Source organism: Piliocolobus tephrosceles, chromosome 13 (assembly GCF_002776525.5).
Source record: "Piliocolobus tephrosceles isolate RC106 chromosome 13, ASM277652v3, whole genome shotgun sequence".
NCBI classification, from domain to species: Eukaryota; Metazoa; Chordata; class Mammalia; order Primates; family Cercopithecidae; genus Piliocolobus; species Piliocolobus tephrosceles.
In genome coordinates this window covers 13,218,567-13,290,655 of record NC_045446.1, presented here as the reverse complement: position 1 = coordinate 13,290,655, position 72,089 = coordinate 13,218,567, and the positions used below count along the sequence as shown (strand labels likewise).

At 40.5% G+C, this 72,089-nt stretch overlaps 2 protein-coding genes across 5 annotated transcripts; both read left to right on the top strand.

The window, feature by feature from the left end:
* Positions 1-29,382: 29,382 nt before the first annotated feature.
* On the top strand, positions 29,383-45,243 carry MS4A7 (membrane spanning 4-domains A7). Of its 4 annotated transcripts, XM_023215505.2 has the most exons (7): positions 29,393-29,601; positions 34,050-34,209; positions 35,995-36,129; positions 37,649-37,705; positions 40,627-40,833; positions 43,914-44,015; positions 45,032-45,243. In XM_023215505.2, exons 2-7 carry the CDS (start codon positions 34,063-34,065, stop codon positions 45,104-45,106), a joined length of 723 nt encoding a protein of 240 aa, XP_023071273.1. In that variant the 5' UTR covers positions 29,393-29,601; positions 34,050-34,062; the 3' UTR covers positions 45,107-45,243. The 4 variants fall into 4 exon arrangements, with proteins under 4 accessions (XP_023071274.1, XP_023071272.1, XP_023071271.1 ...); XM_023215504.2 differs by lacking the exons at positions 43,914-44,015; positions 45,032-45,243 and adding an exon at positions 30,930-30,984 and having other exon boundaries at positions 29,384-29,601; positions 40,627-42,918; XM_023215503.2 differs by lacking the exons at positions 43,914-44,015; positions 45,032-45,243 and having other exon boundaries at positions 29,387-29,601; positions 40,627-42,918.
* Positions 45,244-47,862: 2,619 nt separating this feature from the next.
* Positions 47,863-68,358, top strand: MS4A14 (membrane spanning 4-domains A14). The gene is given in 7 exon segments (XM_023215502.1): positions 47,863-48,000; positions 49,132-49,260; positions 51,673-51,723; positions 54,163-54,312; positions 56,990-57,088; positions 66,669-68,174; positions 68,176-68,358. Coding segments are annotated over 7 exon segments (2,145 nt in total). The 3' UTR covers positions 68,248-68,358.
* The last annotated feature ends 3,731 nt before the right edge of the window (positions 68,359-72,089 follow it).

Sequence of the window (72,089 nt, the reverse complement as noted above, 5' to 3'; positions counted from 1 at the left end):
CATTCTTAGCAAACTATCACAAGAAGAGAAAACCAAACACCACATGTTCTCACTCATAGGTGGGAACTGAACAATGAGCTCACTTGGACTCGGGAAGGGGAACATCACACACTGGGGCCTATCATGGGGAGGGGGGAGGGGGGAGGGATTGCATTGGGGAGTTATACCTGATATAAATGATGAATTGATGGGTGCTGACGAGTTGATGGGTGCAGCACAGCAACATGGCACATGTATACATATGTAACAAACCTGCACGTTATGCACATGTACCCTAGAACTTAAAGTATAATAAAAAAAAAAAAAGTGTACATTTTATCATATAAATTCTTCATGTTTTCAGTTAGGTGAATTACCAAATATTTTATATTTTCATTTTAATATGAACAAAATATATTCACTGTAGATGTTTAACCTGGTTATTAACAATTAAAAATCTATAAGTATTCATTGGGCTTGAAATTAATCTTATTTTGGTTACAAATATTTGTATTATTTACTTCTAGTTTTATTGCAATTGACTAGTTAACATGGCCTGTATTTTTTGTTTTAATTATTTGGGATGGATACATGGCCAATTGTTGCCAATGTACCAAGAATTCTTAAAAAGTATGCTTTCTTTAGTGTTGATTCATTCAAGTATTTTATAATTCAAATCATCTTTTTTGGCTTACATTCCTCAAAACTTACATTTGTTAAAAATTTTCATGATTACTATGTTTTTGTTAGTTTCTCATACTCTTAGGCAAATTTTTTATTAGTAGTATATCATTTGATCATAAGATTTTAAACATGTTATTATAAATGAATTCCTTTGTCATATTTAAGAATTTTCCTTAGACATTTTATTTGCCTAATATTCCATCCTTTGTCCTATTATTTTGCATTTTCTGACCTTTATTTGCCTTTCCTTACCCTTACATTCACCACTATAATAGGAACCTTTGGAACAGAAATGGGATTTTGTCACTGTGCTGCTTAAATCCTTCTCTGGCTACACATTGTCTCTGTGACAAAGCCCAGTGTCTCCAGGAAGCATTCAAAGCCCCGTAGATCTCTCGTTTTGCACATCCAGGATCTTATCTCTCTCCCAACTGAATCTCTCCCTCTGTGATAGAATAACAACAAAGTGTTTCCAGGTCTGCTAGTAAGCCAAACCGTTTCAGAACTCTAGTCTCTGCACACTGATCTCCCTACCTAGAATGCATACGGCTACAAGCACCTGCTCTTCTTTGAAAGCATGATTTGAATGTTAATTTTCAATGGAGCCTCCTCTTCCGAGAGAAGTTTAACCACTGTATCTTACCTTTGTGCTCCCATGATGCTCCCTGTGTACTGTGTTCAAGGGCAGGGACATTATCTTCCGCAGGTATTGCTAGTCTCTAGCATAGTGCTGCATGTGCCAGATACTTAATAAATATTGACTGAATAAAATAATTCTGAATGGCAGCTCATTTGGAACAGAAACCCAGGATAACTCTAGAAAGGTGGGACAAAAACGGCAGCCTTGTTCACATATACAGTGGCTGTCACTTAGGAGTCCCTCCCGTGTGAAGCAGAGACTTGTTGCTGTAGCAAATCTGTTTTCAAACACATCTTCATGGAAAGACAGTCATAGCGACACGGAAAAATACATGAGTTTGGAACAAGAGCAAAATAAGATGACAGAGCAATAGTAGACAGCGTAATTACTTGATATCAATGCTACGCAGTATATGAACATATTTCTTTTGCACAATCAGTTGCACAATAGCAGCATTAAATGCCACAGCCTGTGATGTATTTATCAAGATTCCTCAACTCAGTAACAATTTCCTACAGCCTAGAAAAACTGTTTGTCTAAGTATTCATCAGGAAGAGCCAAAATTCTTAGCGGGAGGTGAGCTAAACTTTTTACTTGGTTGTGTCAGTGTTTTTCATATATTAGTCCAGATAAAGATTTTTATTGCCCCTCTCCAAATCATTTTTCCATTATTTTTCCAAAGAACAGCCTGCTTTCTTAATTTTTCCCTTCTCATTTTCCATCCTTCATTTCCAGGGCCAAGAGTAAAGGATTTTGATCATTTAGTGATATTGTCTGTGTCCCCACCCAAATCTCATCTCGAATTGTAACTGCCACAATTCCTGCGTTTCATGGGAGGAAGCCAGTGGGAGGTGATTGAATTATGGGGGTGGGTCTTTCCTGCACTGTTCTCCTGGTAGTGAATGAGTCTCATGAGATCTGATGGTTTTAAAAATGGGAGTTTCCCTGCACAAGCTCTCTTCTTTTGTCTGCCTCCTGGTGAGATGTGCCTTCCACCTTCTGCCATGTTTGTGAGGCCTCTCCAGACACGTGGAACTGTAAGTCCAATAAACTTTTTTCTTTTGTAAATTGCCAGTCTCAGGTATATTTTTAACAGCAGTGTGAAAACGGACTAATACATTTACCTATCTAAATTGCAATCTGAACTGGAGAAACAGTGGTCTTTGTGACATTAAGTAAATTATTTTTGTGTGTTTCTAAATGCAAATGGAGGAAGAAAAGGGAGAAGTACATTATCATACAAAGAAAATCTAAACAGAATATGTAAGTTAATGTATCTGAATACTACAGAGTTGAAGCAAACTTCAAAAAGATAGAAACTACTGGTTTCGATGTTTAGATATCATGGAGACTCCAGCCCATACTCTTGTGTACACTTGTGCAGTGTATTAGCTCTACCCTCTACTGTGTGTTGGCTTCATGCTTAGGCCCATTTCCCACCTCTTAGCAAAAATTTCCACATCAAGTATGGGCCTTACATCCATTTATCATCCTGTAGTTTGAAAGAATAGTGTTTTTGTCTGATGAGACCATGTAAGGTTATGTGTCCATGCTGGTTCAATCATTGCAGTGGAAAATGGTAGTGAAAAACAGTGATTGACTTAGCCTAGAGCCAGAGCACAGTAGATGGAGGAATGGAGTCAGTCCTCCGAATTACAAAGATTCCCAGTCAGAATTCACAGACCGTTGGAAAGAGGAAAGTGGAAGATGGATTCTGGGCAGGCAACAAGTGCATGCTACAGGTCATTCCTTTGTCTGCCCTATGCCCAAGGACACTTTCTTCTGATCCATACTTTCAACAATGATAACAGCTACATGATAGGCATTCAGCTTTTCCCAAGAGGACGTCAAGGCAAAAACCTCATGCACTTAATTCTGCACTGGAATATAAAGGGAGCTCTGTCTAAACAGGGAACTCTGTCTAAATAGTAACATGTTTCTTGGCCACACAGTTGAGCCACCTCCAGGTCTGTTCTCCAGGAAGATTGCCTTTGTGCATTGTTTTCTACAACCACATCCAGCATGAGAACTAAAAAATTGCAGCTTCTAGGAGCCCACTTAATATTTAGTACTAATTTGAGTGCCTAGATGCCAATCGTCTATAATTGTTTAATCCATAGGGCAATTCTTGGGTCTTCCACCAAGGAATAAGAAGGAAATTAAACAAAATTTTGTCAGTCTAATAGAATAAAAGATATTAGAAAAAATTTAAAAATTAAAGTATGGTGAGTAGAAAGAAAAATATACCACAAAACATTTAAATTTTGATATGTTAGTAATCAAAATAAAATTGAATACAGAATACTTACTATTTAAAATAAATATTAAATATATTACTAATTAGAAGAAATATTTAAAATATACATATAAAATTAAATAATGACTAAATAAATAAAAAACTATGCCCTGAGAAGTGAGTTATGCGATACTAAAAAATAGACAATTGAAATATTCGAAATATTCAGAAGATTGTTTAAAAAAGGGAATGCTCACAAATTTATTTTAAAAGATTTTCATCTAAACCAAACCAGAGCAATAAGAAATGGGAAAATGTTCAGATATTCTTCAATTTTTGAAAAATCATATTTAAAACACAAGGAAATATGATCTCACAGTGTAACATATATCATTACCAAAGTGTAATTATACTGAAATGTGTGGGTATTTTAATAATATTTCACTGCAGACTTCAGAGGTAAGCATGATAAAGAAGGCAATCCTGTAGAACTTAGTGAGGGAGAGGGGCACCACATGGCCACATTACTGCAGACCCCATCTCTCACAGTGACCTGAGAACAGCCACCACCAATACAGAGCACACACACAGGCAAGGCCACCTAAGCTCCCAGCTATCTGCCATGCAGAGATGGGCCTGGTTTACAGACAGTCCCACTACTGAAAAGAGCTCTGTCCTTCTGCTATATTGATGGTATCTTGGTGGGCTCAGACAGAGGCACTGCCCAACAAGGACTAGATACCCTGTTGATCCACATGCAGCAACACAGCTAGGCCTTTAACACAGGCAAGATACAAGGACCTAATGATACCCAAGTGAAACTAACAAAACTCCTGGGCATAATTCAGAAAGGAGCAAAGCCTCTCATTACAAAGATGATCGTCTAGATTTTGACCTTTTCTTTTCTCTCCCCACTCCCTCAAAAAAAAAACACACACACACAAAAGTAGCAATTTGTAGACCTATTTGGCTACTGGCAGCAGTCCCAAATACCCCATGTAGATATCCTGAAAGTATTCATCTACTGGCTTACCATAAAGACCACTACTGAGCAGTTGGACCTCGACCAACAGGACACTCTGGAGAACCTCACTGCAGCATCCACATTCTGGCTTAAAGCAATTCTCCTGCCTCAGCCTCCTGAGTAGCTGCAACTACAGGTGCATGCTATCACACCTGGCTAATTTTCACCAACAGGGTTTCACCGTGTTGGCCAGGCTATGGCTATTGTTTCTTTCAATGGACTCACTAGCTTGGTCCTGCTGCTGCTTCCTGTTGCATGGGGTGGCTGCCCTGCACTGGCAAAGGGGAGAAGGCCACAGTGTTACAGCCTTAGTACTCACATTAAATGGGTCCTGAGTTATTGTCCCATGATCAAGAAGAATGAGGTTATGTTGACAATTGAAGGGCGAGGAGGGTGGAGAAGAATTTTATTAAGTGACAAAACAGCTCTCAGCATAGAGGGGGTTACAAGGATGGTCCCCCACCCAAAGTCAGGTGGTCTCTCTCACCCAGAGGTGGGCAGTTCCTATGTGGCTGAATCCCTGGCTTTTATGGGCTCAGAATGGAGGAGTACAGGCTGATTAGTTTGTGAGTATGCAAAAAAGGCTACAACAAAGACACCACTCAAAAGTGGGCATGACAACGTAAAAGGCCAATTATGGAAGTGTAGGTACATGTAAAATAGGTGAAGGGTGGGGACCAATCAGAGGAAAGCATGCCAAATGGGAAGAGAGGTTCTCAATCCAGCCTCAGATTCATCTGAGACTTGTAGCTTGGCTTTCAGGCTTTAAACTCTCTTTGGATTAAAGGTGGTGTTCACCAGACACCTGCCCCTGTCTGCCTAGGATTGTCTACCTCCTGGCGCTGTCAGATGCATCAATCTCCCCAAGTGCCTGTTTTATTTTTCAAAGTTCCTAGTCTTTGAACATATGTTTTTAGGAGAACTAAGGGACTAGGACTATAAATAATACCCCTTTCTTCTAGTCCCATGTTTACAGTGACTTGCAAAATAAGATACAGCAAATGCTCAGGTGAAAAACTAAAATACTACTTCATTCCTGATATGCTGAAGGAAAAGCATTCCTTCAGTTCAAGGCCAAATGAAATTCAAATTATGTGTGCAACCAGTCACTGGCAGAGCTGGATCACCCCAGGCCTCTCCCATAAGAGAAGGCACCTCCAAACCCTAGCGAGGGAAGGGAAGAGCAGATGATAGTGGTTTCTAGTAGGCAGACTGTCTCCAAAACAAATGAAGAAACTCAAAGGGGCTGAGCCATACAAGCTCAAGCCCTCCTTCCAAACTCTGCAACTTTGTGCAGCATTCCTCCTTCCCTGAAGAGAACCAGGTTAAGGAGAGGAAAGAAACAGGTATGTTTCTCTATGGGAAGTTCTGCTGGAAGGAAATGTGAGGCTAGAGACAGAGGAGGTTCCTTCCTAACTATGGATACCTCTGGACAAGGAGGCAGAGGGAGGAGGAGACAGGGAGAGCTTTGAGGGCTACCTACAGCATTTTACTTCTGTAGGGAGGAAAAAAGTGAAACTAAATAATCACATAAAATGATAATGTCACTTGAATCACTGGGGGAAATATGTGGATATCTATTTTGTTATTATCTGTACTTTTATCTATGTTTATAAATTTTTGGAATTAGCATATAAACATTATAAATTATTTTGAATCATTTATCATCTCACCTTTCTATAAATCTGATCCTTTAAGAAGGAATACAGGAAAGAAAAAGAAGAAAACATAAGTCTCCTATGAAACTCAAAGTTATTTTGTTATTATTTAATGTACCATTTTTATACAGCTCTGCAATGTATAAAAGTCCCTGAATGGCAAATATATATAGTTGTTTTTCCTCGTTTGATCTTCTGCCTTCCTGCTTTTTTGTGTGTTTCACTGTAACCCCCTCAAACAACAGTGAGTACTCTTTTCAGTGCAAAATGTCATGTATGAGTCATAAAGTGCAAAGGAACTATAACCTCCAGAATGATGGGAAGGAAAACTTTCTGCCTAAGAGATACTTCATATTAACCACGCAGTAGATTTCCTCTCAAATGGAAAGCAATTGAAGAGAAACCTCAGGAAAACCTAGCACATTTTTTTTCCCAACAGTTATAAACAACCCAGTTTTCCTTTCCCTTCTCACCCCATGTTCAGACACTATGAGTGTTTCCCAAACTTTGGAAACAAAGACCTAAGTTTCAGGATCCTGCAATGACCTGTCGGTGACATTCTACTGCAATCTTCAGGGCAAGTATGATGGCAGAGTTGCAGCTGGCTTGGAAGATTTATTTTTATTTTTAAGGGCAGAAGCAAAGGAAGACCCCACGTTCACTCACTGAAAATAACAATTGCCCACATGCATTTGTTTCTGCCACAGCTTCAAAAGCCAAGGGAGAGAGGCTGCTGATGTGGGCAAGTCTGGTCTTGGAGCTTAGGGCCACTTACGGATCCTGAAACTCAGGGTCAGCCTAGGCTCAGAAAGGTCACTGATATCCAACCCAGCAGACCAGACGTATGAGTACTCTGCCCAGAAGCCTATTTACTTCTTCAAACACACAAAAAATTATCTAGAGCAACTTCCTTAACGTTTTGGGGTCTTCCTCTCTGTTTTCAGAATGGAGATAGTTAAACATAATAGTACCCCCTGGTGACAGGATGAGAAAATGTATGTATATCCAGCACTTAGAACAATGTCTGACAGTGTAATCTCGTCAAGACTTATGAGCTTCCTTTCCTTCCTCTTCCACCGTTCCCTGCCTTGCTTTCCTAGATGATAGAGCTAGACTACCCTTCCATAGCCGGACACTCTGCTCACTTCCTCCTTCCAACACTTTCCCACAGGCACACCTAGAATCCTCAAGACCACTCGAGTGACTTTCTGGTACCACTCTTGCTAGACCAAAGAAAAAGGTAAGATGTGGAGGGAATTATGCATCTCAATTCTTCATATCTTCAATAGTGCTAAATGGTCCATATGTTTTCTTATAGTTGGGGGTGCATGCATTTACACAAACACATCCACACACAAAACACCCTCACACAAGAGTGTGCTGGTGGAAAGTTATGCAAATCTGAGGCTCCAACTACTTTTTGTGTACTTTTCACAATTGCCCAGCAGATGGCAGCAAAGGGTCCTGAGGAACTACTTTTTCTATCTAATTCAGCCCTATGTGGCAGTGTAAAGTTAGAGGCTAAATTGTCCCTCCAGATACACAGGGCATAGGCAGGAGAGGCGTTCTGTTCAGTTTCATCTGCGGCCCAAAGACAAGAGATGACACAGAATTGTGCCAAGGGCAGGGCAAAAGGAGGAGTCTCCCCCTGGAGCAGGTAATTATTCAGGCAGAATTTAGATCTTTTTTTGTTGTTGTTGTTCCTGAGAGCAGTATTCTGTTACCAATACTGTTTAGAATTGTTTACAAATGGATGCTAAAAAGCATATGGCAGTTTGTTATTGTTGTAAAATTTTCTACGGACCATACTTCTTCTAATTGCCTGCACCTGAAGAGAACACGCCCACCACCCCGTTCTTGTTTTGCCAGGGAGATGACAGTCGCTGCCAGTTTACACCATAACCCCATTCACCCGAGTAGAAATTTTAAAAAAAGAGCCAAACATGGTTTTCTCAACCAGATTATAAAACTTTAAAGATTGAGTAAAAGAGTAAGAAATTGAGTAAGATTGAAGGAAGAGAATTTCATTAGAAACAGAATGTCATTTGGAAACTGTACTGGAGAATTTCATTAGAAGGACATTGTTGATGTTTTGTGTGGTTTCCTCCGTCCTGTCACTACAGGAGAAGGAAGGAGGAACCTCCCCCTCATCTCCAGCTCAGAGAGAGAGGCAGGAATGGGACCACATGGGGATCATGATGCAGATCCTCTGCAGTTTAGGGAAAATGAGAAATGTGAGTCCAACACACCAGGAGAAACCAAAAAATGCTAAGACTAGGCCTGTCTACTCCATGGCCAGTGTTTTTATCTATTGCTAAATAGCACATCACCCAAACGTAGAGATTTAATACAGCACACCTGTTATCTCACAGGTCAGGACTCTGGGCATGACTTAACTGTGTTCGTTGCTTCAGGATCTCACCAGGTTCCAATTAAGGTATTGGCAGGGGTGAGGTCTCAACTGAGGTTTGACTAGAGAAGGATCCACTTCCAAGCTTACAATGTTGTTGCCAGAATTCAGTTCCTTGCAGCTGCAGGATAAATGGTCTCATTTCTTGCCAGGTGTTGGCTGGAGGTCTTTGCAGGATATTGACTAAAGACCGCTCTCAATTCCTAAGGGCTGCCTACGCTCTCTTACAGTATCAAGACTGCAACATGACAGATTGGTTTCTCAAGGACAGCAATGGTGAGAATGAGACACCAGTAAGACAGAGTTTGTGGTCTTCTGTTACATGATCATGCAATCACACACCCAAAATCACATACATCCTGTCACCTTTGCAGGATTCTGGTTATTCAAAGCAAGTCACAGATCCTGCCTATATTTACAGGGAAATAACCACAAAAGGGCATGAAGACCAGGAGGCAGGAATCATCTAGCCACCCAAGAGTAGCTCTCATGGTTGCACAATTAAGCAAGAGGAGTATGTTGCGTGGGGGTGGTCTGCACTTCCACCCGTAGGTCGTGTGAAAGAGATTCTACCTGGTGGTCTTAGAGCTGGCTCTGAAAAGAAACCAGGAGGGAGCAAGGAGATCTTGAAGAGAATGAGGCTGGAGATTTTCTGATGGACATCCAGGGGCAGGACACAGGATGAATCGTCAGCCGCCAGCTAAATCCATGAGGATACTGAGGGTGGAGCAGGATGGGCCACAGACAAAACCTCTCAGACACCAAGTTGTAGAAGGAAGGGCTTTATTCAGCTGGGAGCGTTGGCAAGCTACCATCTTAAAATCCGAGCTCCCCAAGTGCACAATTTCTGTATCTTTTAAGGGCTCACAACACTAAAGATTTCCTATGAAAGGGTCGTGACTGATTGAGCAATCTAGGGGGTATGTGACAGGGGTTTCATGTACTGATAGTCAGAAACAGAACAGGGCAGGGAGTTTCACAGTGTTCTTCTATACAATGTCTGGAATCTATGAATAACATCAGTTTCTAAGTTATGAGTTGATTTTTAGCTACTGGGTTTAGGCCAGGCAGACCCAGACCAGGTGTCGGGCCTGGTGCCGGGCTGCCTGTCTTTGGTTTTACTTCCTTGTTTTTTTCTTAAAACAGGTACTGAGTATAAAACAATATAAAACAATGTGAGAGGGTCTTTTTCTATCCTCATTTCCCCCCTTTGAGACTTTCACTCATTTTATTAGTAGGAGCTCTCACTTTCATTTTCATTATTTATGTTTTTCTGTGCAATAGATTGATAGTGATTTACATAGTATGCTTGTGCTGAAGCATTTTGGTGAACTAAGGTAGCGACAAAGCTTTTTATCATTTGGAGAAGTACAGGTATCAGACAAGGAAGCAGTAAGCAGGTTCCTATTACTATTATTACTCCTATTATAAGAGTTTTAAATCCTCCTATTGCTGGGAACCAATTTCCAAACATGGCTCCCGGATTAAATCCGCGCCACACTTGCACGGGTACATGTGCCAGTTTTGTTATATCTTTAACTATATCCTCAACTACTTGCTCCGATCATCTATGTGTAGACAATAATTAGTAAGGTTGAATTTTCCACAAATTCCTCCTTCAGCCGCTAGCAAGTAGTCGAGAGCTAGTCTATTTTGATAGATAGCATTTCTCATCAGAGTCTCTGGCCGGGCAAGAACGGTCAAGGCTTGACCAGTTTTATTAGTAATAATTTCTAAAACAGCTTGTAACCGTATGATCCGGTTGAGCATGTAGATGGGGGTCCGATATCCCCATGAGCCATCTTCTGCCCAAGTGGCGGGTCCATAGTATTGTATAATTTTTTCAGGGGGCCATTCATTATCTTTCCAATTACCTATGGCTATGCTTCGTTTTTCGCAGGAAGCATAGTCAGGGAAGCCCAGAAGTTCACCTGTTTTTATGGACAGTAAGAAGAAAGATGGCTTAATGGTGCCAATTACACAGCTACCTGTCCACTGATCAGGCAGCTTAGCATAGGCTCTATGTCCACATATCCAGTATAACCCGGTGGGGGCCGTCCAGTCCCGGTGGAATTCTGGGTGGGCCCAAACAATCTGCAACTTTGGAAATTTACTGAGTGGATTTCTTTCTGTGTAACTGGAACTCCACCATGTAACTGTCTTTGTGGTACCATTATACAGCTTTTGCCAAGACAACTAAGCCGCCCTGCAGGATGAGTGGATCCCTTGCCTTCTCTAGCTATGCAATACTGTCCAATAATCGAGGTTTTTAGAACCCAAAGATTGTCAGGGTGGTTCTTTTGGGCCAGGCATTCATCAGGAACTGGGTCTGTAGGAACTAACTCTCGGGCTTCCCATGGCCAGAGATCTCCTGGTACAGTTCTTCCACAAACATAACATGAAGTGACTTTTAGAGACTGGGCTACATGTTCGGCTAATTGTAAAAACAAATTTTTAGTTTTTCCTGGAATCTCAGGTACTGGCACATTTAGTTCATCATAGAAAGTCTGAAATACTGGTTCTGGAGAGCGTCTTTGAACCTCTCCTTTTATTAGGAGGCTTACGCTAGGATCTAGTCCTTTTCTATCAATGCCTAATGTTACGTATTTACCTTTATTCCATTTTGGGTCTGAGGGGTTTGTGATGACCAATTCTAAAGGGTTGCAGTTCCCACTCGTGTAGGAGGGGCTGGATTTTCCTTTTTGGAGCCAAACAGGATCTTTTTTATCTTCTTTCCAAGTAGCCCAAATGACACAAGACCAGTATTGATACATCTCACATACATATGACTCTTGATAGATATACTTATTTTCGGCTGTGTAACTTTTTTCTCAGTCTAGAGAACCACATCCTATCCCATGCTGCTTACTATTAATAGTGGCACAGGCATCAAATGTTAAGGTTACATTTTGGGGGACCCCCCCTTTCTTCTGTTCCAGCTATTACTTTACTAGTGTCCCTTAGGAAAGGACCAGTCCTTAGTCTTATTTCAAAGACTGTGATCATGGAAGGTTCAGAGGGGTCATAGCACACATTGGGCTGGTCACTTCCTGGATTATATACTTTGTACTGAGTGTTATTATACAAGCAGTTCCCTTTGGAGTTCCTAGGCATTCATAATAACTATAAAATAAAAAGATTGTCTTAACTTGTCCTACCTCAGTGACCTGAGGTGTGCACTGAAAATAGTCCTCTGTGTGGGAAGAAGCAGTGGAAGCTTTTACCACACAGGTCCATGTTATAAGGAAAACAAGTCCCACGATGATTTTCCTCATGCTTTGGCCATGCGTAGACCAGTCAGCTTCCGGGTGTGACTGAAGCAGGGCTTGTCGTTTTCCTCAGGGTCACTTTGAAGGGACTGTCCAGGATTGGTTTGGCCTCCCAGGTCTCAGCAGCCGCAGGCTTCATGTGGCTGTGGTGTATCCAGGCTGGGATTCCTTCTACCTTTACAGCTGTGGGAGTGATCAGGATAACGGTCTGGGGCCCCCTCCACCACGGCCGCAATAGAGCCATGTTTCAGTCCTTGGTCCACACACGGTCACCTTCATGGAGTTCCAGAGCCCGAGTTAGAGCAATGAGTTCTGTTTTTGGGGCAGAAGTGCCCTGAGGCAAAGGCTCAGCTTCAACATCATCCAAGGTTACTACCGCATGTCCTGCATACCTTTCTCCTTGCGAGTTGATGAAGCTGCTCCTGTCCACGTGTAACTCCCAATCTACCGATGCCCATGGCTGGTCTCAAAGATCTGGTCAGCTAGAATAGACAGAGTCCAACACCTCTACACAGTTATGTTCAACAGGGCTGTCAGATACTGGGAGCAAGGTGGCAGGATTTAAAGTGTTACAGACTTCAATGGTTATGCGGGGGTTTTCACATAACAAGCCTTGGTACTTAGTTAATCTAGCATTTGTTAGCCAGTGGTGTCCTTTGGTATTCATCAGAGTTACCACCGCATGGGGGGCTTTTATATTTAGGTTTTGTCCAAGGATTAGCTTATCTGCTTCTTGTGCCAACAGGGCCATTGCTGCCGAGGCTTGTAGACACGGAGGCCAGCCTTTAGAAACCCCATCTAGTTGTTCTGAGAGGTAGGCCACTGGTCTTGGCCAGGGCCCCACAGTTTGAGTTAAAACTCCTACTGCCATTTTTTTCTCTTTCTGACACATAGAGCGTGAAGGGCTTTGTCAAATCTGGTAGTCCTAGAACTGGGGCTGACATAAGTTTTTCTTTTAACTTATAAAAGGCTTGCTGTTGTAGAGGCCCCCATTCAAATGGCTCTTTGTTGTGCCTCTTTGTAACCCCGTACAGTGGTTTGGCTAGCACCGCAAAGTTTGGAATCTATAATCTGCAAAACCCCACAGCTCCTAAAAATTCCCTTACTTGCCTTCTGGTTTTAGGTTCTGGTAGGCTCCAGATGACCTGCTTTCTTTTTGACCCTAGGCTGCACTCCCCTTTTGGAATAGTGAATCCCAGGTAGTGTACCTGCTGTCTACAGATCTGAGCTTTCTTCTTGGACACCTTATACCCACAGTCCTCCAGGTGCCGAAGCAGGGCATCCATCCCTTCTGCACTCCCAACTGCCGTGGAGTGTCCTCGCAGAAGGTCGTCCATGTACTGGAGCGGGATGCAGCCTAGGTCTTTAGCAGAAAACTTCTGGAGGTCTCGAGCCAACACCTCCTCCAAGATGGTGGGGGAATTTTTGAACCCTTGGGTAAGCCGAGTAAGTCCAAGTGTACTGAGTGGTGACACCTGACCCCGGATCTTCCCACTGAAAGGCAAATAGCTTTTGGCTCTCAGGAGCTGGCCTGATGCTAACGAAGGCATCTTTCAAGTCCAGGCAAGTAAACCAGCCGTCCTCAGCTGGCAGCAATCCGAGCAGTGTGTAAGGGTTAGGAACTGTTGGGTGCAGAGTCACTGTAACTTGGTTTACCAAGAGTCATTATAACTTGGTTTACCAAGTGTAAGTCCTGTACGAGTCAATAGTCTTTGGTACCTGGTTTGGGAACAGGTAGGAGGGGGGTGTTCCATGGAGACTGGCAAGGAACTATAATTCCAAAGGCTTTTAAGCATTTAAGATGAGTCTGTATTCCTTTAAGGGCTTCCCTAGGAACTGGATACTGCTTTTGTCTCATTGGCTGGGCCCCAGGCTTAACTCCTATGAGTATGGGGGCTTGATTGATTGCCAGCCCTGGAGGATTGTCCTCCGCCCATACTCAGGGCCATTGCTTAGCTAGAGTCGGTTTTATTTCCTGACCTGGCTCGGTTAGAGACAGTCTCCATTTTTCTTCCCAGGGGACTGTAAGGGCCATGATGACTCCTGTTTCCGGTAACTTCAGCTGTAAAGAGCCCTGTTTTATAAAGGAAATGGTGGCTCTCAGCTTGCTAAGCAAGTCTTTTCCCAACAAAGGCAAGGTGCAGTCAGGCATATACAGAAATTGATGAGTCACTTTATGTCCTCCCACCGAGCAGGTCCGCAGTAGGCAGAAAGCCTGCTTGGCAGAGACTCCTGTTGCTCCAATTATATCAATGGCCTTTTTAGATAAGGGGGCCACCAGGGTGGTTACCACTGAGTGTTCGGCTCCACCTATTGTCATCCTGACCATGGGCTCCTTGGGGGCATTTGAGCCTGGTCCCCTTCAGTCTAGCAGTCCTTCAGCTAGATTGAACAAAGTCCCTTCATCTTTTTCTGAGGTCTTTTGCTCTGCATCACCCTGCTTCTCCTTTAGTTGGGGACATTTATCTTTCCAATGTCCTATTTCTTTACAGTAGGCACATTGGTTACGCTGCAGACGTGAGTGATTGGACCAGGCATTCCTCCCGGAACCCCCTTTCCCTACCCTTTCACGGGGATTGCTCTAATTGCCGCAGCCAGCAAATCAGCACTTCACCTGGCCTGGCGTTCGCCCTCCTTACAGCTTTCTCCGTGGCTTGTTGCATCTCTATTTACAAATACTTGATTAGCTATCTCCAGCAACTGCGAGGTATTCATTCCTGCAAATCAGCCTGTTTTTGCATTTTCTCTGAGTATCTTCTGAGCTCTGACTAACTAGGCCATATTAATCATATGCTGATTTTCAGGTCTATCCAGATCAAAAGGAGTGTACATACGATAGGCCTCACACATTCTTTTATAGAACTGGGCTGGGCTTTCCTCCTTTCCTTGGATGAATTCAGAAACTTTATTTACATTGGTGGCCTTTTGAGCCCCCATTTTTAAGCCTTCAATTAATGCATCTCGGTACCCTCTTAGCCTCTCCATATCTGGTCCCTCATTTGGGTCCCATTGAGGGTCCGCTCCTGGCAACTGAATTCTTATGTATTCCTGGAGATTTTGATAATGGCTGGGATGTGCTCCTCTAGCCATTTAGTTGCCGCCTGCAGCACCCTTTGGCTTTCATCTGTGTTAAAGAGGTACATGAGTAGGTGGCAATCAGCCCAAGTAGGATTATGAGTCTGGATAATTGTTTGGAGCAAGTCTATTAGAGCTTGAGGCTTTTCAGTGTAAGATGGAGCGTTACTTTTCCAATTGAGGAGGTCAGCAGAGGTGAAAGGGTGATACACAAAGGCACACCTTTCCACCATGTGTCCATCCGCATCTATCCCAGTATATGGCTGCTCTCAGGGGCATTTGGATTCCAGTCTTGGGCCATAAGTGGGCCACCAAGGGAGGAGTTTTTCTTGCAGTTTCTCTTTCTTGTCTACTCTGGGTGGTCTAGGGGCTGTGGGCTCAGGAGAAGAGGGCCTCCCCGCTTGATAAAGGGGGGGGCACTGTTGGTGCCATCCCCTGCCATGAGTCCTGGGGCTCTGGGTCAGACAGGACTTTAGGTGCCGGCTTGCCTTGTTTGGTGGAGCAAGAACCTTTCTTAACTAACTGTCCCTTTGCTATTAGTACTGCTGCTCCTGTCCCCTTAACCACTACGGGGGATCGAAAGCTAGCTGTAACCAGGAATCTACATATGCAAATTGATCTGAGTGTCCTGGCTTGCGAGTTCCTTTGTGCCATACCTTTGAAACTAAAGACCTGTCTAAGCTTACTTTTGATGGCCAAGCTACATCTGATGCTGGCCCATCTATTTCACACAAAGTTCTAAGTTTTCCTGGAGTCCTAGTGACTCCATAGTCTCCATTGAATGCTTTCTTGAAATTCTTTAACATAGTTCCCAATGGGGTGGGCTTACTTTGCACCTGATCCATGTTTTTTCAAGACAAAATACCACACTCACCACAAAACAAAGAAAAGGTAAAGAGGGCACACACCCACAGTTTTATCGTTTATACCAAACCAAAATCAGAATACCACGAAATTCAAAATCCGAGTATCAAGAAACGTAAGCCAAGTCAAAACCAAAACCAAACTATCCAGCAATTCAAGTCAAGTCAAAACCACAACAAAAGTGCCGATACAGACACACCATGGGTGATTAGGCCACGCTTCCACTCAAATGGAGTGGGGAAAGTTCCAAAGACTAGTCCTACCAAGTTTCAGATGTCTGGACTCCAAGTGCCAGTTCCTTCCCGGTGTTCAGCCATTGTGTTAATCCTCCACGGGGCCTGCTACGTGCTGCTCTGGTGAGGCGTTCCACCGGGACAATTGCCTACCCCGGAGCACTCTTTGGATTGCGGACACTCAGGCTGGCCGGAGACCCCGGAAGGGATGTTCCACAGGGCAGGCCTAAGCCGCCTAAGGGGCTGCCTCAGCCGTCCGTCAGTTACCTTGCTTCCGGTCAGGGAACCAATAAATGTAGCAGGACGGACCGCAGACAAAACCTCTCAGACACCAAGTTGTAGAAGGAAGGATTTCATTCAGCTGGAAGCATCAGCAAGCTACAGTCTCAAAATCTGAGCTCCCCGAGTACACAATTTCTGTCCCTTTTAAGGGCTCCCAACACTAAAGATTTCCTATGAAAGGGTCGTGACTGATTGGGCAATGTAGGGGGTATGTGATAGGGGTTTCATGCACTGATACAGAGAAACAGAACAGGGCAGGGAGTTTCACAGTGTTCTTCTATACGATGTCTGGAATCTGTGAATAACATCGGTTTCTAAGTTATGAGTTGATTTTTAACTACTGGGTTTAGGCCAGGCAGACCCAGGCCAGGTTTCGGGCCTGGTGCCGGGCTGCCTGTCTGTGGTTTTACTGCCTTGTTTTTTTTTCTTAAAACAGGTGCTGAGTATAAAACAATCTAAAACAATGTGAGAGGGTCTTTTTCTTTCCTCAAGGGGAAGCCCAGCCAAGGAATCGCAGTGATTGCAATGCAGATGCATTCAATACCTACCATTCTGCATAGCACTGACATGGAGTTAGGAAAAAGAGCCAATCGAGAAAGACTTTTTCTGTTCCTCTCTCCTCATTCCTGCCCCTGACTCTGAGGATCAGGAATCCCTCTTAGCAATCCTTAGCGGGAGAAGTTAGAGAAGAAATAGCACTGGCCCCCACTTTACATGTCAGATCCCCTGTCTAAAGCAGGCCAAACTGAGGGAAAGAAGAAAGTTTAATATGAATGACAGTTGGATTTTGATTTTTGCATAAATCTGTATTTAAATTACTAAAGTGACTGAGTACCTACCTCTTCATTAGCTGACAGTAGTAACACCTGAGATTTCAAACAAGCACCAGGGGAGAGCTAGTTCTACTGAGGATGCTTACAAAGAACAGTTGTGGGGCCGGGCACGGTGACGCATGCCCGTAATCCCAGCACTTCGGGAGGCCGAAGGGGACGGGTCACCTGCGGTCAGGAGTTCATGACCAGTCTAGCCAACATGGTGAAACCCCGTCTCTACTAAAAATACAAAAATTAGCTGAACATGGTGGTGCCTGTACTTCCAGCTACTCAGAAGCCTCAGGCACAATCACCAGGCTGGTCTCGAACTCCTGACCTCAGGTGATCTAACCACCTCAGCCTGCCAAAGTGCTGGGATTATAAATGTGAGCCACCTCACCCGCCCTGAAGCTGCTTTTTTTTGTGCTGAGTCAGTTCCTAGGTGGGGGCCACAAGATCAGATGAGCCAGTTTATTGATCTGGGTGGTGCCAGCTAATCCATCAGGGTCTGCAAACTATCTCAAGCACTGCTCTTAGGAGCAGTTTGGGGAGGGTCAGAATTTTGTAGCCTCCAGCTGCATGACCCCTAAACCATAATTTCTAATTTTGTGTCTAATGTTAGTCCTACAAAGGCAATCTAGTCCCCAGGCAAGAAAGAGTTCTGCTTTGGGAAAAAGCTGTTACTGTTTTTGTTTAAACCGTAAACTATAAACTAAGTTTCTCCCCAAGTTAGTTCAGCCTACTCCCAGGAATGAACAAGGCCAGCTTGGAGGTTAGAAGCAAAATGGAATCCGTTAAGTTAAATGTCTTTCACTGTCTCAGTCATAATTTTGCAAAGGCGGTTTAATACTGGGTTCAGTGATGAAAAGATTTTATTTGAACATCCCTTAAAGATGAAAGTATTTTATATCAATAAAATAATTTTTAAAATTTTAACCAACATTAATAATCTAAATACTCTGACTTGATCATAACATATTCTATGCACGTAACAAAATATTATATATACCCCATAAATACGTATGAATATCATGTATCAATTAAAAAGAATCTCAAATCACATGTGTATTGGGTCAGAGGTTGGTAAAATCTGAATCCCATTTTCTGACAAGATCTTACACTTGTGTTAAAGAACAAATTAAAGATCACTAGAGCTTATAAATAAAATATAAATGAAAAGCCAAGTTTATGCGTTTGTATACGTGCCCAGAAAGGAAAGAGCCCTGTGGGGAAATTCATTAAGTATTCACCAAGTGGGGGAAATTCAGGGGTTTTTTCAAACTGAATAGAAAGAGGTTTCATAATAGTTATGCAAATTGAAGACCGAGGATCAGCAGTCTTCAGTCTTTAGGCTGGGAAAAGTGAGCTGTTTCAAATAAGTTCTGTTGTTTATAATCACTTACCAGTTTCAGTCAATTGAATCAGCTGCAGTGAGATAAAACATTCAGTTTTGATTTGTTTCCTAAACATAGTTTCCTTTTATACTCAAAATTAGTTGCTAACCAAAAATTAAAGAAAAAACCTGATCAATAAATTTTGTTTTCTAAATGCCACTAAAATTTTATATGATATAGGAGTGTATGTGTAAAATGAAAAATAAAATGTTTCCAAATGTGTTTTAGTAGTATCAGCAAAAAGATGGTAAAATTGTGTCATTCCCATTCTCTGCTACCATCTGCTTTAAGAAAATACTTAGGAAGAAATTTGTTCAAGTCATAAAGGTATCATTTTGAGAGACAAGACTAGTTGGATTTCCTAGACCAACCAAGAATTCCTAAGCCTAGCTGCGGAAGGTGACTGCATTCACCTTTAAACACAGGGCTTGTAACTCAGCTCACACCCAACCAATCAAGTAGTAAAGAGGGCTCACTAAACTACAAATTAGACTAAAAGCAGGAGGTAAAGAAATAGTCAAATCATACATCGCCTGAGAGCACAGGAGGAGGGACAGTGATTGGGATATAAACCCAGGCATTGGAGCAGGGAGTGGCAAACCCCTTTGGGTCCCCTCCCGTTGTATGGGAGCTCTGTTTTCACGCTATTAAATCTTGCAACTGCACACTCTTCTGGTCTGTGTTTGTTCTGGCTCGAGCTGAGCTATTGCTCACCGTCCACCACTGCTGTTTGCCGCCATGGCAGCCCTGCCGCTGACTTCCACCCCTCCAGATCCAGCAGGGTGTCCGCTGGGCCTCTGATCCAGCGAGACACCCATTGCCCCTCTCCGTCGGGCTAAAGGCTCGCTACTGTTCCTGCACAGCTAAGTGCCCAGGTTCGTCCTAATCGAGCTGAACACTAGTTGCTGGGTTCCACGGTTCTCTTCCATGACCCACAGCTTCTAATAGAGCTATAACACTCACCGCATGGCCCAGGGTTCCATTCCTTGGAATCCGTGAGGCCAAGAACCCCAGGTCAGAGAACAAAAGGCTTGCTGCCATCTTGGGAGCAGCCTGCCACCATCTTGGGAGCTCTAAGAACAAATATTTTCAGATAAATCTTTGAGTAAGTTCATAACTGGATTATCTGAAATATGCAAGGAATCCTTTTCACCAAGATAAATGCACACACTCCAACAGAAATTATCTTGTAAATTCAATGTTGATAGTTGATATGATTTGGCTTGGTGTCCCCACCCAAATCTCATCTTGAATTGTAATCTCCAGGTGTTTCGGGAGAGACCTGGTGGGAGGTGATTAGATTATGGGGACAGTTTCCCCTATGCCGTTCTTGTGATCATGAATGTATTCTCTTAAAATCTGATGGTTTTATAAGCGGTAGTTTTTCCTGCGTTCTCACACACTGTCTCCTGCCACCAAGTGAAGAAGGCCCTTGCTTCCCCTTTGCCTTCCACCATGATTGTGTTGTAAGTTTCCTGAGGCTTCCCCAGCCACGAGGAACTATGGGTCAATTAAACCTCTTTCCTTTATAAATTACACAGTCTCAGGTATTTCTTTAAAGCAGTATGAAAACACACGACCAGTCAACATAATCATAATTTGTCTTTTTATTATCTGACCTCCCCATTTTTCTTATAAAAGAATGATTACTTTATTCAGAAGTGGGACTCTGCACAATTGAGAGATGATATTTCCCAGCCTTCTTTGTATATAAAAACGGCAGTGTGACATAGTTCTTGCCAATGAGACCTAAGAAGAATTTTGCTGGAATTTGTGGGAATGGGCTAATTTCTTATTTAGGCATAGCCCTTCCTCTTCCTTCTACTGCTCTCCTCCCACCACCCTCCTTCTTTGCCTTCTTGTTCTTATTCTTTTAAAAGAAAAGGTAAATAGGAAGCTGACAGTGGATTATCCAACTTGCTACCATATAGCTCCCATGGAGATCAAAGCTCACCTTATGGAGAGTTGAGCACAAAAAACTGAGAATCTGAAAACACTGATGATACTGAAATGGCCATTGCAAAGTTATAGCTGAGAGCATGAATATAATGAAAGAGATCTGACCTAACCAACTTCACCTTGCTTCTAACCTCCAAGCCATCCTTGTTTATTCCTGGGCCTAGGCCAAACTAACTTTGGGAAGAACTTAATTTATAGTTTGAAACAAAGACAATATCTTTCTCCCAAAACAAGCTCCCTTCTTGCCTGGGGTCTAGACTGCCTTTGTAGGAGTAACCAATTAGCCACACAATTAGAAATTATGGTTTAAGAGTCATGTAGCTGGAGGCTGTGAAGTTCTCACCCTTGCCAGTGCTCCTGGGGATCACATCTCTATTGTAAAATGTAAGATCAGTGCTTCAGATATTTTGCAGACCCTGCAATTGATGGATCAGCTGGTACCACCCACATTAATAAACTGGCTCATCTGGTTCTTGCGGCCCCCACTCAGAAACTAAGTACAAGAGGGCAGCTTTGATTCCCTGTGATTTCATCTTCGACCCAAGCAATCAGCACTCCCAATTCACTGGCCCCTTACCCACCAAATTATCCTTAAAAAACCCAATCCCTGAGTCTTTGGGGAGACTGATTTGAGTAATAACAAAACTCTAGAGGGTCTCCCATAGAGTCAGCTGTGCATGAATTAAACTCTCTCTATGGCAATTCCCCTGTCTTGATAAATCAACTCTGTCTAGGAAGCAGGCAGAGAGAACCCACTGAGCGGTTACAATATTGTAGGTCTTGTTAGTTAGCTCTAGACAGTTTCCCTAGACTTCTTGAAAAAGCCTGCTTTTCTACCTGGTGAAGTAATGGTATTAAGGAATACAATCTCAAATTGATATACTAATATAGGCATTTCTAGAAAGAATATAGTTTGTACAAATGAGAAAATAAACTTCAAGTTATTCTAATATTAAAAGTGAGGTTAAAATTGTTTTCACTTTTAATTACCTCAGTCACCTTTCCTCACCATTTAGAATGGACCATTGTTTAATGTTATAGCTGGGATTACCTTAAAAATCTCCTGGTTTTATTGATTTCTAGTATTTAATGGGTGAAGAAATTAATCTACAGAAAGCCACAGTGACTCACTCAGAGTTATGATTCAGACTCAGAGTTTATAAGTCCAAGACCAACATTGTTTCTTACATGCTGCGTTGCCTACAGGTGTCCATAGTACCTGTTCTCTACATTTATTGTCAATACTCAGTAGAACTATTAATACCTCAGGGAAGCAAGATTAGTTAATAATGGAATGTGTATTAGCATTGCAAACATGAGCTATTTCATGAAGGCCAGGGTGAGAGCATTTCATCAGCTTGGATTCTCAAGGTCTTATCAATGCTTGAATCTGTAACTGTATCAGTATGTCTTATGGTGATGCTGGACATCAGTGGAACACAGATGTAGACAATTATCTTCAAACCCAATTATCGGGGAAGCCAAAGATTTACCTAGGAAATATTACCTTTGCTAGGACTAGGAACATCTCAGTTTGTTTTTGTGAAGCTTTCGTGATTGGCACAATATGAGTTTAAAGTATGGAGAATCGGATTCAGTTTCTAGCTTGTACAATTAACAGCTGTGTAAATAATGACTCACCCAAGAATGTTGTCAGCAGAGTATTATTTGTGTTGGGTTTCATTTGTGGGGATTGTTTTGTTTGCATATATATTTGTGCATTTTATGTGGTTTGGGGGAGCATGGGGGTTCTGCTCATCTCTGTGTGTCTACCCAGGTCTCTAGTAGTCACATTAGCCCAGGTAGACTCTTTAGCCATTAACTAAATATTGGCTTCCCAGTTTTTCACTGCACATACAATAATGTACGGTAATCAGATGTGTGACTTTGTCATGTGTACACACTTCCAGAACTGCCAGTTCAAAATAAACAGACCTGGCTTATGGAGAATCCACATAATGTCACAGGAATGACTCACATACCTTCCAGAAAGATATGTGAGTAAAAGAAGCTGTCCTATGCTATGGATAGTGAGCAGAGCTACAAAGAATTAAGGATATAGAATCTATAATTTCATAAGGTATTTTTTTCTGAGTTACCCCTGGTGGAATAAACAAAGGGAAAATGCATTTTTGTCTACCTTGGGAGGGAAAATAACATGACTGTGAAGTCTCTTAGATTTAATGGAGCTTTCTTTGATTTCTAGATATTTCTAAGAGTTTGTTAACATTTATTACAACAGGCACCAGAAACTTTTAGGGGAAAATGTGAACAAAAAAAGGAACTATGGCATTTTCACTAAGGAAATGAAGAGTGACCTGGAGAAAAAAGAGACAAACACATCTTGGTCCCAGACCAGTTTTAAGAAACCCTTTTATACTAAGCTCTTTTCAACAGAAAGTGTTAATAGTATTCAATTAAAAAAAAAAAAGAAAGAAAGAGAACGCATAAAATTCACTTAGCTCTCCTAACTATGGCAAATTACGGGAACACATTGTTTTGTTAAATTCAATCAGTCCTAGGTCTTAGAGAAGTTACAAATGGGATTATCTTATGGATAAATGTGACAGAAATAGGATGGGAACTTGAAGAATATAATCAATTTCTGAGGATCAGGAAAGTGGAATTAAGTCCTTCTGATTTCGAGAAATTACTGGGCAGTAGTGCAGATCAGCTACTGTTGGGAGACAGAAATAATTGTAATTTTAACAGGCTTAGATCAGTGGTAGTGCAGAGGAGGGCATAGGATAAAGCAAACTTCATAGACATAAAATGCAAACCTGTACAATAGCCAGGATGTCAAATTGGAGATAAAGACACCTTTGGGAAACTGTACTAGAGAGGATTAGCAAGGCATATGTTGTGGTTACACAAAACCCCAGTGTCTTTTAAACCCCAGTTTAAAAGACAGTTATCTGACCTCTCTCCAAGTTTATTACAGACTAAAGAATCACAGTTGCCTGTACATATTTCTATGTTTGAGGAATTAAATGACTATTGCTAAGAGATGGGATTCGAATTTATTGAAGCTTCCAAGAGTCTTTACAAGAATGACAAGGATATTGCAGGGACCAAGGGGTGGGCATGGTGGCTCACGCCTGTAATCCCAGCACTTTGGGAGGCTGAGGCAGGTGGATCACGAGGTCAAGAGATTGAGACCATCCTGGCCAACATGGTGAAACCCCGTCTCTACTAAAAAAAAAAAAAATTAGCTGGGCCTGGTGGCATGCACCTGTAGTCCCAGCTACTCAGGAGGCTAGAGCAGAAGAATCACTTGAACTTGAGAAGCAGAGGTTGCAGTGAGCCAAGGAGCCGAGATTATACCACTGCACTCCAGCCTGGCGACAGAGTGAGATTCCGTCTCTAAATAAATAAATAAATAAATAAATAAATAAATAAATAAATAAATAAATGAATAGAATATTGTGGGGGCCAAGGGGATAGCTTTCCCTTGGCCCTCTGAAGGTTCCCTGAAAAGTCAACTTGCAAAAGGCAGATTAATTTGAGAAAAGGCTACAAATTATTCAACACATAGACACAAGGGCCTTCAGAATGAAGACACAAAAAATACAGAGGAAATTGTCCATTTGTATGTTTAGGTTCAACAAAGGAAGGACAGCCCTGTAGAAATATGACTGGATATAACCTAATGCTAAGAGACTGAGTGGGAAACCCAGCAAGGCCTGTCTGGCTAGATTTTTCTTGGCCTCTCTGTGCTGCATTCCTTCCTTTTGGTTGTAGGATAGGACCATCTCTGGAATGGGCATCTTATGGCCTACAGTCAAACAAGGTAGCTCAGATGATTTCTTTATGACCAGTTTTACACTGATAGAGTGGAAGGAGAGTTATAGTAATACTTTTAGATTTTATGGCTGACTTTGGCAAGAGGGGTTTCTGGTTTCTATGACCCATGTTGGGAAGAGCTTCTTGTTTCTACAGCTAGCCTCCAAGAAAGACAGGACTGAGAGACAGAAGGGTCCAAGAAAGTCAGAGAAAATCTTTTGCTTCTGAGGTATTGTTTTGGGGTATTGTTTTCTGAGCCCCTAAATACATAATAGGTTCTTTGTCTTTGCCCTTTTTATGTTCTTTTCCTCCTGTTTTCTGTCATGTGCCACTGTCACCATTTTCAGGTGGGCTTTCGAGAATGAATGTGCAAAATTCATGATTAGGGTCAATCATGCTTCCATAGCTATGGGCCTTACAAGCATTAACTGTCTATCATTTGTATCTTCAGATTGATATTCAGAACAGTTTCAGGATTCTCACACTATGCTAGAGAACAAATTTTTAAATAAATCCATCAACATATTGATATGGGAGAGGGGCGGGGAAGCGCTGAGTTGAGAAGGGCGGGGTCCCTGGCGAGGGTCCACCCTCAGCCTGTGCCCACGAACCTAGGTGAGGTCAGGCACTCCTGTTTTCATGCCCAAATGTTGCATTTCCAAGCTAGCCATGCCCCTCCTCCTGTGCCTATAAAAACCCTGATACCGCAGTGGGTATACACACAAAAGTGGCTGGACGTTGAGAGGAACACACTGGCAGAAGAACACACCAACAGATGCTGGCAGACTATCGGTGGCAGAACAAAGCAGATGCCAAAGGAAATTTAGCTGAGGATGGTTGGAGGAGAGGCAGGCTGCTGAGTGGCCCTACTCCAGGGAAATAACACCTTCCCACTCCGTCCCCCTTCTGGTTCCCCATCCATCTGTTGATAACTACTATCACTACTCCATAAAACCTTGCACTCGCTCTCCAAGCCCACATATGATCTGATTTTTCTGGTACACTAGGGCAAGAACCCAGGGGCACAGAAAGCCCTCTGTCCGTGCGATAAGACAGAGGGTCTAATTAAGCCGTTTAAAACAAGGTGCCTGCGGACGGCTAAGCTGAAAGAGCACATTGTAACACACACCCGTTTGGGTTTTGGGAGCTGTAAACACTCAACCCTAGATGCTGCCATGGAGTGGGAGCCCATGCTCCCCACGACCTGCCCATCTGCATGCTTCCCTTAGGGGTCTGAGCTGCCGGGCACCAAAGAAGTGAGTCCCACCCCCATCACGTGCCCTGCAAGGGGGATAAGGGAAAACTCCCCTCCTTTCAATATGTTAAAGCTTATTCACCCCATGAGAGCCATTTAAAACGCTATTCTTGGCTGGGCGTGGTGGCTCACGCCTGTAATCCAGCACTTTGGGAGGCCGAGGTGGGCGGATCACGAGGTCAGGAGATTGAGACCATCCTGGCTAACATGGTGAAACTCCATCTCTACTAAAAATACAAAAAATTAGCCAGCTGTGGTGGCGGGCGCCTGTAGTCTCAGCTACGCAGGAGGCTGAGGCAGGAGAATGGCATGAACCCGGGAGGTGGAGCTTGCAGTGAGCCGAGATTGCGCCACAGCACTCCAGCCTGGGTGACAGAGAAAGACTCTGTCTCAAAAATAAATAAAATAAAATAAAATAAAATAAAATGCTATTCTTAACATCAGTTCTGTTTCATTGGTCTATTCACCTTGTTGCTAGGCTTATTACTAGGACTATGTAGTATGCTTCCTCACGGTTCTATTTTAACATTCTAGGAGAATGAAAACCCCACAGAGGAAGGTGGTTTTGTCTGTTCTGTTCATGGATGCAATCCAAGCACCTAGAACACGGCCTGGCACAGAAGAAGCACTCAAACTATGGTATTTGAATGAAAAGTGAGGAATATTTTTCATGTGGAATGTTTTAAAGGAATGTTGTGCCCTCCACCTCTTCAGTAAGGAGATTTTCTGTGAAGCACCACACAAGGCCTGCTGTGTGCATGGCGAGATCAGCAAAGGCAGAGACCAAGAGAAGCAGGAACCTGGCAGAGCTGCTGACGATGGTGTAGAAAGAGACTCCCCCGTGCTTAGTCATCCCATCACGCCCATTGTCATGTGTAGCCTCCAGTTATACAAAGCTAGAGATGCTCAGCCTCATCCCCATCTGAGGTAATTGCATTCTTTTGCCCTATTCATCATCACTGAATGGTGAGTCCCAGCAACTCTGTTTTACTGTGATATCAAGAGCACCAGGAAATAACCATTTGTTTGTATTTCACTTGGAAGGTAGGGTCTCACACCAGGTTTGGGGGTTTACTGTTCAAGTCCAGATGACCAGTAAAGCAAGTTCCTGGAAGTAATAATATACCAGTTAAGAGCAAAGTCCCTGAATTAAGATTACCTGGATTCAAATCTAGACTTCACTAATTTCTAGGGTGTGTGACAGGGTAAGTTACTTAATCTCTCTGTAACTGAGATTATCAGCCAAAAGGCAGAAACCTCCTGTTATTTTGGCAGAGAGTACTTGCTAGAAAGAGTCATTACCTGTGTATTAAAGAACTGCAAAGGCATAAAGAAAACACTAAAATAGTATAGAGACAGAAACTGCATGAATCAGCCACCAGCCCAGTCACTACTAACTCCCTAAGAAACCTATGGCTTTTGGTTTCCCCACCTGTAAAATGCTGAAGTTGGGGGGAAAATCCTTTCACTTTCATTCCACTGGCATGATATGAGATTCTAAGAAACAGGGAGAATATTCCGTGAGGAGCCAATAACCAAGTCAAACATCAAGAGAGTCTGTGAACGCTGCTCCAAGGAATCTCTCTCTGGGTAACCAGACTTTGTACCCTAGTCCTAGCCCATCATCTCCATTACTAGAGAAAAAAAAAATACAGTTAGTCTGTCCAAGGCTGGCAGAGTCTTCCAACATATAAGACGCATTTCTATTTTACTAGCTTCATGGTCTGCTTGGGGTGGGGATGGCGGTGAGATCGTATCCTTGAAGGAAGCACTAGGACTGTGAGTCACTTGGCTGTCTAGAGCACCAGGACTGTTTGCAAAGGGCTGAGGAGATTCCTATCAATGGACAGGAGCATGAATTTAGAGTAAACATAGATTATATTTAGAGACCAGAGATCAATCTAGAGTTAAAATACACTTTTCTCTAAAGGGGATGGGAGAAGGTGTTGGACAAGAAATACCAGATTATTCTTTTCTTTTTTTTTTTTCTTGAGACGGAGTCTCGCTCTGTTGCCCAGGCTGGAGTACAGTGGTGCGATCTCAGCTCACTGCAAGCTCCACCTCCCAGCTTCACGCCATTCTCCTGCCTCAGCCCCCCAAGTAGCTGGGATTACAGGTGCCCACCACCACACCCAGCTGATTTTTTGTATCTTTAGTAGAGACCGGGTTTCACCCTGTTAGCCAGGATGGTCTCAATCTCCTGACTTTGTGACCTGCCCGCCTCGGCCTCCCAAAGTGCTGGGATTACAGGCGTGAGCCACCGCGCCCAGCTGAAATACCAGATTTTTCTTAATGGTTCATATATGTCAGGCTCAATCGTGGGGACTTTTATGTTATTTGACTTACTTCACAAAACAACTCTGAAAAACCTTTTTTCAAATTTTATTTATGAAAAAACAAACTGGATATTTAACTGATTTTCTCACGAATTCCTTCTCAGGGTCTCAGAAGAAGTGTGAGAGAAGCCCAAATGACCAAGGTTCTTTGACAATTTGGTCAAAACAGGTCATAGACCCAGAGGAAGGTCTGGATCATGGAAGTTTTCTTAAGCAAAGACAATGCTGGTTGTGGGTATTAAGATGTTGACTAAGCTGGGCACAGTGGCTCATGCCTGTAATCCTAGCACTTTGGGAGGCTGAGGTGGGTGGATCACCTGAGGTCAGGAGTTCAAGACCAACCTGACAAACATGATGAAATCCTGTCTCTAGTAAAAATACAAAAATTAGCTGGGTGTGGTGGTGGGCACCTGTAGTTCCAGCTACTGGGGAGGCTGAGGCAGGAGAACTGCTTGAACCTGGGAGGTGGAGGTTACAATGAGCTGAGATTGCACCATTGCACTCTAGCCTGAGCAACAAGAACAAAACTCCATCTCAAAATAAATAAATAAATAAAAATAAAAAGTTGTTGACCAAATGGCAGACTCTTGCCATGAAGCAAGCCCAGACCTCAGTACCAAGAGATGTGAATTAGATTCCTGCCTCTTCCACAGACTAGACATGTGACTGGGGGCAGATTCCTTCAGCAATATCACCTCATTTGGGGAAGAGAAGAACTGGACTAAAATACCCTCCAACTACTTTATGAGTTATTTAAACCTCCCAGGCTTAGGTTTACTTCTCTCTTAGGACACAGCCTTGCCACCCTTTAGGAAATGGAGATTGTATATGGAGCATGTTGTACCACCAGCTGCTGCACATCCCAGAGCCATCTTAAACCCTCTCCTTCTGAACAATGGCTAGTCTACAAGAAGCCTTAAAAGGGATGTGAAAGTGGCAACAGTGTCCCCTCAACAACAAATACTTCCCCAAATATGAGCTTGTGTGGAGCTTGATGGCTCTGCTGCTGACTCCAATCCACTGGCATCTTTCCCAAGATGTGCCTGGACTTCCCTGAACATGAGGCCAAAGATGGAGAATGGAGACACCCAAAAGAAGTAACGAGGAGACACGGAATTTTCCACAGGTTGCTTTCAGCTTACCAAGAGCCTGGAAAGTGAGAAAATAGATTCTCCAAAATTCAAAATTAACATTGCTATGATCAATATTTATTGAGTGTCTACTTTTTGTAAACTTTTGGCATCTTTTTCCTTGAATTCTCCCGACAGTCACAGATTGGAATTATTATTATCCATCCGCCATTTAATAGACAAGAAAACTCAGGCTAAGCGAAACTACATGACTTACATAACTTTATGTAGGAGTAGGGAAAATGAATTTTAACTGGGACCGTACAAATCACTAGTCTTCACAAAGGTCTTTTACTCATGTGTCACTTCTATCTTGTGTCATTTTTCCAGACCTCAGAATTTAGAAAGAGGAAGCAGAGGCACTTTTTATGTATCAACTGTCTGTAACTACAGCAAAATTCACATCCTGTGTAATCATAAATACTGCTCTGAGAAAGGGACAGGAAGTCTCAGAGGCTGGAGAGCAAACCACCAAGATCGTTCTGGCAGGAGCAGCCAGTGGGAGGTTCCAGCTGAGCGCTCCCCAGAGGGGAGCTGACACACCAGCCACAGCACACAGGACCAGGCTGCGAGAATAGGTAGGCACCTTGGTTTAGATCATGACTTTTGGGGAAGATTGTGTGCTTTTGGAAAGATAGCCAGGGAATTGGATTATCATTCTGTCTCTGATTCTGACCACCTGTGTGAGATGGAACGTCAGCTCGGTCCCCTTTTTGGGTCTCAGTTTACTCACTTGCCAAATAAGAAAATTGGGTAAAACCATTCTTAGGTTTCCCTCAAGATTTGAGGTGATTTTCCGCAATGCTCTGCATTCTCCTGGTGTGTCACTCAGTCTTACACAGAATCTACTCTCAACAAATACTGTGCACTTAGACTGAATCTTGCATTAGAACCCCATTGTCCTACTCTAATTCTGTAATACAGAAAATTGCTGGGCACAGCTGTTGACTTCCATGTCATGATTTATCTTCAAAGCAAGGATTTTAGAGCCATCTTGAAAGGTGTGGGTCCTTCTAGTCTATCTCCACAAGGCGAATGTGGAAGGACAAAGCATCCTGTCAGACTGTGGTGTCTGGAGATGATAGCATCAGTCGGGAGACTTTTGTGAAACATAAAGAATCTTGGTTATATAGAATTCCTCCTACAAGTAGCAACGTGTGTCAAAATTTAAGTATCATAGCTTTAAATGTAATAAATTCACTTCCATACATCACTGAGATAATTAAATGCAGGAGGCATCACAAAAGTGCAAAGATGCTCATTATTGCATTGTTCATAGTGGCAAAAAGAAAAAATAGAAACCACCTAAATGATCATGAACATGTGGCTGATTAAATGAATCTGAAGACCTCCATTTATTTAAATATACCATTTGACTTTTTTGTTGTAGTAAAATATACTTAAAATAATTGTAGCCTTTTAACCATGTTTTTTTTTCCTTTTCTTTTCTTTTTTTCTTTTGAGACACAGTCTCACTCAGACACCCAGGCTAGAGTGCAGTGGCATGATCTTGGCTCACTACAACCACCGTCTCCCGGGTTCAAGCGATTCTCCCATCTCAGCCTCCTGAGTAGCTGGGATTAATTACAGGCACTCACCATCATGCCCGGCCAATTTTTGTATTTTTTTAGTAGAGACGGGGGGGGGTCTCACCATGTTGGCCACGTTGGTCTTGAACTCCTGACCTCAGGTAGATCTGCTCACCTCGGCCTCCCAAAGTGCTCATTACAGGCATGAGTCACGGCACCCAGCCTTAACCATTTTTAGGTTTACAGTTCAGTGGCATTAGGTACATTGACACCGTTGTGCAACCATCACCACCACCCAACTCCAGAACTTCCTTGTCTTCCCAAACTGGAACTCCATGCCCAGTAAACAATAGCTTTCCATTCCCCTCTCCCCCCAGCCCCTGGCAACCACCACTCTACTTTCTGTGAATTTGAGTCTTCTAGGGACCTCCCGTAAGTAGAATCATACAATATTTGTCCTTTTGTGACTGGCTTATTTCACTTGCTATATTGTCTTTAAGGTTCATCCATGTTGTGGCATGTATCGGAATCTATCATTTGCTTTTAAATTTAGGATTTCTATTATTTCTATCCATTGGTCAAAGATGTCTACAGAATAATGGTGAGGGCAAAAAGAACAGTTATAAAATGGCATGGATAGAATGACTATTTCCGTAGAGTTGTGAACATATATAAAGAGGAGAGAGAGAAAGTGGCAGAGGGGAAGAGAGAATGTAAAAAATATGTGCGTAGGAAACAAGAGTGATCGGGTGACAGCTGAAAGTTAAGGAGCTAATATGTTTTCTTCTTCAAACTGTATTCCCTTGTAATGGTGGTACTTTATGCACCCATTCAAACAGAACAAACAGTTAAGAAATAACAAAGGAAAAAAAATGTTCATGGTATCATGGTTTCAGGCTACAGTCTGAAAGTATCAATTAAACTTTCGAGTCCTAGCTTCAGGCTGAGAAATCAAGCATTTTCTGCGGTCCTTGGGTATGAGATTCAAAAAATAAAGAAAGGAATCCAGAACTCAGGAGGCTGGTTACGAAGACTAGTAGGAACGAGTCTAGTTGGTATATTTTGGCTATTGAGCCACACGGAGCAAGGTAAAAGCCAAGTTTCTACAACATGAAAACAATTTGGGAAATAGAAATCTTCAACCTATATTCCCTAAGATTAGCAATGTCCCTGGGGGAGGATATGGAACTGATGAGTGGCAGCCAGTGCTTCAACAATAGGGGAGGAAGAGTAGAGAGGATGAGAATCAGGTGTAGCTAGCCGGGCAAACACAAACCTACAGGGATATAGAAGAGCTCTGGTGTTAGACAGCTTGTGCCCAAATCTTGCCTCCACGACCTGCTAGATAAGCAATCTTGTGCAAGCTACTTCACCTCTCCAAGCCTCATTTTTCTTATCTTCAGAGTTCAGCACCCATCTCTAAGAGTGCAGATTAAATGAGACTGTCACAAAGCTCTTAATAGAATGTTACATTCATAGTACGTGCCAAATCAATGTTAGCAATGATTATCATTTTATCATGAACTACTGTTTGATTCTGAAACCTAGAATTTCTCTAAGCCTGAGACTTTTTCTCCTTCTCTGGTTTTAAAGATGTGCTGGAAGGCTCACCCTGGCTCCACTGCAGGGATTCAGCTTCAACATCATTCCCCTCATAGGACATGTAACCTTACCCATACTTCTACCCAGATTTCAATATTCCAAGAAATGAAATTATCTCCTTAAACAAAGAGAACTTTAGGTTTAATATTTCTTCAGATAAAGTACTTGATTCCCGGAGAGCATGAGAAACTAGACTAAGGCATAGATCTAGGAGTAGAAATAAAACGGAGGTCCAAACATGGATTGACTATTATGGAACACCTAATAAAACACAGAGAGTTACAACAAAAGGCACTCATGTATGTCATTCACATCCTCAGAAGAGTCCTTCAGGATGGTGTCATTATTCCTATTTTACAGGTAAGGAAACTGAGGATGAATGAGGGAAAGTATCCTGTCTATGGCCAGCTCATCAATATCAGAACTGAGCTTCCAATGAGTATTAGATAAAACTGATATGTTTTGCGAGTTTATCACATGCCTCACTCTATGTTGAGTCCATTATATGTGTCATCTTATCTAATCTGTATCACAAACCTATGAAGTGGTGAAAATACCTTGCCCAGGGTGAGTTTAGCAGTAATTGGTGGATGTAGGATCTGAACATAGGACTAGACTTCAAGACATAGGCTCTGATGTGCAACTAGATGCCTAGGCACTAGACTCCCATCCCAGTGCACTCTTCCATCTCCCTCACTAGGAAGAGATTCTAGGTGTCATTTCCAATCTTTATCTGTTATTTGCTCCACCCAAGAGAGCCCGGAACCATTCCTAAAGCACCAACACGTTGAGGCAAAATGGCAGGCAGCAGAGCTGTAGCACCTTTCAAGGATCACAAGCCTTTAACTAAACTCTGGCCTTCAGTAGGGAGAATGCTGAGCTGACAACAAATCTGGGCAACATTTCAGGAGCTGAGCCTTGTTACTGACACCACAGAGGCCCAGCAGCATTGCTGCTGAGTTGGTGGTGGCAGACAACTTGCTCCTGGAACCTACAAGGGAACTGGAAACGTTAGGAAGGAAGAGAAAGAGAAGAATTAACATAGCATAGAGAAAAAAAAATACCACACACCTCTGAGCCAGATAAGCTTCAATCCAGTCATGTGAATGCAGGCTGTTAATATTAGCTACTGTATATTGAACATGTTCTATGTACCAAGATAAGTGCTTTATGTGACTATTTCATTCAATGAAAGTCACTTGAGCTTATTAGCCCCAGGTTTCTAATGTATAAAATTGATTTAATAACATGTAAGTGATAGGGTTGTTATAAGGATTAGAGTTGCAATGGTCTAATGCTAGGAATTCTGCAGGAGTTAAGTAAATGTTTACATTACGAATTACTAAGCCAATATAAGCAAGGAGGAAGATTGTGGATGGGACACGCCATCTCGCTATAGGAAAGGAAAGTGGAACAGCATTCATGCCCAACATCTTTAGGAAGATAAAATGAAGACTAGAGTAGAAGACTGATCAGTGCAGGTGTAGCACAAAAGTATAATCCTGGAAGATGTGGTGAGGGAAGGTAGCACAGGTGAAGCAGAGACACAGGAGACAGGGAAGGGAAGCTGGAAGCAGAGGTCATTGGAGGGAGAGTGAGATGGACACATTTAGGGCTACAAAGCAAATTATATGTGATTTGCTCACCTCTCAATTGTAGGACCCCTCAAAATGTGTACAGTTCTCTCGCAGTGGCATGCTTCTTGACCACAATGGATGAACTGTGCCCAGCATGCCCGCTTTCCAATGCTCCACTGATCCCCATGTTTTGTTTCTGAAGGACAACCAGCCTTGGAATAATGGCAAATACTTTACGTTCCTACAAGGTATGGTCCCTGGAAGCTTATGTCTGTAAGTCAAACCTTGGGAAGTAACTGAGTTTGATGCCTCTTCCAGCATCATCAGCATCATGCTATTACAATCCCAAACCGTGGGGATTTTTGACAGCTTTACACCAAAGGGCATCACTATCCCTCAAAGAGAGAAACCTGGACACGAGTACCAAAAAGAAGATTACCTTCAGAGCGGGCTGCCAACAGAAGCCACCGTTCTTGGGGTAAGTCCACCTCATCATAAGGGAAATATTGAGAAAATACTTTGTAAATGTATCTAGACTACAGATCTACAGTGAGTATGGGAAACTCTTTCACTCTTTTCTGGCTGACTCCAGGCTAATGAGGACATGAAATGGAGATTTAGGGGAAGACTATATCCTTTGCAGCAGTTTCTAGAAACTAAAACCACTAGATCTTTTTCACTAGCGTGCTTCACAATTAACAAGTTGGTCTTTCTTGTTTTATTTATTTATATATTTATTTATTTTGAGATGGAATCTCCCTCTGTTGCCCAGACTGGAGTGCAGTGGCACGATCTTGGTTCACTGCAACCTCTGCCTCCCAGGTTCAAGTGATTCTTCTGCCTCAGCCTCCTGAGTAGCGGGGACTATAGGTGCACGCCACCACACCCGGCTAATTTTTGTATTCTTAGTAGAGATGGGGTTTCACCATATTGGCCAGGCTTGTCTCTAACTTCTGAACTCGTGATCCACCCGCCTTGGCCTCCCAAAGTGCTGGGATTACAGGCGTGAGCCACTGTGCCTGGCCACAAATTCGTCTTTCTTATTTTGTCTTTAGTACAGTAAAAATTTTCCATTTAACCATATGGATTTTACGCAGTATGATTAAATTAGATATTCTTAACTTTGAGCTCATTTTTCAAATATTTTGAGATGAGACAATCAAGACTAATCTCATGATCCATTTTTCCCCATTCATATGAGTAACTATAAGACATCTAAGTGTCCCAGATTATCATCCCTCATATCCAGAACTTTAATCTCCATATGGTTTTGAATACCGTCTTGTGATACCCAGATCCTATCCACTCCCAGTTTTAGATGGATCTCCCTGCCCTGTTTCTTCACAATCTATTTTTTGTACAGCAGGTAGGGTGATCTTTTAAGAATGAAAGTTAGGTCATGTATTCTGCTGGTTCAAAATTATCCAATGGGATTCCTTTTTTGCTCAAAATGAAAAGCAAAGTTGGTAAAATATAGCCTAAAAATCCCTACATAGTTTGCACCATGCCTCCAGTTCTCCACAGGTCTCGTGTTCTACTACTTTGCTCTTAACTCTATTCTGCCTTCCATGGAACTTGTCTGTATCCTTACAGACAAGACACACAGTATACATATAAGCTCTCCAATGGTAGTGATTTTCATTTGCTTCATTCCCTGGTGCCTGGCACACAACAGGTATTCAATAACTATTAATGATATGAATGGTTGACTTCTTTTTTTATTTCTCCTATGTTTGCATCATCTTTCAATTGCACGTGCATTTGAGCAAAAGCATGGGCTTTAGAGCAAGCTAATGGCAAAACTTCAGTTCTTCCACTTGTGAAATAATTATTATGAAAATTCAATGATGAACAAAATAAGATGAATTACAGCAGAAGAGATGACCTGCTCTATCTAATTTCAACTGAAAAAAACTCTTCATTAACACTCCTGTGTAAAGTTTCCACCTCACTGAACAACTTTTTAATCTACTTTTCAAGGAAATAAATTTAAGAACTGTCAAGTATCTTTTTCAAAAATAGTTAAAATGTGCATATGATCACTTCCCTTTTTGCTAGTTTAGTAATCCTATCAGAAAAGAAGACGTTAGCTATACATGACTTCCTCTAGCAGCATATCGATCGGCTTCTTGTAACATTTGTTCCTCTTTAATACAACAAATTATAATGTATTTTATACTCTTTATGCTTTACAATGTGCATTCAAATAATCACTTTCATCTGTTTGAAGTGCAGTCTAGATTTCCTGTCTTCTCTCTTGCAGACTGTCCAGATCCTGTGTTGCCTGATGATTTCAAGTTTGGGGGCCATCTTGGTTTTTGCTCCCTACCCCTCCCACTTCAGTCCAGCAATTTCCACCACTCTGATGTCTGGGTACCCATTTTTAGGAGCTCTGTGTGTGAGTAGAATGGGGACTGTAAGAGGGGACATGCTTTATAAATGCTAACCGGGTGCATAGTCGTGGAGTGACTCAGACTCCAAGAGGCCAGGAGGCAAAAGAAGGCAAGGCCTCAACTTTCCTTCTATCATTGCCCCACATCACATTTCCCCTATTCAAGAAGAGCAGCAGAGAGACTTAATCTGTCTTCCTGCAAAGCAGGGGGCAAGCGGGAATGGTGGTAATACAATGGGTATACCAGCACAGCATTTCTTACCTGGCATTACAGCATACCTCTAGAAAAGTGGATGTTTTTCCATATCCCTCTTCGGGGCTTTGATGAAGCCATTGGATTCTCTCCATTGTAAGAATAATTAACTTTTCAGGTAGGGAGTGAGAAGGCCATTTTTAAACAATAAAACGAGCACCACTGGTAGGTGCCACAGGTTTGCCGAGATTTGGGTTTGCATGGTAAGATTCAATGGGAGGCAGGGACATGCTTGCTGTGGGTCCAGAGGTAACTCTGAGCACTTGAGAAACTCTCTTTGCTGCCTTCCACCTAATGGCTCATGAAAAAGGGTCTAGTAGATCTGGTTTTCAGAGAGTGGCCAGGGCAGACTCGCACGTCCCACAAAGGGTTATTTCTTCTCCACGTAGTATTTTGTACAAAGGATAAAAAGCAAACATTCTGAGCAGATGAACTATACTAAGGTACTACTTCTGTGTGGATACAGTCCCTGTGTGAACACAAACTTTGCAGTCATGTAAGGAGGCCCTGCACCTGCCCCAGAGCACAATTTGTCCTTGACTTCTCCTATAACCAGTGGTTGTGGGCCCCACATCTCCTTAGAGAAGCTAGCATTAGCTTATACTGGACCCTTTTTGCCTGTGACTATTCAATATCCAAGCCACACACTTAAGCAAATTTTTAGCTTCTCAGAATACCCTTCCTCTGCCAGCTGGATCTTTAATACCACTGGGATTAAATACTGATTTCTGGGGTTTTATGATAAAGACTTCACATCTGAGCCTGCTCTTCCCACTTTCCTCAACTCCCATTCTGATTCAAGCAACATACACCAATAACTTCCAGTTCATGTGTTGCTGCACCTTGAACTTCCAGTTCATTGTGCTTCTGCATCAGAGCCTCTTTCCTGACTGCTTCTGTTGGCTGTTCCAATCTCTAGATCCATTCAAGTCCTTGGTCCATCTCAACCTCCTCTCTTTCAACCTTGTAATTTAGTAACACTCTTCTCCCTTCCCATGAACACCTTTTCTCCAGGCCTCCTCAGTTCCTAGTGATTTCCACTAAAACAAATCCAACCCCTCTGTACATCTGCATGTCATTCAAAGTCAATATAGACATTCTTATGTCAGGTGGGAATTAGGCCTTTCTAGCAATATGGATTCACCCGATTTCTGCAATGTTCTCTCCCTAAAAGTTTTCCAACATCACTTTTTGATTGAGTGATTGACAGTGACATGGTGGGCACATTTCCACAAGACAACTGAACTGATTATTTCTCTCTTTTCTGAGCAGTTTGGTATTACTGGATCCCTCTCAATTATCTCTGGAAAACAATCAACTAAGCCCTTTGTAAGTACAAGGACCATTAAATCTCAGCTGGTTAGGATTGAAGAAATGTCAGAGTTAAGTCTTCTAGTTGAAAATCCCTATTTTACAGTTTAGAGAGATAAAGCTTAGAACAGGCTAGGAATCCCAGGTTTTCCTGGCTGTCCCATTGGTAGAACCAAGAGTAGAGCCCAAATTTCTTGCCTTCTAGACCAGTGCTCTTTCTTCTACAAAATGGTGCTCCTGGATTATATTCCAAGCTTGGAGGAGGTTTACCTCAGTTATTTAAAAAGTGTAAATTTTTAAATGTACCATGGACTCTTTACAGCTTGTTACCTTGACCTTGAATAAAGTAGCCAACCATCCCAGAGAGAGCCTACAGATCCTTTTTCTTTTCTTTTTTTTTTTTTTTTGAGGCGGAGTCTCGCTCTGTCGCCCGGACTGGAGTGCAGTGGCCGGATCTCAGCTCACTGCAAGCTCTGCCTCCCGGGTTTACGCCATTCTCCTGCCTCAGCCTCCGGAGTAGCTGGGACTACAGGCGCCCGCCACCTCGCCCGGCTAGTTTTTGTATTTTTCGTAGAGACGGGGTTTCACCGTGTTAGCCAGGATGGTCTCGATCTCCTGACCTCGTGATCCGCCCGTCTCGGCCTCCCAAAGTGCTGGGATTACAGGCTTGAGCCACCGCGCCCGGCATTTACAGATCCTTTTTCTATAAAACCTGCCTCCTGGGGTTCTTTTTGATGCCAAATGTCCCCATTCATAGAGCTGGGACTTCACACAAATTCTAACCCTTCAGTGTCAGGATGACCAATTGTCTTGGTTTTCCCAGGACTGTCTCAGTTTTAGCCCAGAAAGCCTATATCCTGGGAAACCCTTTACTCCCCAGGCAAACCAGGATAACTGGTTTACCCTACTCAGTGGCCATGGTAATAACTTGAAAGAAGTCCATGATATATTCTCAAATTTCTACTTTTTAGGCAACTGAAATAAACCTCATTCAGTCAAATAACAGGTGGGAAGGCATTCATTCTTCTGTCAGAAGAGGGTGTTGCCATCTTTTTCCAGGCTGGAGGAGACTGTTTCCATCCAAAGACCCAGTCTTGATAATTGGATGTTTGAGAAAAAAAATCAGTTTAAAGTAAGGTGGGAGAAAATGAGGGTGATGGAGCAGAGGTAAGGGGGATGTCTGCAATATCAGCACTGATTGCTGCACCAAACTCAAATACCACTCATGCCACTGCTAACATCCCCCTGGCTTCCTCAACAACTTTAGAATTATTATATTGCCCTAAGTGCATCTAGAATATGACCTTTGGTCCCTCCCTAGAAACCCAATTTATGTCTTCTTACTTAAATGAGCAGCTTTAGAGAAAAGACAGAAGCAAACTGGAGAGGTTGGAATACCTACCTACAGGTGGATCAGGCCTATGAGAAACACATTCACCACACCATTTCCCAACTCTTCTACATTTTAGGAGAAAGGATTCTCCCATAGCATGACAATTCATTAGCAAAGACACTGATGTGCCAGGCTCTGTGCAAGGTTTCCAGCACATGCTCTTCTCTGTTTAAGCATCATTGGAAGACAATGTATGTTGGGGAGGATGGTTGTTTTGCCCTTTTCTACTCCAGCTCTGTAGCTACACGGATTCATGTGCTGAGTCTTTGAAGGAAAACTAGTCCCAATGGACAGTCACTTTGCCCAAAGCTACCATATGAGCAATGGAGCCCACATGTTGTTCTTTGTCCCACATGTGGAGCCCACATTGTTGTCAAGTCCAAGCATAGATTTCCCTTTCTGTGTATTCACTGCAATTGGGAAGCCACTTCTGAGATCAGAAGATTCATCTTCCACATTTTATAAAAGAGATAACTGAAGCCCAGAGTAAGAAAGATCTGCTCAAGCACACAGATGGATCGGTGACAGACGGGTTGGTGACAGAGCTAGGATAGGAGGAGAGGTTTTCGGATTCTAAGTCTAGAACTATGACTCCAACCAATGAATGCTGTGAACTCTTCAAAATCCTCTTCCATACTCCTGGGTTCTAGACTGCAGCTTCAATCATCAGGAGCATATACCAGCTTCATGTACCATCCATGTGTCCTCATCTATGCCTAGCCAGACCCTGTGTCTTCTTGAGTCAGGATGTGGGTTTTCCCTAAATCACCTTGTGGGTGTGTGGCAGGGAAGAGAGAAAATTGCTATGGAGAGAAGCAAAGGCTTTATAGCTGCTTCTTCCCTTTCTCCCTCCAAGGTTTGTGGGAAAAGTGGCTACAGTCTGATAATATTTCTGTTTGTGAATGGGTGGAGAGAGAAACACAGGGTCTAAGCCCATGTGCCTCTGCCTCATGTCCTGTCACTTTGGAAAATTGAAGGCATATGCTTGTCATATTGAACAAATATTGATTGTCAATTCAAGATCAATTGTTTGTCAATTGAAAATCTGTCTTATGTTCCCATAGACCTATAGATAGGTTTTCCAACTTTTCCAGTTTGCCTCCACCTTTTCTCTGAAGCTGCTCTTTTATGTAAATCAAAGTCATAGATTCAGTTTACCAGAGAGGGCCAAAGTCCATATTCTAGAAGCCCTTAAGGCAACAGAATGATTCTAAGGCTATTGAGGAGGTCACGGGAGTTGTTGGCAGTGACCTGAGCAGCACTGACTCTATCTTGAGTGCTATAGAGAGTCAAGGGGCCAGAATCCCTCTCCCTAAGGAGGAATTATCCATGCATTTTCTTATTTAATAAGCATTTACTAATTATATCACATGCTTAACTAAATAGTGACAAGAGATACAAAGATGAATAAAACACAGTTTGTGCCCGCACAAGGAAACAGGAAGGAAACAGACACAAGGAAGCACCATTGCAGTACAATGGACAGGACTAATAGTGTCACGCGCTGATTCTGTGATGAGAACCCAATGCAGAGTTTCTCTTCCAGGACCTGAGCAGCCTGACCTCAAATGCAGTGAGTTCTGTTACTGCAGGGGCAGGCCTCTTCCTCCTTGCTGACAGCGTGGTAGCCCTGAGGACTGCCTCTCAACATTGTGGCTCAGAAAAGGATTATCTATCCTCATTGCCTTATTCGGAGTACTATTATCCAATATATGAAATCAAAGATTGTCTCCTGACCAGTGTCAGTTTAACAGTGAGTAGTTTCAGATTGAACATTCTGTCATGTGAAATCTCTGTGTCTCCCCTTTGCATAATCTCTGCTTTTCTGGCAGTCTCTGGTCCTGTCAGTCTGAATGCCTGGAGACAGACAGAAATAAACAAAAACTTGTGGTTGGAAGAGGCCTGTCTGCCGACTGCGTGGTGTGGGGGATGTACTATATAAAGTCAAAAGAGGAAATCAAGAAGGACAGTAGGGAGTCTGTCCCTCCACTGTCTTTCTTATCACAAGCATTCCAACCTCAATGGGTTTAACTCTTAAAGTACATCCTTTGTTGAACAGGCTTCTCCCTACTCATCACAGGCAGAAATATTCTTCATTTGAATTATATTTTAATTTGGGATTATCTCTTTTGGGTTCTCTTCCAGGGGTTGGATGCCCCTACCCCTAAAAGATGCTTGTCTTCTGATCATCAGTGAATTGAGGACTAGGAGAGGCTGTATGGTGTTTAATCTAATCTTCAAATGCAAGCCTGTATGCTACATTATGTTAGGCACAGAACTTGAACTTTAAGTCCAAATACATAGTTATTTTGTACTTTGGTCCAACAGGGCTGACAGGGAGTGGTGGGAAGGGAGACAGCCTATCACAGATTTGACTTCTAGAAAAAATGTCAGCCTCTCTGGGCAGCATTTTGTTGGCACCTTTCTCCCAAACTCGATGATCACTTCCTGTTCGTGGTGACAAGCCTTGCTTATTCAATCCTATAAATATAGGATCATGGTTTTAAAACCATAAACCAGTGGCCTTTTAAGAAGAAAGACTTCTTCCTCTATGAATCCTCCTAGTAGGAGCCCAGGGAGCCCAAGGTAGTATCTCTCATTCCCTTGGATCCATCTGTCTCACAAACCTCACAAAATGTGTGCAAGCTTTTGCACTCCTGTGGGTCTGCTCATGTGATGCAGAGATTGTCAAAAGCAACCCTTTTGGTTCAGGAGCTTGAGGAAGTAGAAGAGCACAGAGACCCGTCTGGAGGAAACCTGGTAGATAGTGTCATCCTGGTGCAGGACAGACATCTGGTAAAGCAATGGGGGTGGGAGAGGCATATTGGGGGTTTAATTTAAAGAAAATGAATTTCATTACCTCAAACTGTCTCCCATTCTGAGACAACTGGAGTCCAAAAGACCTTCCTACAATATCAGAGAAGTTCCAACACGGCAGACTAAGCCGACTCCAAAGGCCTACTCTTTGTTAATTAACACAGCAATTACCTGAACAAAAGTAACGAAATTTTAAAAATTAAAAAATTTACAGCCAAGGTTGGAAAACGAAGGGAGGGCAGAAGGAAAAACAAATCAAAGAATAAAGATGTCTTAGGTTCCAGAAGCTAAGAAGGATCCTAAAGCCAAATCACCAAACAAGAACTGAGGCCAGAAAAAACGAGGAAGTCTGGATAGGAATATTGGTGTTAGAGGCTAGGATCACACAGTTTTAATATCCGTGACAAGATTTGGCATTGGGCAGAACCATAAAGCTCATTTTGAGTACCCTGCAAAAATGTTGAAAGCTGAGACTGAATATTTACTCAATTTGTGAAAATAATATAAAGAAAATTCTGCCCAGCATCCCAAGAAGTTTCAAGAAAACCTTCCATCAGCTCACTAAGCTTTATGCAAGTGTGCCATCCAAATTCATAATTACATGTAAAATAGGGGAACCTCAAATAAAGGGATTAAGTTAAAAACTGCTACAAGATATGTGAAACTGCTAAGGTTTTCGCAGAATCAAATCTAAAACTACTATCTAAGGAGATGTCCATAAACCTAACTTATCAAATGCCTTCCTATCAAAGAACCCTACCACTACCACCATCTACACACTGAAGTTATCTAATAACCAAAATATTATGAGAAACATAACAACAACACGAAAAAATGAGAAGCGGCAGCAAATGGGGAAACATGAAAGTCAGAAGCTCAAGAACAATAGATAATATAAAAATTTGAAAAAGGCTATTATGAAAATACATTTTAAATCATTAAAAATGTTTAAAAAGTAATAGAAACCAGGCCAGGCGCGGTTGCTCACACCTGTAATCCCAGCGCATTGGGAGGCTGAGGCGGGCGGATCACCTGAGGTCAGGAGTTTGAGACCAGCCTGGCCAACATGGTGAAACCCCGTCTCTACTAAAACTACAAAAATTAACCAGGGATGGTGGTGCAAGCCTGTAATCCCAGCTACTTGGGAGGCTGAGGCAGGGGAATCGCTTGAACTGGGGAGGCACAGGTTGCAGTGAGCCGAGATCGCACCATTGCACTCTAGACTGGGTGACAGAATGAGACCCTGTCTTAAAAAAAAAAAAAAAGTAATAGAAACCAAAATGGTAAAAAAAAAAAAGGGCAGTAAAGGGAAAAAAAGATATGTGCATTTGAGAAAAAAATGAAATCACATAATTGGAAATGAAAATTGTCTTTGAAATTAAAAACTAAGCAGATCAGTTAAACAGCAGGTTCAATATATCCAAGGAAACAAAGAGTGAAGTGGAATTCAGATTTGATTAAATCACACAGAACACAACACATTATGTGTGTTTGGAAAAGACGGATGAAAACCTAAAAGGCATGTGGATGCAAGGAAGTGGAGAGGTTCAATACATATCTGAAATGAGTCCCAGTAAGAGATTATAAAAGAGAGAGCATATGCAAAAGTAAATAACTAGAAATCTTTTAGAATTTAATAAAACCATGAGATGTCAGATTGAAGAAATGCACTGAGACCACTGCAGGATACATAGAATCAAATACACACCTAGAAATATCATCATGACAATAAAAAGCACCATAGTCAAAAAGAAAATAATAAAGGCAACCAGAGGTAAGTGGCAGATTACTCTCATCTGTCATTAGGTAGGATACCAAAGTTTTGAGATGATGCAGTTGCTGCTTATTTCCCTTCATCTATTCAGAAATCTGAAAGGGAAAGCAGAAAAGAGGATTAAGCAATTTTCCCTGTCCCCTTTTCTCTGCATTGCTGGAGCTTTATCGCCCTGTCTCCTCTTAGTTAGGCATAAGGGCTAGCTTGTGTTGGGTACCAGCCATTCATGTCCTGATTTGCAGGGTGCCCTAGTGGTGATGCTTGTCTTCACTGTGCTGGAGCTCTTATTAGCTGCATACAGTTCTGTCTTTTGGTGGAAACAGCTCTACTCCAACAACCCTGGGGTGAGTATGCTGACATGTCACATGATACCTGCTCTGTCCCAGGTCCAGGCTACAATAATCCAGGCTCAAAAAGTGACAAAAAGAAGAATCAATTATTGTTCATGAGGTGCACGTGGAAGGCCACTTTTATAATAAAAAAAATGAGTTTAACAGTGAAACCCCATCTCTACTAAAAATACAAAAAATCAGCCGGGCGTGGTGGCACATGCCTATAGTCCCATCTACTTGGGAGGCTGAGGCAGAAGAATTGCTTGAACCCAGGAGGTGGAGGTTGCAGTGAGCTGAGATCCCACCACTGCACTGCAGCCTGGGTGACAGAGTGAGACTCAGCCTCAAAAAAAAAAAAAAAAAAAAAGTTTAAATAAATGGGCTCCTTCCTGAGGACACTCTGGTCATCTGGGATCAGCTGGTGTCTACTGGGAAGTAGACCAGTTAGAGAATTGCTTAATATGAAGCTAATTGGCTTTAGAAATCACATAGCGCAACCCCTCATGAAAGAACCAAGGCTTGGATAAAATTACATAGAAAATGAATGATACAGACTATTGGGCTGAAAATGAGAATGTGTATCCCCTCACTTTTATTATGAACACAGCCACCTGCCTCCCAAGAGTCTCCCTAGCCAAGTTTCCTTGTTAATGTAATGAGACTTTACTAGAACGTCTCTGTCCTGTTTATGCTTCCTTGTGCTCTTCCTTACATCCCCTTAGCTCTTGATGTTATAATTTTAAAATATTTTCATTTCCCCTAAAGGCTACAACAAAGAAAAAGAAGTGCTTATAGAATTTGGATGAAGTATGATTTAACTATGATCCTATTTAAACATAGTAAAATAATTAGCAAACTGGAGAACGGCATTATTTTTAACTAATATTGCTGCAATTACATATTATGGCAAAGCTGGAAGAACTAGTACTACACAAAACTTGGGGAAAATGTATTATGAGTTTGTTTTTTTTTTTTTTAGTCTCCAAAATCAAAAGTTTAAAAATTCTAACCAATTATATATTTTCTAGAGTTCATTTTCCCTGACCCAGTCACAAGATCATATCCAACAGGTCAAAAAGAGTTCTTCACGGTCTTGGATATAAGCAACTCTTGGCCTCAGAGGAAGGAAAAGCAACCCAACGCTCATGGTCAAGTGTGATTAGGCTTTCCTGAAATCTCAGCCATTTTTAGATACGGTGAAATAAACTTAAAAAAAAAAACAAAAAAACTTTTGTTTAGTGTTTGTTTACTATGATTCGTCATTTACATGAGTCGTTTACTACGACTCATTTACTATGAGTTGTAATTTCTCTTGAAAATAATTTCCTCAAAGCCCAAGCCAGTCAAATGTTATTAGCCAGTCTTCCAAAATGGTCATCAACTTTATAAACTGCTTTGGGTAAACTGAGCAGAAGGTGATACAAAGAAGGGAAAATGTGCACTCACACTAGTATGAATTTGGTAAGTCGTGTGACTCTGCAGGCTGTTTCTGTATTATTTTCACACTCATATTGCTTAAATATTACATATTAGGGATTGTAAGAACACTTTAATTAAAAATGAAAGACTATATATAATTAAACTACTCTGCTCTGGCCACTCTCTGAGAAACAGATCTGCTGGGCCCTTTTTCATGAGCCATTAGGTGGAAGGCAGCAAAGAGATCTTCTCAAGTGCTCAGGATTACCTCTGAACACACAGCAAGCATGTCCCTGCCTCCCATGAATCGTACCATGTAAACCCAAATCTCTGCAAATCTGTGGCACCAACCAGTGGTGCTCATTTTGTTTTAAAACGGCCTTCTTGGCCTGGCACAGTGACTCATGCCTGTAATCCCAGCACTTTGGGAGGCCGAAGTGGGCAGATCACCTGAGGTCAGGAGTTTGAGACCAGCCTGGTCAACAAGGTGAAACCCCATCTCTATTAAAAATACAAAAAATTAGCCGGGCACGGTGGTGCGTGCCTGTAGTTCCAGCTACCCGAGAGGCTGAGGCAGAAGAATCGCTTGAACCTGGGAGGCAGAGGTTGCAGTGAGCAGAGACTGCACCATTGCACTCCAGCCTGGCCTACAAGAACAAAACTCCATCTCAAAATAAATAAAATAAATAAATAAAAATAAAAATGGACTATACATGGTCTTTTAATTCATTTGTTTTAAATAAATAAATAAATAAAATAAATATTTAGTTGGCACATAAACTATGTTCTTTTCTATTATTCCAGGGAAGGAGTCAATGAAGGCATCTTAGTCTTCTTAACGAGTTACAGATAATCTGTCTCTGAGTGGCATGTTTTCTGTTTCTAACTTGGAGCCAAATATTGCTCACACTGAAAATGATAACGTCTGTTTGTTTGGGTATTACCTCTATTTTGATCTATAGCACAATTCTGTAATTCAGATCATCACCCCTGCACTTTGTACCACATGGGCATATTCTTTCTTCCCAGTCATTGCTGCAATTATCTTGTCTGTTCTTTGTGTAATATGTTCTATGTGGGCCACTGCATTAAACTCAATTTCTTGGGCAATTATGGAAATTCCAGTGTGGCTGCAGTTTAACTTTGCATTCTCTATGCATATGAGGTTTCCTAAATAAACTTGAAGAGTAGCATAGTTTAAAAAATACATATCTTATAACTTTCTACAACAAAGAATTATTGAGTCCAAATGCCATCAGTGCTAATTTTGAGACACCCTGCTATCCATGGTCCCTACAAACCAGGAAATAAGTTATTATGTGTATACACTGGTTTTAGTTTTATGAAACAATTTGCCTTCATGATCTCATAGTTAAAATTGTAACAAATTTAGGAATAAAAAGGATAAATATGGGAAGCAAAATTTCTAAAGGCAGTTTCTGTTGTTTTAATTAGTATTTGTGTAGTTCCAACCAGGAAGGATTTGACTATCATTAGTTTTACTTAACTTTATGAAAGCTAAAATATTATCTATTATAAAGGGGCAACTCCATCTGGTCCTATAGCATCTGTACTACTGATTTTCTTTTAATTTGAAAATGCAAAGAATTGTTTAATGTTCTTAAATGTTCTCACTACAGAAAAAGAAAAAAGATAACTACGTGAGATGACGGATATGTTAATTAGCTGGATTGTGGTAATCATTTTGGAATGTCGATGTATATCAAAACATGTAACACACCCTAAATATATATAATTTTTGTCAAATATACCTCAATAAAGATGGAAAAAAATTGAGATTCAAAGTTAACTACTGATTTTTATAATACAGAGGAATATGGTTAAACAGTAAGTTAGAAAATTCATCAAGTAAAAGTGAGAAACTCCTTTCGAAGGAGGGCAGAAGCATAGTTGAGTTTAAAAAACATAGATTTTGGAGACAGGGCAAGTTGAGTTTACCCCTTCCCCGTCCCGTATGCCTTTGGGTGACATAACCTTGCTGTTCCTCAGTCTCAGCATTGTAGAACTGTTAAGGGAATAAATGTTCGTGCATGTCAACACAAACAAAACACCTTCTACACAGTTCCTGGAACATAAGAAATATTCCATAAGTTTTAGTTCCTTTATAACTCATGAACGTATGTGTAAAGACTTGTTTTGTATATACCATCTTATTCTGTGTTTACCATATGTTTGTAAGCAAATTGACAAGAGAGTAAGTCTTCTGGATACAGTACTTTTCACCAGGAAGATGGGGGGCTGGGCATGCTCTAGAATTCTAAAACTCTGTGACTCAACTGTGATTCTGAGGTTCTACTACTGAGTCATCACTAAGGGCTCATCTCTAAAGGCTCCCTGTGACTCTGGTGGAGAGGTAGACCATGATCTGGGCAGCAATGTTTGCTCACTCTTTCTTTTACTAGAGTTCTGCCATTGAATCATGGAGTCACCATCCCAGGACAAAAGGCCAACTCACGTCATCACTATAAAACCAAATGAAACTGTATGGACTGCATTTCCCTACAGACCTCATAGCTCTCTGCTGGATTTTCTGAAGGGAGAGCCAAGAGTCTTGGGGGTAAGTCCTCTCCAATCAATAGATCTTCCCAAAGGGGAGGAAAGAAGCTCATTGATTCATGTATGTCTGCAGAGATACCTCTGTGCTATTATTTTCAGGGAGGGAGTTAATTCTACTTTTCCCCCTTCACATTTCATGAGAAATTAGTACTGATCTTTGAATCCCAGCAGAGGGGGAAGCAAGAAACTAGTATGATTTTTTAAAATATCTCATTGAGGAAGTGACTTCAGGGTGTGGTGGAACCTCCCTTGAAGCTAAGAAACCTTAAGTGCAGAGGTTTGACTTTCCCTTCGTTCTCTTAAAGGAACTGGGAGTGCTTCAAAATCCATATTCAAAGCTCCACAGTGAACCAAATGATAAAGCATACAAAACGTTTTTCATCACAAATGCACCCGGGGAGAGCTGTATGCACAGCCTCCATCCTTTGTACAAACAGCAAAAATCGTTACTTGGGGTGCCATGGCCCAGAGATGTGGCCTGGGGACAAAATCTAGACTGCTAGAGAAGTTGCGGCCTGAGAACCACTGCTGCTATTCTTTTCCCTGCAGACTCCTGCAAGCTGATAGGCCCACTGGGCTATTCTTCTCCCTAGTCGGGTCCTTGGATGAATGGAAGGTGAAATGCAAGCTCATCCCAGGTTCTCCACTCATCAAACTTTTAAAACTTTTAGACAACTGGGAACAGCCCCAATTCCAAAAGCCTATACTGAATGCTGGAAAATGCAGGGGGTGGGGGGCTGTTAGGATAATAATAGGAAACAGGTGAGACAGAAGAAAAAAATGTAAAGATGAATAGTTTGTAGTCCCTGTGCTCAAGAAGCTTATAATCTGGGGGTAGTCAGACATGTACTCAAATCTGTCTGATACAAGATTAATTGGTAACACCAGGGAGGAGAGAAAATAATAAAGAATAAAAGTGAAGGATTTGAAGTTGAAGGATCCAGGCAAGCAAAGTGGGAAGGAAACACATTGAACTGAGTCTCTTAACAATCTGAGAATGATTGACAAATGAGAGAGGAAGGCATTTGGATGGAGGGAAAAGTGTGCCATGGAGGCACACCCTGAGGGACCTGGGGTAGCCCACAGGGGCTTGGATACTTGTAACCTCATGTACCCATTTCTCTCCTCACAGGCTACCCAGATCCTGCTTGCTCTAATCATTGTGGGCCTTGGAACTATATTTGTACTTAATTACATCCGTTTCTCCCAAAGATTTCCCCTTGTTGTCCTCACGGGATATCCATTTTGGGGAGCACTTATTGTGAGTACTTCAGAAGCTTTGGAGAAATTGCTATAAAGATAGATTTGAACTGCTTCACATGCTAGGATAATGAATTCCATAGATATGGCCCTCCAGGAGACCAAAAAAGGCAGTTCCCTTCATGGCAAAAGAAGCGACTCCATTTGGTCATTGCACTACCATCATCATTGTAATAACTACTCTCAGGTGCTTAAAAATTTCCAAAGCCTTTGTGTGTATAGTAAGACATTTGCTCCTCACTACTAACCCGGGAGACTAGATGCACAAATATCCTACTTTCTCCTTTGCAAATAAGGAAACCGAGCTCAAAAGTAGAGAATAACTAAACATATCTAGCTAGCATTCATGAAATCACAGACTCTGAAAGCTTTAAAAGAATTTTCAGATTATCATTGCTCATCCTCCTTCTTAGCCCCAGAGACAATTTTATGAGTGGCACTCATCTAGATAATCATATAGCCATAAATATTATACTTAGTACAGTGCTATTTCTATCCATTCCCCACAGCCTGGATTCCTAATTTTGTGCCATAAAAGTTAGGGACAGACTCATTAGAGCTTCTCCTACTGTAACACACACTCCTGAGAAGACAGCAATATTACCGTCTGTTTTAGTTGTTATATTCTGAGAATCTAGAATCATGCTTGACACATACTGTGCATGAACGAATGAATGAGTCAATCAATCAATCAATGAACAAATAGGTAAAATAATGAATAAATTAGGCCACTATCTCTGACTATTAAAAATCCATAGTCTCTTTTGATAAACAGAAATATTCCATGCCTTTTCTATAATGTGCATTTCAGAAACAACCAGCAGTGTTTTCATTTTCCCAATATACATAATGTAATATTCAATATGATTTTCAAACTGTACACGCCATACTGTAGAAAATCAAACAGACCAACCCCTCACTTTCTCATTTCACAACAGAATTGTCCCAGTGTGACTCTGTGTAATCTGCATGTGTGAGTTAAAATGAGGTTCTGGTCTGCTGCTTTTGAAAACTCTACTTTTCACTTAAAGGATATTTACTGAGCACATACCGTGTCTTCGATAGCATCCTAGGTGCTGAGAGTGAGAATACTGGAAAACAGCTCCTCTCTGAGAGAAGTGGTGAATTGTTCTTAGATTTAGACAGTTTGTCATCTAACTGGGAGACTAGACATGAAAAAGCCAAAAGTAACCCCAAATATTTGTTCCTACATTTGTGCCAAGTGCGCTAAGAGAAGAGTTCCAGGTGCCATGTGAAGGTTTAATAGAGGACTCACCTGACCACGGAGGTCAGGGAAGTGCTTTCTGCACAGCTGCTCACTAGGCAAAGTGGGAGAAAAGCATCCCTGGCAAAGATAAAGCATGAGCCAAGGGCTTGATGTGGGAAAGAGTAACCAAAAGAAGACCAACGAATCTATCGTGATGGCACAAAATGAGGCTATAAAGGTAGGGTGTAACCAGGTTGTGCCAACACTTTAGTCATGTTAAGAACATGGAACTTCAATGTGAAAGCATGGGAAATCCACTGAAAATTTTTAAAGAGGATAGAGACATTTGAAGACTTGTTGAAGTATCATTGTGTTTTTCGAGTGAGAAATTAATTCAATTATAACAGTAAACTTAGGAGAATCCAATGAGAGGAGGCTGCAATCACGTGGATGAGGAAGGAGTTTCCCTGAACTAGCTTGGCGGCAATGCAGCTAGAGATGGAAAGCCTTGAGAGTGACTTGGAGGTAGAAGTGACAGGACTTGGCAATCCAATGTGGGAAGTGAAGTGGAGGGAGGTATCAAAGGTAACTTTCTGATCTCCGCAAGTCAGCTGCAGATCCTTGGACTCTAAGACCCAGATGTCCCCAAGGTCCAAGTCAGTTCCCACAGGGAAGGTTCCCATCCCCAGAACATTAAAAAAGTAAGGGGCTCCACATGGAGTGACAGAGTTCTCATTTTCCTGAGGTGGCACTAGGCTCTACGCTCATGGGAAATGAGGGACTCTGATAACTATACTAGATATCAGTCCCCGTATCAGCCTTTAGAGGGGTCTTCCTTGAGAAAGTCTCCCTTCACCTGCTCAGAACAGGCACAGTTCCTCCTCTTCTCTTCAAGACCCAGAGCTCAGGAATCTTTTTTTGGAGCCCCAGTTGGACCAAACATCTGGGTGGTGTCCTCTGGATCTTAGAGGAGCCTGCTTGTCCCAGTTGACCCTGGCGGAGAGCGCTTGTTCAGTGCTGAGTGAATTCAGCAGAGTTTCTTCCTACCCTACCTATGCCTACCTTCCCTACTCCCTGATGCTCAGGTGGAAAAATTGGATGGTCTTGGAGATTCACAAACAGATATTTTGTGAATCCAAGAGAAATTATCTTGCAAGGTGGTCAAACACATCACCTGTTAACTTTTGTCTCTTGTCTTCTTAACAGTTTATTCTTACAGGATATTACACAGTAACCAATAAGAAGTCAAAAATTCTGGTAAGTCACTTAAACTACATAAATTTTAAAATCTATTGTTTTCTTTCATCTTTATGTATAAAGCCTTTAGTAAAGTTAACTGTCAGGAAAATCTGTATGCGTCAAAGTTGCAGTTCAGATCATCCCTATTTGCCAGTGCCACTCTTTCCCCCATAGACATTCTTACACTGGTTCCCATTTCCCTGGTCAAGTAAACTAAAAGAGTTGTTTATTGGAAACCATTCTGCATCCCTGTAATTCATTGTTTGTAATTAGGGGTAATTCCCTGCCCTGCACTCCCAGGACCCAGAAATATTGGACAACATCTGAAGACATTTTTGGTCATTACAAGTGGTGTTATTGGCAACAAGTGAGTAGAGGCCAGGGACATTTCTAAGCATCTAAAATGCACAGGGCAGCCTCCCCACAACACAAAAATTAGACAACAAAAAATGTTTATAGTACCAAGGTTAAGAAACCTCGCTCTAACCAAACCCAATCCTAAGATCTCAGTAATTCTTCCTCCCAATCCTAGCCCTATCTCCAAAACCAACCGAGGCTTTTCTTTAGAGCCTGTCCAAGGTCTGGAAAAAAGAGTTTGGGCATTGATGCTGGATTGTTCTAGGATTGAACCAAGGCTACCACTCACTTCTGTGTTAACCTGAAGGGAAAAGTACCTACTCCCAAGGGTTATTTTGAGGGTTTAATGAGACATTACTTATAAAAGGCATGATGATGCTTAAATGTTCATACTCCTTTCTAACCACTCTGATCTCGTTTAAGGTCCTGGGGATGTGGGCCTCTCTGAAAGTCAGTTTAACTCTGTTCTTATGGTCCTCTGCCAATTTCCTCTAGGGATAGTTACAAGCCATAGAGACATTCTGAGGGGAGGGGGAATAAATGTTTCCACCCCTGCTTATGGAAATACATGCAGACAATGCAGATGAAGCCCCAAATGGTGTTCTCCCTGTATTAACTTCCTTCCAGAGCTGAGAAATAGACTATGGGTAAGGAAAACCTACTCCTGACTCACTGAGAGCTAGGCAGATGGAGATGGGCAGGAATTATGGGGGCAGGATGCTGATCCAGGCATCAGAAGACCTGACTTTTCATCACAGCCCTTTCACAAACCGTGAAAGTGATTGCTCACAGTCACTTACTTCCTGAAGTTCATTTATCTGTAAAATGGGGATAACAACAAGTGTCCTTCCTACATCACAAAAGTATAATGAGAATCAGAAGAGACTAGGCTGGGCATGTTCTTTGTCAAGCCCAATACACATGAGGGATTGATTATCTAGAGATCTTAGTCAGTAAAATGTCCTATGGGAGCCAAAATAGAGCCTTGAGAAAACAAGGGGGCTAAAGACCAAGAGAGAGATGGCCTATATATATGTTCCTGTGCATTTTTCTGCCAAAGTGCCTATTAGCAATTAAAAACCTGGGACTGAGGTAAACATTAAGTCACAAGTACACTTTCGAGGTTTGCCACGTCAAGCCACAAACTGTTCCGGAAAGGACTGGCTGTGTAAATGCATCATTGTATTTTCCACCACAGTAGTCATAAGACAATCAGTGAAGGTACAGCAAATACCTGATGAATGGAAAGGGGAAGCTTTTCTTTATTTTTCCTTTAAAAGAGTGATATCAGTCCTGGGAGTGGGTAGGAAGGAACAAATCGGATGATCCCTTTCCTTGAAAGGAACTCAGATATACATGCCCCGCCCTTCCCTCCCCCCCAAAAAATAGGAATGAATAAAATAAATTGGGTGGGGCAATGTGAAATATTCTTATTGGAACACTGAGTTCAAGAAAGAACACTTTTAAACTCCAGTCCAAATAGGTTAACATCTTTAAATGTTCATGATTCTGTTGATTATCACTTGAATTCTCCCAGGGAATGACTGTAAACTGCGTGATTGCAGGATGTCACCTCTTTTGTTCATTTTTGTGACTCCAGGGCCTAATGCAGTACTCACATGTATCTGGTGCACATTAAATATTTATGAAATAAATGAATAAATGGGTACTACCCTAAAAGGTGACACATTCACATTTTTAAAGGCAGAAATTGAGATTCCAAGAGATTCGGTTGCTTGCATAAGGTCCTAGTGAAACTTGGACTTGAAATGAGGTTTCATTTCCAAGCAAATATATTTGCTAACACATTGTACTGCTTCCAGATTATGAAAGATGGTGGGATATGAGATAAAATGGGATGAAGTGAACATTTTCTTTAGCATTAGCCATAGAGCATCCTTGGCCTATTCTAAAACTTAGTTTGTCTTGACTTTAATGAATCAGAATTTAGTTTATTAAGCCTTCCAATCATACTGACCTGATGGAACAACTCTTCCCTGAGAAGTATCTGGAAAGATAAAAGCATTAAGAATTTCTTACAAGGTATTTTTGCTTTGGTTTCAATTTTGTTTATTTTATTATTTTTTAACTATCTTTCAGGGTCAAGGTGTCATGAGCATGAATGTTATCAGTTCCTTGGTTGCGATAACTGGGATTACTTTAATCATTCTCAGCTATAGACATCAAGACAAGTACTGCCAGACATCTTCCACTGAAGAAATATGTGTTTTAGGTAGAACTCTTTTCATTGTAAGTGGTCTTATTTTGCATGATGAATCTCTAAAATCTTATGTGAACTGTGTCCGTGATGTAATGATTCATTGATTTTTATTTCATTAACTGAAGTTGTGTGAGCATTTGAACTGATGGTTGAGAAAGGTACTGTGGGGTTATTGTTGCAACGATTAAGGAGCGGTATTTTCTGGACTTGAGTCCTGTTCGCCTAAGTTTGTCACCTTGGCCTAATATTGTATTCCCTCTAAGACTTGGTTTTCCTCAAGTGGAAAATGAACATAATAAGAATGCTTACCTCATGGGTTGTTGTGAGGATTGCTTAAATTAAAACAGTACCTTGCACGGTTAAATAGTTAATAGGTTTAGCTAATACAATTATTATGGACACAGATTGAATTAAATTTTACTGTTTCAGCATAAATGAACAAAATGATCTAAAAGTTTGCTCAATAACACTAAGATCAAAATACAGTGGGGGAAGGTATTTAGAAGTCATTTAATAAAGTAAGGATTTTTATAAGCTTAAGACATACATTATTTCACATAATTGTAGCAATTTGGTTCATTAAAGCAGATGAGAGACCTTTTACCAGGAAATGTAATTGTCTGCACAATCTAAAGTATTTATCTAACAAGTAATCAATGACATTATTTTTAAGCATGTCAGTGACTCCAATAGGCCTTTCTCTCTAGTTCCCTAAGCAAGTCCTGGGGTTTTATTTTATTCCTATCAGCTATATCTTGAGGCTTGGGTTCTATAATTTGAAGAATATTTGAATCTGCTGAAGGGAAATAAAGTGGAATCACAGAAAATGGTCTTTCTCAGTAAATAAGAAATGAGAACCTAGCTCCTGAATACAAGAGTTTATTTAATCCTCACAATCACTCAGTGAAATGGTCCTAGGGAACCGCTCATGTGTTCTGAGATAAATTCTAAAATTAGACTTATGAGAGATTACTAAAGAAAGCCAGAAAACAACATAAGCAATAAAACTCTGTTCTAACTGGGCCAAGAACATGATACAACATTGTAATTCTTGGCCATTGCCGAATGGACAGAAGCCTACTACTGTTTGTTATGTTGGTATATACAAGGAAGAACTTGTATATACAGAAAGGGTTAAATCTTCAGATATAGGGAATTCTGCTGTTTCCTACTCTCCATGGATGGATATTTCAAGATTAGTTACCTGCATACAGAACCATGAACAGTCTCTTCCTGGTTCTCACTTATATAACTTAACAATTTCTTGCTGTAACCCAAACATCATAAGCTAAAAGAGCCAAAACAGTGGGCTTTAGATGTCTCTTGGGCTGACCCCTGTCTTAAAGACCAATCTATTTTCTATACTGTGGCCAGAGTAATCATTTAAAAATGTAAATCTGAGCAATTACTTAATGGCTTCCTGTAAAACATCTGATGATTAAGACCCATATCTGAAGGGCCTTACCAAACCCTGTAACACCTATCCTACCTACCTTTCTGACATTATTCCAGGACTTCATTCTTCTCACTCCACACTCTGGCCACCTCCTAGAATCCCTTAATGTGTCAAGTATCCACTGCCCCAAGATGATCATAGGATCAGCTTCTTCCTGCTTTGAAGGGTCACCAGGCCAGTTATACAATTAACTCATCCTCATACATAAATCTCAACTGAAATATAAGGAAGTTCTTCCTGACCACACCTCTACGCTCATATCTGCATAGATCCCCATTATAGTAGCGCATAGCTCGCAATCCTTCTTCACAGCATTTATCACAATTTAGTTAAGTAAATAATTATCTAATTACTTCTTATTGTCTGCCTCCCTTACCATGATGTAAGTTCCACAAAATCCAAGACCCAGTATATCTTGTTCAATGGAGAAAGTGAGTAAATTGCATACAATGGGGTCTTCATACATTTCAGTTTTACCAACACATATTGAATATCTAAGATTTTTGGTGTACTACAGGGAAACCAAGATGCAGAAACACACTGGGTTCAAGCAATTCTCCTGCCTTGGCCTCTCGAGTAGCTGGGATCACAGGCATGCACCAAGAGGTTCAGCTACTCTTGTATTTTTAGTAGAGACGGGGTTTCTCCATGTTTGTCAGGCTGGTCACAAACTCCCAACCTCAGTTAATCCGCCTGCCTTGGCCTCCCAAAGTGCTGGGATTACAGGCATGAGCCACCGCGCCCGGCTGACCTTGGATCCACTTTAACCCAGGTCTTTCTGTCTTCATAGTTTAAACTTTTGAGGCACCATAAGGTACCATGTTACTTCTCAATCTAAACATTACCTTAAAGCAAAATGGGCAAAATGGCCATCTGTGGGCTACATCCAGCCTGTATGTATGTTCTATCTGGCTCTTTAGGGAAAAAGAAACAAAATAGGCATTATGGTATACATGTTCCTACATGATAACAATTGGCTGGGATTGATGCCTCCTACGAATGCTATTACTCTCTACTCTCTCCTTGTTTAGTTCACAATGGTTGCCCAGCTCCCATGGACATTGGACTTTGCTTTCCCTGCCTTATCAGAAAGACATAAGATGAAACTTGTGCAATGTCTGATGGCTACAGAACCATCCAAAATATGGTTTTCCCATACTTGGTGATACAGTGTAAGGGGTTCTCAGCTTACATATTTAAAATAACCACTCTCATTTCAAATGCCATTTATTTCTCCTCATTATTTGCAGGGAATTTTGTCAGTCTTACTGATCATCAGCATAGCAGAGCTCAGCATCTCTGTGACTATTGCATCCTTTAGAAGCAAGTGCTGGACACAGTCAGATGAGGTATGTTCTGATGTCTCTTAATATTATTAAGAGAACAGGTTCCTGTTCCTGTTGGGATACTGCACACAATGATGTCTGGTTTATTAGCAGGAAGAGCAGCAAGCTCAGATGCTGAAGTAAAACATCTAAACTTAGGAAGGTCAGAGAGGGGCAAGCTTAAGATTGAAGCTCACCCCACCATCTGAAACAACTATGCTTTCACTTCTTGTACTATCTGCTTTATATTCAGTCATCTTTGTTCAGACATAGCTCTTTATGTCCCTGCCAAAAATATGTAATATCAGACTTAATGGGATCCCAAGTTACTGTGACATGGGGTGTGTATTCTTGGATCATAAGATGTGTGACACAGTTCTACCACCAGAAAAGAGGTAGGGGAAAAAACTATTAATACTGATACTACATAGTATTTATAATAATTGTTATAGTTTATATTTACAGAATTCTGACTATGTCAGTCACTGTTTTAATCACTGAGCACCAACTTAATCTTAACAAAACTATAACATCTTTATTTTACATATGAAGGAAGTAAGGCACAAAGAGGCTGAATAACCTCTCCAGTATCACATAACATCAGGATTCTGACCCTCGTGGTGTGTCTCCAGAGCCTGCCTGCTAAGTCCCAAATACCAGTACAGGCCTTGTGATTCGTGGAGTTTTCATTTCTCTGTTTTTGTTTACATCAACTTTATAGAAGTATCATTTATAAACAACAAAATGTACCTATGTTGAGCTACCATCACAATCAAGGTATAGTGCATTCCTATCATCCCAAAAGGTTCACTGAACCCCTTTGCAGTCAATGTCCTCATCACCTAGATTGGTTTTGACTTTCCAAAATTTCATACTCACAGAATCATAAGTAAGTACTCTCTGTATATGGCTTCTATGGCTTCTTCCACACAGAAATATGTTTTTGAGAGTCATCCATGGTGTTGCCTCTATCAAGAATCCATTCCCTTTATGTGTGGGTACATCACAATTTGTTTATCAATTTACCTTTTTTTTTTTTTTTGAGTCGAGATCTCACTCTATATTTGAGTCGAGATCTCACTCTATCACCCAGGCTGGAATGCAGTGGCACTATCTCGGCTCACTGCAGCCTCAATCTCCTGGACTCAAGCAACGCTTCCACCTCAGCCTCCCAAATAGCTGGGACTGCAAGCGTGCGCCACCACCCCCAGCTAATTTTTTTTTTGTATTTTTTTGTAGAAATAGGGTTTTGTCATGTTGCCCAGGCTGGTCTCAAACTCCTTGGCTCAAGTGATACACCCACCACGACCTTCCAAAGTTCCGGGATTACAGGTGTGTGGCACTGCTCCCGGTCCATTTACCTTTTGATGGGTATTTAGATTGTTTAAAGTTCTGAACGATTATCAATTAGTTACTGAGAATATTTGAGTTCATATGTTGATGTGGACATATTTTCGTTTCTCCTGGAGTGTTGCATCTAGGATTTGATTGCGAGATCGTATGGTAACCAGATGTTTAACTTTATAAGAAAATATCAAACAGTTCGTCAAAGTGGCTGTATTGCTTTCCATGCTCATCAACAATGTGTGAGAGGGACAGTTGCTCCATGTCATCATGAACACTTGAAACTGTCAGTTTTATCAATAATTTAGCTATTTTAGTGCGTATGTAGTGGCACCTCATTGTAGTTTTAATTTACATTTCCCTGATGACTAATGATGATGAGACTCTTGCTATATGTTTATCATCCATTTGTGTAACCTCTTTTGAGATGTCTGTTCAAATATTTAGCTGAATTTTATTGGAATATCTTCTTCTTACTGGCCTTATAGCAGCCTAATTAATTCTTAATACAAATCCCTTACACATATTTGTTTCATTCTGTGATTTGCCTTTTCATTTCAAAAGCTTCTTTCGAAAAAATAAATTTGATGAAGTTCCATTTATCGTTTTTGCTTTTACGGTTATGGGGTTTTTTTGTGTTCTGTTTAACAAAGTTTTCCCTACCCCCAAGTCATAAAGGTTTTCTTCTATCTTTTCCTACAGAAGTTTTATCATTTCAGCTTTTGTGTTTACATGTATGGTCCATTTTAACTTAACTTTTGCATACAGTTGTAGGGTAAGGTTAGAAGTTAATGCACATTCTCCCTCATGGAGATATCCAGTTGTTATAACGCCATTTGTTGAAAATGCAATGCTTTCCTCCGGCACCTTGGTATTTTTGTTGAAAATCAATTTACTTATTACTTATTTTAGGTCTCTTCTGGATAGTTTATTTTGTTCCTCTGGCCAATATGTCTATCCTTCCACGTATTCTACACTCTCTTAATTTCTGTATCTTTAGAGTAATTCTTCTGCATTGTGGTGAAATATATATGACAGAATATTTATCATTTTAGCCATTTGTTCAAATCATTGAATATATTAATAATGTTGTGTAACTCTCACCACTATCTATGCCCAAAAATTTTTCATCATCCCCAACACAAACTCTGTACCACAAAACAATCACTCCCTGATTCTCCTCCCGATTGCCCCTGGTATCCTCTATCCTACTTTCTATATTATGAATTTGCCTTTTCTAGCTACCTCATATAAGTGGAATTCTTCAATATTTGTCCTTCTCTAACTGGCTTATTTGAATAAGCATAATATTTTCAAGATTAATCCATGTTGTAGCATACATCAAAATTTCATTCCTTCTATGACTAAATAAAATTCCATTTTGTGTATATACCACATTTTGCTTAGCCATTAATTTGTTGATGGACACAGAAATTCCTGCCTTTTGCATATTGTGAATAACGCCGTTATGAACATAGGTGTAAAAATATCTCCTCAAGTCCCTGTTTTCAATTCTTAGGATATTGAATATATATCCTAAGAGAGGATATATATCTAAGAGTGAAATTCCTGGGTCATATGGAAGTTCTATGTTTAATGTTTTGAGAAAATGCCAAACTGTTTTTCACATTGGTTGCACCATCTTACATTTCCACCAGCAGTGTACAAGGATTTAAATTTCTCCACATCTCCATCAATACCAACCAACAGGGGAAAAAGGAGAGCAATTATTTTCAATTTTCAATTTATGATTGACACATGGTAATTGTACTATATATGGGGTACAGTGCGATGCTTCAATGCATGTTACATTTTCTAATGATCAAATCATGGTAATTACCACATTCATCACTTTAAACATTGATCATTTCTTTGTAGTGACAATATTCAAAATTTTCTCTTCGAGCCTCCTGGAAATATACACTACATTGTTATATATCCTGGAAATACACACTACATTGTTACTTGCTATAGTCACGCTACTATGTATAGATCTTATTCTTACTATCTATAGTAAGTGGGAACTTATTCTTCCTGTTTATAATTTTATATCCATTGACCAATCTTTCCTGGTCCTCCCAACCTCCCTACCTTCCCTAGCCTCTGCTAACCACTATTCTAGTCTTCACTTCTATGAAATCAACTTTTTTAGATTCCGAATCTGAGTGAGATCATGCAGTGTTTGTCTTTCTCAGCTTGGCTTATTTCACTTAATATAATGTCCTCCAGGTTAATTCATGTTGCCACAAATGACAGACTTACATTCTGGTTTATGGCTGAATAGTATTCCACTGTTTGTGTGTGTGTGTACATTATATATGTAATATATAATGTATGTATAATATACATATATTACATTTTCTTTATTCATTTATCTGTAGATAAGCATTTAGGTGGATTCCTTATCTTGGCTCTTGTGAATAGCACTGCAATAAATATGGGAGCACAAATGTTTCTCCAACTGTCTTCATTTCCTTTGAATATATACCCTGTAATGGGATTGCTGGATCATATTTGTTTTTATCATGGCCATCTTTCTTTTCTTTTCTTTTCTTTTTTTCTTTCTGTCTTTCTTTCTCTCTTTTTCTTTCTTTCTCTTTCTTTTTCTTTTTTCCCTCCCTCCCTCCTTTCTTTCTTTTTTCCTTCCTTCCTTCCTTCCTTCCTTCCTTCCTTCCTTCCTTCCTTCCTTTCTTTTTCTTTCTTTCTTATACAAAGACTCTGTCACTCAGGCTAGAGTGGCACAAGATCACAGCTCACCACAGCCTCAAACTCCTGGGCTCAAGTGATCCTCCTGTCTCAGTCTCCTAAGTAGCTGGGACAAAAGGCATGTGCCACCACAGCCAGATAAATTTTTATTTTTGTAGAGACAAGGTCTTGCTATGTTGTCAGGGCTGGTCTTGAACTCCTGCCTTTAAGCCATCCTTCCACCTTGGCCTTCCAAACTGCTGGGATTAAAGGCATGAGTCACTGCACCAGCCCTACATAACGGCCATCTTAGCGGGTATGAAGTGGTATCTTGTGCTTTTGATTTGCTTTTACCTAACGATTTCATGTTGAGCATCCATGTATACATCTTCTTTGGAGAAATATTTTTTTTATGGTATTGCCTGTTTCTTAATTGGGCTGTTTGTTTTTTGTTGTTGAATTGTAGAGTTCTTTATATATTCTGGATCTTAGTCCCTTAGTAGATAAATGATTTGCAAATATTTTCTCCTATTCTGTAGGTTGTCTTTGCACTTTCTTGATGACCTTTTGTTGCACAAAAGTTCTTTATTTTTATGAAGTATAATTAATTTATTATTTTGTTGTTGTTTTCTGTGCTTTTCTTGTCACATCCATGAAATTATTCCCAAATTGCCATGAAGATTTCTTCCAATTTTTTTCCATGAAATGTATAGTTTTAGCTCTTAGGCTCAGTGTTTGATTGATTTTGAATTAATGTTTGTATATGGTATAAGGTTAGGGTCCAACTTTATTCTTTTGCCTGTGGATGCCCAGTTATTCCAGCATCATATGTTGAAAAGATTCCTTTCCCCACTGAATATTCTTGGTGTCTATGTTGAAAATTGATTCACTATATATGTGATATATGTGAGCATTTATTTCTGAATGATTCCATTGGTCTATATATCTTCCCTTATGCCAGGTACCATATTGGTTTTTTTTGCTTTGTTTCATTTTGTTTTGTTTTTAAGATGGAGTCTTGCTCTGTCGCCCAGGCTGGAGTGCAGTGGTGAGATCTCAGCTCACTGCAAATTCTGCCTCCTGGGTTTAAGCAATTCTTCTGCCTCAGCCTCCCGAGTAGCTGGGACTGTAGGCATGTGCCACCATGCCAGGCTACTTTTTGTATTTTTAGTAGAGACAACGTTCACCTTATTGGCCAGGCTGGTCTCGAGCTCCTGACCTCAGGTGATCCACCTGTCTCGGCCTCAAAGTGCTAGGATTACAGGCATGAGCCACCGCACCTGGCCCCATATTGTTTTAATTAGTGTAGCTTTATAGTATGTTTCAAAGTTGGAAAGTATAATAACTCAAACTTTATTATTCTTTTTCATTGTTGTTTTGGCTATTCAGGGCCTCTTAAAATTCCATATGAACTTGAGGATCCATTTTTCCATTTCTGAGAAAAAGACTGTTGGAATTTTGATAGAAATTGTATTGAATCTGTATATTTCTTTGAGCGGCACTGACATCTTAACAATTTTAAATCTTCTTATACATGAACACAAGATGCCTTTTCATTTATTTAGGTCTTTAATTACTTTCAGCAATGTTTTGTATTTTTTAGCATAGAGGTCTTTCATCCCCTTGGTTAGATTTATTCTAAAGTATATAATTATTTTAGGTGGCATTATAGATGAAATTGCTTTTTAAATGTTCTTTTTATATTGTTTATTGCTGTTACACAGAAACAACAATGATTTTTTGTGGGTTGCTCTTATATCTTGAACCTTGTTGAATTCCTTTATTAGGTCTAGTAGCTTTCTTGTGGATTTGGGAGGATTTTTTATATAGGAAAATCATGTCATCTGAAAATAGAGATGTCCTTAATCTTTTCTTTTCTAATTTGGATGAATTTTATTTCCTTTTATTTTCTAATAGCTCTAGCTAGAGCTATACAATATTGAATATACAATATACAATATTGAATAGCAGCACTGAAAGAAAGCATTCTTATACAGTTCCTGATCTTAGGGGGAAAGCTTTTAATCTTTCACCACTGAATATGATATGAGCTGTGTGTGTTTTATAAATAAACTTTACATATTGAGGAATTTTGCACCTCTTCCTAGTTTTATGAGAGGTTTTCTCATGAAAGGCATTTCATCAAATGCCTTTTCTACTCCAAGTGAGATGATTGTGTGTGGGTTTTCCAACATTATATTAATGTGATGTGTTACATTTGTTGATTTTCTTATTGCACCATCCTTGTATTTTGCTTATAAATTTCACTTCATCATAGAATAATCCTTTTCTAATATTTTGTTGGCAATTTTTATATCTACATTATAAAGGATATTAATCTGTAATTTTCTTTTCTTGTGACATAATCTGGTTTTGGTGTCACGGTAATGGTGGCCTCATAGAATGAGTTAGGCAAATTTCCCTTCTCTTCAAGTTTTCAGAAGAGTTTGAGAATAATTTTTTTTTCTTTACATTTTGGTGGAATTCACTGGTAAAACCATCTGATCCAGAAGTTTCCTTTGTTGGGAAGTTTTAGATTACAAATCTTTTTACTTGTTACGGATCTGTCAAGACTTTCTATTTCTTCTTGAATCATTTTAGGTAATTTGTGTGTTGCAAGAAATTTGCCCATTTCTTATACAGTATCTGATTTTTTGGGATATAATTTTTTACAGTATTCTTTTACAATATCTTTTCTCTCTATAAGGTCAGTAATAATGTCCTCACTTTTATGTCTTGTTTTAGTTGTTTTATTGTCTTTTTACTTTTCGGTACAGTAAGGGTTTATCAATTTTGTTGATCTTTTAAAAGAATCAACATTTGGGTTCATTGATTTTCTCTATTGTTTTTCAATTCTCTATGGAGATTTCTCTTCTGCCCCACTAAAATTGTGCTAGAGTAATTCTCAAAATCAGATAGTGTAAATCTTCCAACTTTGTTCTTTTTCAAAATTGTTTTGGCTGTTCTAGGTCATATGAATTTCCATATAAGTTTTAGAATTAGTTTATTGATTCCTACAAAAATCTTGCTGGGATTTTGGTTGGAATTGTACTGAACCTATAGATAATTTATAAACAATTTACTTCCTAGTAATATGTAGTCTTCTGATCCATGTCCATGAAACATGTCAATATTTTCTTACATCTCATTTCATTTCTCTCAGCATTATTTTATTATTTTCAATGTATAAGTCTTATGCATACTTTGTTAAATCTATCTGTAATTATTTCATTTTTTCTTGATATTGTACATGGTATTTTTAATTTACTTTTAAATGTTCATTCCTACATATAGGAATGTAATTTATTTTTATATACTGGTCTACTATGACCTTTCTAAACTAACTTATTAGTTCCCATAGCTTTTTAAAATAGAGTTCCTAGAATTTCTTAGTAGATAACCATTTTAAATATTAATAAAGACATTTTTACTCCCAAACTTCATGCCTCATTCTTCTTGCCCTATTACACTGTGTAGCCCCCAATACAATGTTTAAAATAAGTGATGAAAATAGTCAATCTTTCCTTGTTCTTGATCTTAGGATGAAAATGTTCAATATTTCACTCTTAAATATGATGTTATTTGTAGGTTTTTTACAGAGCAAATTTACTCTGTTATGCAGATTTTTAAAAATCATGAATGGGTATTGGCTTTTGTCATTTTTCATCTTATGCTTTCACCTTTATTGCATTATTTGTATATAATACAACTAGAGGAGAGTACAAATCCTGTTTTAAGCCCTTTAGAAACAATATTAAAGTAAGTTACTCACACTAAATTGCTCTTCAATTGAATTCAGTGAATACAGATCTTTAATCCACTAATGGCATAGTAACGTGCAAAGTACAACAGGGGATTCAAAAATAATAAAATATGTACCTTGATCTCAAGAAAAGGAAAGGAAAAGTGAACTCTACATTTACAGAGAAATTTCTCTGTGCCAGTTTCTGTGCTTGAAAGTATTATTTCATATGGTCTTTAGTCATAGCCATCCTGAAGTAGGAAGTAGGTGAAGTTATTAATACAAGAAGCATAGATCAGAGAGGAAAGCACAAGACCTTGGATTCAACTACAATGTTTAAATCCTTCCAGGTAAACAGCTCTATGATACTGGTCTGGTTATTTAACATCTCTGAACCTCAGTTGCCTCAATTCTAAAAGAAGGATAATAACTTTATAGGGATGTCATACTAATTCTTTGGGATGACTTTGGAACTTTGTCTAGCATCTGGTAATCACTGAGTTCTCATTAATGATGAGGAAATTTAAAATCATAGCACTTAAGAGCTTGAATAAACAGAGAAACTATAATTCATTCTTCCAAACCTCTTTTTAAATGAAAGAATAAATTAAAATTCACATGAAACAAAAGTTTGAGGATTCTTAGAAATATAGAAATCTCTTCCAAAGTACCATTTATACTCACATAAATAGTCCTTCAATAGAGATGAAATATAGGTGTGAAAAACTAATTAGGAGAGTGGGAAATACAATGTATTATGTAAGAGAATGTGTAGATTCTCAATCTAGGCCTGCTATTAGCCAACGAGGTAAGCATAATTAATTCATTTAATCACTGAGTTCTGATCCACTTCATCAAATAGAACAAGTAGTCTATTCTGACTCTATGAATTACCTCAGAAAGGTGTAATCCATGGAGTCAGAATAAAAAGCAGCAGGTTGTGCTGCAGTAACAACCTCCTAAAAATTATAATAATAACATGAGAACTAATGGAAAGCATTGCAGGTTGTATCAGATGCTGTCACTTAGCTGTTTCAAAAACTCCAATAGCTTTCTCTTATTTGTAAAGGAAAGTCCAAACTTCCTAGCCTAGCATACCATCTAATAATATCAGCAATATCTAACTGTTTACCCTCTGCCATCACACCATGCCGTATCACAATCTTGTGTTTTTGTACCCGCTATTCCACTGCTGCTTCTACCTGGATTCTGACTCCTGTCTTATTTCATCTTACCGTCTATGCCTGAGTAATTCCTACTCAGCTGTTAAGACACAGATTAAATATTGCCTCTTCTGTAAAGCATTTCCAGGTTGTCTCAGAATCAGGTCATCTTCTATGTTTCCATAAAGCACTAAGTATCTATTTATATAATTGCATTTGCTGAATTGTATTACTATTATCTATTTATATGTTGATGTACAGATAATTGTGAGCACCTTAAGGGAAAAACCCACATATAATTGTCTTTGATTCCCAGCATTTAGTTCATCTAGGTGATCAATAAACCACTACAGATTAAGCATGAATATATGAATATTGACTAGATGATATAAAATGTCTCAGAAGCTTTATAATATTAAGTATGGGAGGAATTTTTGAGGCAATCTTAATCAAATTCCTCGGTTCAATATTTGAAAAACTAAAAGGTGATGACTTTTCTAAAATAATACCAATAAGTTGATAGTAAAGGCAGGGCTGGCATTTGTTTTCTGCCTTCTCATTTAGATGTTATTTCCTATCTACTGTCTTAAGTCAGAGATGAAAAGTAACTTGGAAAAAAAAATCAGACATGATTCTGTCATATTAATTACCCTCATCCTTGGTTTTATAGGTCCTGTTTTTCTTGCCTTCTGATGTTACTCAAAATAGTGAACAACCTGCCCCAGAAGAAAATGCTCAATTACAATTTGAGCTTCAAGAAGAGTTTTCCAGTGATGATTCAACAACAAATGCACACTCTGTTTTCTTTGGAGGCTATGCTTTCTTCAAGTTAAGACTCTCTAGAAGTCCTTTAGTCTCCCAACCAGGTAATAAAGGTACGGAATTTGTGCCAGATGAACAAAAGCAAAGTATCCTTCCATCTCCCAAATTTTCAGAGGAGGAAATTGAACTAAAACCTTTGCCTGCTACATTAGAGGAAAAGCCCTCAGAAAATATGCCCATTCAGCTCGACTCTACATTTAAACAAATGAAAGATGAAGATCTACAATCTGCTATTGTACAACCTTCCCAAATGCAAACCCAGTTTCCGCAGGACCAAGCTGTGTCACTCCAAGTTTTTCCATCCCATTCTATACTAAAACTCGAATATCTGTCACCTGAAGACTTGCCATCCCAAGCTCTACCAGTAGAAGGCCTGTCAGAACAATCCATGCCATCTAGGTCTACAACATCCCATGACAAACAGTCTTATAATCTGACAGCTAATGACCTGCCCCCTCAAGGCATACTATCCCAAGACACACCATCTCAAGATATGCTGTTTCCTGACATGACATCCCAAGACATGAAATCCCTAGATATGCTATCTCAAGACACATCACCCCACAACATGCCACCCCAAGACACACCTTCCCAAGATATGCTATCCCAAGCTCTATCAGCGCACGCCATATTACCTGAAGCCTCAACACCCCATATTGTGCAGTTCCCTAAAATACAACAGCTACTTCAGCAGCCCCCAGATCTTCAACCAGAAAACACTGAACCTCAAAACCGGCAAATTTTACAAATGTCATATCAAGATATTAGATCAGAAGTTATGGAAGAGACCAAAGAATGGAAATCTCAGGAGGAATTCCATAGAAGAAAATCCTCAAGACGGCATTCCTTAAACCAGCAAACCAAAGCCTTGCAATACTTAAGGAGATATTCTTTAGACATGCAAACCAAAGGCCATAAATCCTCAAAGAGGCATTCCTTAGATCAGCAAAGCAAAGGCTGGCAATCTCCAAAGCGGAAATCCTTAGACCAGCAAATCAAAGACTGGCTATCCCCAAAGAGGCACTCCATAGATAAGCAAGTTCAACTTAATCAAACTACAGAGCAACTCCCAGATCAACAAGTTGAAGATCAGCAAGCCAAAGGGGAACGACACCCAGAAGGACAATCTAAAGATGGACAAGTTAAAGACCAGCAGACTGATGAGGAGCAACCCTCAAAGAAGCAAATCCAGGATCAGCAAACCGAAGACCAGCAGACCCAAGAGAAGAAATCCCCGAAAGGACAATCCCAAAATGTTCGAGCCAAAGGACAGCAAGCTCAGGTGGAGAAAGTGCCAAAACTGTTATGCCAAGATTCAGAATCCCAAATACAGCAATACCAATTCTGGCAATACCCACAAAAGCAGTCTCCAGACTGGACAACCCAAGACTGTCAATCTTTTGGCCAAAAATCCCCTGAATGGATAACTCAAGGCTGGAGAAACAAAGATTATAAAGCAAGAGAATGGCAATTTGAAATGCAGCACTGGCAAACACAGGATCCATTAGAGAAAGAAGCCCTAAAGCAGATAGCTCTATACCGCGAAGTCCAAACCCAGCACACAACAGCCCAACATAACCTAGAATATCAAGCCAGTCAAGATAAAGACCAAGAAGACCTTCAATCCAGAGTTACACAGAAAGGAGATATGTATACTAGAGACATCAAACCAGAGGACATGAAATGTACAGGACAAGCCTCAGGAGACCTGCAATCAGAAAACATGAAGCCAGATTTTCATTCTTCTTCTGGCCAAAGCTCAGTACAAGACACGTGTGTAGGCCATTTGTCCCATCTAGATTCAGAACAAGATGTGCAGCCAAGCACTTCAGCTTCCTCAAATTCATATAAAGAAGATGTGAATTTAACTTCTACTTCATGTGGTCCAAAAGAGGAACAGCAATCTGAAGACTCTGACTAACATGCAGAATCTACCCAAGTGCCTCACTGCCCCCGTTAATGGAATTAAATTAGGAAAAAACAATATCGTCTCCTCCAACCTGCATACTCAATTGTGGTTGCTACCTAATTAGCTTACAAAAAAATGAAGGGCATGCTGAGCACTCAATTTGTTCTTACTGAAAATAAAATGACAACAAACCGAATGTTAACACTGTATCATCACTTTCTGTATGTGAAGAAATAATTCACATGTATACTCCTTGTCATCAAAGTTAGTGCTTCAGTTTATAATCACGACTTCATCTTATAACTTAATATCTAATGGCCCTCCTTTGGTGTGATGCTAGTATTTTTCGTCTCCCCCTTTTGGCATTATAGGAGTTCAGAAAATCAACAGGGAAGTCTGTGAAGGCTCTCTAAGGGTTCATGAACCAAAAGAGTCAGCAAGAAACAACAATTTCTCCCATTTCCCTGTCTTGCTGTTTCCAATCCTCTTATTTACTCTCCCTCCTCATATCTATGTTGAGAATATATGGACTGAGTTTGTTCAATTGTTAATGAGGTAGAATGTGGCAATGAATACAGAATGTGACAGATGGAGTGGGAGGGATTAAGAGATATCTAGAGATAGGAAAGTAGAAATTAGGAAAGAACAGAGATGCAGATGTCATAATAGAAAATATGACATAATGTATTGTATTGAGTGAAGCTTCAGCTCCCTTCTTTATGCCTGCATTTACTGATTCTAACTTCTCAACCCTTATGATACATAATTTCATCCTCTGTCATCAAAGGAAATTGTGTTATCAAAAGCTATCAGTTACCTCAATCTTCCAAGCCTAATCATGTTTTTTTTTTTTTTCAATTCTCTTTCCCTTTATCTCTTTGGTACATTTGGATACTGTCCCTTTTTTTTTTTTTCAATTTTTATCACTCCCATTAACTTCTGTGTTTTGTGCTTCCTGTTTCAAAAATTCTATAATAGGTATTTCTAGGGATCTCTCCCCAACTTTATTCATATTTTCATAATGACAATGCACTATTACAGTTCTCTCACCATCTTGTGAATAATCCAGACTGTGTCATATTTGTGTCTTCTATAGAATTTCAGCACAGAGTCTTGATTCAAGAATACATTCAATAAAACATTTCTAAGGGCATAAATGGGAGCTTGGCGTCTCTACTGACAGGTGAACGGAGAAGTTATATGTAGTAGTATAATAAGATACAGAGCTCCTTATGACTGGCTATATGTTCCTTGCTGCCTGTGCCTTTGTAGTAAAATGTTAGCTTCCTGAGCTTCACATGATTGCTTGACCTTGATAGAGTCCTTATCTGAGTTAGCCTCTAGTTCCTGAATGACCACCACCTTGTATTTAACTTACTCTGAAAAATACTAATAATTTCTATCTTTTGCTTTAGCTAGATTAGCATGTGTTTCTGTAGTGCCTATGTAAAGAGTTTAACTTTCAGTCTACAAACTCAGGTGTTTAGGAAGAATATATAAACACACACACACACACACACACACACACACACACAATTTTATATCAAATTCTTTGAGAATCTAACCCATACAGTTACTCTTGCCAATTCATCCCTATATCTACCCAACATACACACATACACATTTCTGCAGAAATGTACAAGGATCCTGGAATCTTAAACAGTGCCAAGTCACTGGAGAGACAATTTCCATCATCAGTGACTAGTCCACACCAGTTACCACTGAGAAACTTATAGGCCCAGTTCAAATATACCTTATGTGTCCTGTGAACTTGTTGCTTCTATGCTACATTTGGAACACAGGAATTTTTCCAAAATTGCAAGAATACAATGCCTATGGGTTAGACTTACAATGTGAGAATGGAAGAATGTAAAAAGCACTTCTGAGGTCTTTCCATCCCACTGAAGGAGATGCTAAGGGGCAAGCCAGAAGCTTCCAAAGCCCCCAGAACCCATAGTTAACCTTTCTAATCTACAGAAGTCTCTCTTTCCTCTCTGTTTCTCAAAGGCATTTTCCCTTGACCTCTCCTTTCTCAGACACCTAATACTGTCCTGTCAATGAGTTTGGGTCTAAAGTTGACAAAATCGAATGTGTTTAAGATCCATAAGGAAATATAATGTTTGAAGTATCTGTTTAAAAGACAAAATGCAAAAGGCTGTGGGAAACTAGAAAATTTATGATTTGCTTAAAGGCAACCTATTTTTTTTTATTAAAAACTGTCTTATTCCAAATATAATATGTCTTTCCTAGAATATGTCAGGCTTGTTTGTAGTAAAATTGGGAAAAGTTGATTTAAGATACTACTGCCTTATACACTCAGATCCCAAGAACTGTGGAAAAAAATAAGTTGGCTGCTTACAATTGCATTTTCATTTACTAGAATCAATATCCTACAGCTAACTTACACTTCCCAGCTGCCTTGCATCTAGGTAGGTGAGAAGGTAACGATTGCCAATGGAATATAAAGTTTGACCCCTAAAATTGCCAGTATTATTTCTACAATATTTTTTTCCCTTGTGCACTGGCCAGATGTAGAGAATCTAGGATCCACAAGATCTTGAGTCTCTAGAGAATGGAGCCTGGTCCATAAATCATGGTGTAGATTACTTCCAATTTGAATATTCAACTGGATTGTGATCTAAAAGAAAAACCCGTATTAGGGCAAGGAATGCATAGAGCTGTTTGGCTAGAAGGTAGTCTAAGCTGAGTAATAGAGTCTTTAAGGCACAAAAAAAGTCAAATCTTGCTCAAAATGGCAGGAATCTTACTCGTATCTCCTTGTGTTAGTTACCTACTGCTACATAACAAATTGCCACAAAGGTAGCTGCTTAAAACAACAAGCTTATTATCTCTCAGTTCAGAAGCCCAGGAAAGTTTGGTTAAATTATTTGTTCAGAATATCACATGGCCAAAATCAGAGGACTGGCTAGGGCAGTGGTTCGGGGGTTGGGCTCCTCTTCAAAGTTCACCCATTGTTAGAAGAATCCAGTCCTTGTGGCTGCAGGACTGAGGTTCCCATTTCCTTGCTGGCTGTCAGCTGAGAACTGCTCCTGCGTTCCTTCTCATGTGATCCCTTCCATCTTCAACCTGGTAACAGTGTGTCAAGTCTTCTCAAACCCAAATCTGACTCCCTCTCCTGCATCTGGTTTTAAGGAGTCATTTTATTACACTGGACTTACTCGAATAATCCAAGATAACCTATTTTAAGATAAATTGATTAATAACCTTAAATTTCTGTGCTCCTTTTCTCACTGAAGTAACCACAATCAGGAAAGACTGTGGGCTCCCATAAATAGTACACATGGAAAAATACACATAATTTTAAAAATTAATGTTTTCCTAATTTCTTAGAAACACGTT

Excerpts from the sequence above, each read along its gene's own strand:
- MS4A7 (XM_023215504.2), top strand. The coding sequence starts at position 34,063 with ATGCTATTACAATCCCAAACCGTGGGGATTTTTGACAGCTTTACACCA. Across the intron at positions 36,130-37,648 it reads CATTTTTAGGAGCTCTGTGT|TTTGGTATTACTGGATCCCT; the intron begins GTGAGTAGAATG and ends TTTTCTGAGCAG. Across the intron at positions 37,706-40,626 it reads AACAATCAACTAAGCCCTTT|GACCTGAGCAGCCTGACCTC; the intron begins GTAAGTACAAGG and ends TTTCTCTTCCAG.